This window comes from Scyliorhinus torazame, chromosome 20 (genome assembly GCF_047496885.1).
Source record: "Scyliorhinus torazame isolate Kashiwa2021f chromosome 20, sScyTor2.1, whole genome shotgun sequence".
Lineage (NCBI taxonomy): Eukaryota > Metazoa > Chordata > Chondrichthyes > Carcharhiniformes > Scyliorhinidae > Scyliorhinus > Scyliorhinus torazame.
The window spans coordinates 42268446-42339750 of NC_092726.1; the positions used below are offsets into that span (position 1 = coordinate 42268446).

Below are 71305 nucleotides of genomic sequence, written 5' to 3' on the forward strand. Positions count from 1 at the left end.
TCAAAGAAGCCATTCTTGGGGAAGTTTTGCAAGCAGAAGATTTCTGTTGCTTTAAACCCACAACACTCGAGCAGCACCCGCTTCACGAAGAGTATCCGATCCAAAGGTGACTCTCCTTCCGTTTTCTTCACTGTGACTCGGACAGTGTTTCGCACTCCCCAGCCTGGTGGTCGGGATGCAGCTGCATCCATAGCTCGTACGTTGGGTCTGAACTGTATCGGCGTTAGGCCTAAACCAGAGGTTTAGGCCAGTATGTGGATCCACCAATAGCAGCCGGGCTCCAAACGTTTCCTCTTTGACGACTTCAATTCCTCCGAGTTCTCCAATCCACGATCGTCATCGAGATTCTCAGCTTCCCACGATTAAATGAGACTACACTTGATCTCAGGCAAAAGGCCGAGAAGCGATAGCCAATATTTTCCGGCTATGGCTCTTGTCCTCCTCGTCCACCGACTTTCAGGAGCACCTTGCTGCGCTCGACTGTGCTTTGGAACTTTTAGTCTACGCTCACTGTTGGTCAAGAGACCTCCAGCTTGGCCGAGCACGGTGGAGTCTGTGCATGCAGAACCAGTAAAACACAAGAGGAAGACATCGTCTGGCAAGCCGCCCCCTGTCGTCACCAGATTAAATGGAGACGCTGTGAAGGCCCAGTGACACCCAACGGAGGGAGTCGAAGAAATCTCCACCTTTGCCGAACAAAGGGCAATCCGTGCAAGCAGCGAGTACTGGCGGAATCCAACAGGGGGCAATGTCTAGTTTCCCTGAGCTCCACCCTGACGTGTTGGTCGTGGAGTCACGAGAACGAAAAGAGACGCCGTGAAGGTGTACCTACATCCAAATCAGGATGCCGTTCAGTCTGTCGCCACACTTCCCCGTTGTGCAGGATGAAGGGATGTGGTAACTGAAGTGAGGAGAAGGCAAGTCGGCATCCGAGGGTGAGGGTGAGTGGCCTGTAAAAAGCAGCAGGATATCTGTTTGGCATATCAGCTGAAAACGGAGCCTGGCTGCCGCAAGTCCGCGAGCCCATAGGCTCACGACATTAGTGCGCGAAGCGCCCGCCAGCAGAAAAGCTAGCAATGCTCTGGAGCCTGAAATTTTTTTAATTGGTCAGGATGAGACAACTGGACAAGACAGAAGAGGGGAAGCCAGGTTTTGCGCCATTTTCTGCTTTTGCACTATTTGTGCCCAAAGCGGGGTGAAGGCACCATTCCTGGAAACATTGCAAGACCAGGTTGATGCCTGGAGCGGACCAAGAAAGCCCCTGAACCATCTCCGTGTCCCAAAAATCAATTTAATATTCGGACCCCCGAAGGGGACATACCAGATATTAAACTGATAAGAACAGATACTACACTTGATCTGAACCAAAAGGCCGAGAAGCGATAGCCCATGTTTTCCGGCTATTTCCCGAGTTATCCTTTTACCCTTAATGAGCTGGTAAAATTACTTAGGACGTTCGTTCATTTTACCTGCCTGTATACTTTCATGTACCGTTTTTGCTCTCCTAATTTCCTGAAGTTCCCAGTCCACATTGCGACCCCGGCCCCGGGTCACTGGCCGCGTGGAGTTTGCACATTCTCCCCGGTTCTGCGTGAGTCTCACCCCACAACTCAAAGATGTGAGAGGTAGGTGGATTAGCCACCATAAATTGGAAGAATTATTGACTACTCTAAATTTTAAGAACTGTGTATTTCATTGTAAAACAAAAAAGAGGCTGTCAGAGACCCCAGAGATTGTCCTACACGGTGAATCTGTGCAGTGCAGAGTCCAGGAGGCTGCAATCCGGTGTCACAGTAGTTTGCACGCTTGCCTCAGCGCGCCAGCAACCCAGGTTCAATTCCAGCCTCGGATGTCTGTCCATGTGGAGTTTGCACTTTCTCTGACACGGTTTCCTCTGGGTTCTCTGTTTTCCTCCCACAGTCCAAATATGTGCAAGTCAGGTGGATTCGCCGTGCTAAATTGCCCTTTAGGTTAGTTTGGGTTGCGGGAATGAGGATAGGGTGGCGGTGTGGGCTTAAATAGGTTGCTCTTTCTAAGGGCTGGTGCAGACTCGTTGGGCCGAATGACCCGCCTTCCGCTCTGTAGGGATTCTATGATTCTATAAAGAATCGTAACCTGCATTCGAGCCTGACGTGGGATTTCGAAACAATCCAAGGCGAATGGCACAGGCAGATTGGCTTCTGAAGTACAGCTTGGGTCAGTGGGTGTGGACAGTGGTTGGGAAATGAAACACATACATGTTCGGCTGCAGGGCAGGTGCATGTGTCCGTTGGAGCACCAGGTTAGAACGGAAGAGCGAAATATTACTCCAGACTATATCTGGATGTGTTCAGCAGAGTGCACTGGGGACACGCAGATCTCGTACAGCTCAGCTTGATCTGTTTTTATGAACAATAGAGCCAAAAATGACACAGAAAAGTCAGTCCAAAGTATATCTCGACGTAGTGCACTGATGTGTGAACAGCAGTGTGGATAGGAAGGCAGAATTGTCCTTCTAAAGTTCACCAGCTTCTTCAATATAGAACAGTCGGCTGGATAGGAAAACAATTATTCTTCCTGAGCATAGCTGGATATGGTGTTGTGGAAAGTCCGGTGGATTGGGACACTAACTAAGGTGGGATTTATGCAGTCGAGCAATTGGGGGCAGAGGATCTATCCATTTCTATCATTAAAAAAAAATCTTTATGACGTTGAAGTCTTGTTTAGATTCCCCCTAACCTCCTGCGCTCCAGAAAGACGAATCCCAGCTTCTACACAAAACTGGGTTGCAGGACAGCCACATCCATCGTCACAGGGATGTGTGGGGCGGGCGGGACCACGAGGAACGAGGGCTCACCACTGCGCTATCCTTCTCCCAGTTTTACAGGTGCTTCCAGTCCCATTTTCAGCCTGTGTCACAACTGGCGTGTCCCATCCATCGATGAACTGTTTCATCCCTAAGCTGAGGGCTTGTAGGTGAATAGCCCCCGGTAGAAGGTCTCAAATGCCTCGTAGACATTTTTTGGCTCTGCCACTGGATTCGGTCTGCTGCTTCTAATCTGAGCTATTACCCCCGTGGCTGCCTGCTTTCTCAGCTGGCGAACCAGCAGTGGCTGGCTTTATCTCCGTGTTCGTAAAGGGTCTCCCGTACCTGGCGGAGTTGCTGCAATGCTTCCCTCGTGGAGAGCAGATCAAAGTCCATTTGTAGCTTTTTCCTCTGCGCCAGGAGTTCTTTGTTCGGGCCCTCAGAGTATCGCCTGTCTACCTCCAGTATGGAGTCCACAACTGTCGCCTAGCCGCCCTCTCTACCTTGTCTCTACGTGCGTTCTTGGCCATGATATCACCCCTGATCTCAGCCTTCGTGGCCTCCCAGAGCGTGAAGGGCGGGACTTCCCCATTCTAGTTATTAATAATATAGTCATCTGTGGCCTGTGATATTTTCTTGCACAAAGCATTCTGGGCAAGTCGGGCCATGTCCAACCTCCATGTGGGGGGCGGGGTAGCAGGCATTGAGCAAAAACGTATTAATCTGGCTGCATATTAATATGGAACCATATTGGTATGGAACAGCATTAATGTGGCTGGATATTAATATGGAACATTATTCATATGGAGCAGTATTAATATGGCTGCATATTAACTTGGAACCGTATTAATATGGAATAGTATTGATATGGCTGAATATTAATATGGAACAGTACTAATATGGAACAGTATTAATATGGAACCATATCTTCACAGCTCCAGGGTCCCAGATTTGATTCCTAGATTGGGTCACTCTCTTTGCGGAGCCTGCATGTTCTCCCGGTGTCTGCGTACATTTCCTGCGGGTGCTCCGGTTTCCTCCCACAAGGCCCGAAAGACGTGCTTGTTAGGTGAATTGGACATTCTGAATTCTCCCTCTGTGTCCCCGAACAGGCGCCAGAATGTGGCGACGAAGGGCTTTTCACAGTAACTTCGTTGTTGTGTTAATGTAAGACTACTTGTGACAAAGATAATTATTATTAATATGGAATGTGGCTGGATGTTAATATGGAACTGTATTAGTATGGAACAGTGTTAATATAGCCGGATATTAAAATGGCCAGATATTAATATGGAACAGTACTAATATGGAACAGCGTTAACATGGCTGGATATTAATATGTAACAGTAATCATATAGAACAGTATTAATATGGAACACTACTAATATGGAAAAGTTATAATATGAGCGAATATTAATATGGAACAATGTTTATATGCTGGACATTAATAGGGAACAGTACTCATTTGTAACGGTCTTAAAATGAAGCAGCACGAATATGGAACAGTATTAATATGGAACAGTATTAATGTGGAAGAGTATTAATATGGAACAGTATTAATATGGAGCCGTTTTAATATGGCTGCATATTAAAATGGAGCAGAATTAATATGCTGGATAGAAATATGGAACAGTATTATTTTGGCTGGATCCCGTTCAGTTTTTGGAAGGGCATATACTGGCCTCGGGAAAGTTGTTTTTTAGGTCTCCAAAGCAATTCGCTTTACATAAACATGTTTAATGTTTAAAAACATGATTTATTATCGGGCACATTTTAAGTCCGATTACAGTAGGGCACTTTTAATTGGTGTGTTACTGTAAGGCTCTGTTTAAATAAGGTCCGTTTGACTGTGGGGCACTGTTTAAATACATTTGATTGACTATAGGGCACTGTTTAAATGCATTTGGTTTACTGTAGGGCACTGTATAAATGCATTTGATTTCCTGTAGGGCACTGTTTAAATGCATTGATTTACTATGGGCACTGTTAAAATGCGTTTGATTTATTGTAGGGCACAGTTTAGGTGCATTTCATTTACTTCACCGCACTATTTAAACGCATTTGGTTTACAACAGGGCACTGTTTACATTCATTTAATTTACTGTAGGGCACTACTTATATGCATTTGAGTGTTGGGCACTCTTTAAATGCATTCAGTTAACTGTCAGAAACTGTTTAAAAGCATTTCGTATACTGTAGGGCACTGTTTGAATGCATTTGATTCACTGCAGGGCATTTTAAAAATGCATTTAGTTCACTGTAGGATATTGTTTAAATGCATTTGATTTATTGTAGCGCCTGTTTAAAAACATTTGATTTACTATGTCACTGTTTAAATGCATTTGGTTTACTGTAGGGCACTGTTTAAATGTATTTGATTTAACGTAGAACACTGTTTAAATGCTTTTGATTCACAGGAGGGCAATGTTTAAATGCATTTGAGTATCGGGCACTATTTAAATGCAATTAGTTTACTGTAGGGAACAAAATGCATTTGATTTACTGTTGGGCGCTGTTTAAATGCATTTGATTTACTATAGGGCACTGTTTAAATGCATTTGATTTACTGTAGGGCACTGTTTAAATGCATTTGATTTACTGTGGTGCACTGTTTAAAAGTATTTGTTTTACTCTTGCGCAGTGTTTAAAAGCATTTGATTGACTGTCGGGGCACTGTTTAAATGCATTTAATTTACTATAAAGAACTGTTTAAATACATTTGGCACCGTTTAGATATAATTGATTTATTTTAGGCCACTGTTCAAATGCATTTGATTTACTGTAGGGCACTGTTTAAATGCATTTAATTGACTCGAGGGCAATGTTTAAATGCATTTGATGGACTGTTGTGCGCTATTTAATTATATTTGATTTACTGCAGTACACTGTTTAAATACTTTGGATTTATTCTGGGGCACTGTTTAAATACATTTGATGGACTGTTGTGCGCTATTTAATTATATTTTATTCACTGTTTAAATACTTTGGATGTATTCTGGGGCACTGTTTAAATACATTTGATTTACTGTCGGGCAGTTTAAATGCATTTGATTTACTGCAGGGCACTGTTTAAATGCCTTTAGTTTGCTGCCGGGCACTGTTTAAATGCACTTGACTTACTGGAGGGCATTGTTTCAATGCGTTTGATTTCGTGTCGGACACTGTGTAAACGCATTTAATTTAAATACTTTTGATTTACTGTCAGGCACTGTTTAAATGCAATTAATTTACTATAAATCACGATTTAATATATTTGGCTCACTGGAGGGCACTGTTTGAATGCATTTGATTTACTTCATGGCACTTTTTAAATGCATTTAGTTTCCGGTAGGGCACTGTTTAAACGCATTTGATTTATTGCAGCGCCTGTTTAAATACATTTGATTTACTGTGTCACTGTTTAAATGCATTTCATTTACTGTAGGGCACTATTTAAATACATTTGATTTACTAGAAAGCACTGTTCAAAAACGTTTGGTTTACTGTAGGGCATTGTTTGAATGCATTTGATTTAACTTAGGGCACTGTTTAAATGCATTTGATTCACAATCGGGCACTGTTGAAATGCATTTAATTGACTCGAGGGCACCTTTTAAATACAATTGGTGGACTGTTGTGCGCTATTGCTGCGCTCGACTGTGCTTTGGAACTTTCAGTCTACGCTCACTGTTGGTCAAGAGACATCCAGCTTGGCCGAGCATGGTGGAGTCTGAGCATGCAGAACCAAGTAAAACACAACAGGAAGACATCGTCTGGCAAGCCGTCCCCTGTCGCCACCAGATGAAATGGAGACGCTGTGAAGGCCAGTGACACCCAACGGAGGGAGTCGAAGAAATCTCCACCTTTGCCGAACAAAGGGCAATCCGTGCAAGCACCAAGTACTGGCGGTATCCAACAGGGGGCAATGTCTAGTCTCCCTGAGCTCCACCCTAGCGTGTTGGTCGTGGAGTCAGGAGAACGAAAAGAGACGCCGTGAAGGTATACCTACATCCAAAGAGGATGCCGTTCAGTCTGTCGCCATACTTCCCCGTTGTGCAGGATGAAGGGATGTGGTAACTGAAGTGCGGAGAAGGCAAGTCGGCATCCGAGGGTGAGGGTGAGTGGCCTGTAAAAAGCAGCAGGAAATCTGTGCGGCATATCAGCTTAAAACGGAGCCTGGCTGCCGAAAGTCCTCGAGTCCATCGGCTCGCAACATTAGTGCACGAAGCTCCCGCCAGCAGAAAAGCTAGCAATGCTTTGGAGCTTGAAATGCCTTAAATTGGTCAGGATGAGGCAACTGGACAACAGAGAAAAGGGATAGGCAGGTTTTGCGGCATTTTCTGCTTTTATACATTTTCGCCCCAAAGCGGGGTGAAGGCACCATTACTGGAAGCACTGCAAGACCAGGTTGATGCGTGGAGCGGAAAGAGCAAGCCCCCGAACCATCTCCGAGTTCTAAAAATCAATTTAATATTCGGTCCCCAGATTGAGGACATATCAGATATTAAACTGATAAGAACAGATACTACACTTGATCTGAGCCAAAAGGCCGAGAAGCGATAGCCCATTTTTTCCGGCAATGGCTCTTGTCCTCCTCGTCCACCGACATTCAGGTGCACCTTGCTGCGCTCGACTGTGCTTTGGAACTTTTAGTCTACGCTCACTGTTGGTCAAGAGACATCCAGCTTGGCCGAGCACGGTGGAGTCTGTGCATGCAGAACCAGTAAACACAACACGAAGACATCGTCTGGCAAGCCGTCCCCTGTCGTCACCAGATGAAATGGAGACGCTGTGAAGGCCCAGTGACACCCAACGGAGGGAGTCGAAGTAATCTCCACCTTTGCCGAACAAAGGGCAATCCGTGCAAGCAGCAAGTACTGGCGGAATCCAACAGAGGGCAATGTCTAGTCTCCCTGAGCTCCACCCTGGCGTGTTGGTCGTGGAGTCAGGAGAACGAAAAGAGACGCCGTGAAGGTGTACCTACATCCAAACAGGATGCCGTTCAGTCTGTCGCCACACTTCCCCGTTGTGCAGGATGAAGGGATGTGGTAACTGAAGTGAGGAGAAGGCAAGTCGGCATCCGAGTGTGAAGGTGAGTGGCCTGTAAAAAGCAGCAGGAAATCTGTGTGGCATATCAGCTGAAAACGGAGCCTGGCTGCCGCAAGTCCGCGAGTCCATCGGCTCGCAACATTCGTGCACGAAGCTCCCGCCAGCAGAAAAGCTAGCAATGCTTTGGAGCCGGAAAGGCCTTAAATTGGTCAGGATGAGACAACTGGACAAGAGAGAAAAGGGGAAGCCAGGTTTTGCGGCATTTTCTGCTTTTATACATTTTGCGCCCCAAAGTGGGGAGAGGGCACCATTCCTGGAAGCACTGCAAGACCAGGTTGATGCGTGGAGCGGAAGGAGCAAGCCCCTGAACCATCTCCGAGTCCTAAAAATAAATTTAATATTCGGTCCACAGATTGAGGACATATCAGATATTAAACTGATAAGAACAGATTTTTTTTTTTTTTTTTTTTTCAAAAAAATATACTTTATTCATAAAAATTTATCATGAGCATTTCAGAAACATTTCAAATTGTCTTGACTGTACATTTCCGGCAGGGTTACATGTTGCCTTGACTTTCTTTCATTCAATTTTGATATTGTCGTACACATATCACTCTTTACATTACAATTCCTTCTTAAATATTTACATTGTCATGTTTGTTTTATACATTGGAGTGTTGGTTGCCCAGACCGAGGGGCTTTACACTGTTACGCACCCCTCGGTGTACATTTGCTGGAAAGACTTTACACAGTGGTCTTTCCCCATTGCGCCTTGGCGGCAGCTGCCCCAAGCTTGAGTGCGTCCCTCAGCACGTAGTCCTGGACCTTGGAATGTGCCAGTCTGCAACACTCGGTCGAGGACAATTCTTTGCACTGGAAGATCAGCAAGTTTCGGGCAGACCAAAGAGCGTCTTTTACCGAGTTGATGACCTTCCAGCAGCAGTTGATATTTGTCTCGGTGTGTGTCCCTGGAAACAGTCCGTAGAGCACAGAGTCCTGTGTCACAGATCTGTTTGGGATAAACCTTGACAAATACCACTGCATCTCTCTCCAGACCTTCTTTGCAAAGGCACATTCCACAAGGAGGTGTGTGACCGTCTCATTTCCCCCACAGCCACTCCGAGGGCAGCGTGCATTGGTGCAGAGCCTTCGGGTGTGCATGAAGAATCTGACAGGGAGGGCCTTTCTCACCACCAGCCAAGCTAGGTCTTGGTGCTTGTTTGAAAGTTCTGGTGATGAGGCGTTCTGCCAGATGACTCTGGCAGTCTGCTCAGGGAACCATCCAACGTCCTCCACGGTCTCCTTTTCCCTGAGGGCCTCGAGGACATTACGTGCTGACCACTGCTTCATTGCCTTGTGGTCAAAGGTGTTTTCCTTCAAAAACTTTTCCACAAAGGACAGGTGGTACGGTACGGTCCAACTACTTGGAGCGTTCCGCGGCAATGAGGCCAGGCCCATCCTTCGCAACACCGGGGACAGGTAGAACCTCAGTATGTAGTGACACTTGGTGTTTGCATACTGGGGGTCCACGCACAGCTTGATGCAGCTGGACACAAAGGTGGCCAACAGGATGAGGGAGGCGTTGGGTACGTTCCGCCCTCCCTTCTCCAGAGGTTTGTACATGGTGTCCCTTCGGACACGGTCCATCTTGGATCGCCAGATAAATTTGAAGATGGCCCGGGTGACTGCTGTGGCGTAGGGTCGGGTTATGGGCCAGACCTGCGCCACGTACAGTAGCACCGAGAGTACCTCACACCTGATGACCAGGGTTTTGCCCGCAATGGAGAGGGAGCGTTGCTCCCACCAGCCCAGTTTCTGTCTTACCTTTCCTATGCGCTCCTCCCAGTTTTTGGTGCACGCCCCAGCAGCTCCGAACCATATCCCCAGCACCTTCAGGTAATCTGACCTGACAGTGAAGGGGACAAAGGACCGGTCGGCCCAGTTCCCAAAGAACATGGCCTCGCTCTTGCCCCGGTTTACCTTGGCTCCAGAGGCCAGTTCAAACTGGTCGCAGGTGGTTAAGAGCCTGCGTACAGACGCAGGATCCGAGCAGAAGACGGCAACGTCGTCCATGTACAGGGAGGCCTTGACTTGCATGCCTCCACTGCCTGGGATCGTCACTCCTCTTATACCCGGATCCCTCCTGATGGACTCGGCAAAAGGTTCTATGCAGCACACAAAAAGGGCAGAGGAGAGAGGGCAGCCCTGCCTGACTCCAGATCTGATCTGGAACTTTTCTGATTCCCACCCATTGATTGAGACTGCGCTATAGATGTTTGTGTAGAGCAGTTTGATCCAATTGCGAATTCCCTCCCCAAACCCCATTTTGGAGAGCACATCCATCATGTAGGTGTGCGATATTCTGTCAAAAGCCTTCTCCTGGTCAAGGCTGATGAGGCAAGTGTCCACCCCCCGGTCCTGCACGTAGGCGATCGTATCCCTGAGTAGCGCGAGGCTATCAGAGATCTTCCTGCCGGGTACAGCACAGGTCTGGTCAGGGTGGATCACCGACTCCAGAGCAGACCTGACCCGATTGGCGATGACCTTTGCTAGAATTTTGTAGTCCACATTCAACAGTGAAATGGGTCGCCAATTTCGAATTTCTTCCCTTTCCCCCTTCTGTTTGTAGATGAGGGTGATGATGCCTTTCCTCATGGACTCTGACATGCTGCCTTCCAGAAGCATACTCTCGTACACTTCCAGCAGGTCTGGGCCCATCCAGTCCCACAGAGCCGAATACAACTCAACCGGTAAGCCGTCGCTTCCGGGAGTTTTACTCGTCTCGAAGGACTTGGCGGCCTTTGTCAGCTCGTCCAGAGTTAGTGGTTTGTCCAGGTTTTCCAGCTCGCTGTCGCCTATGACCTCCGTGATAGTCGACAGGAAGGTCTGGGAAACAGTGCTATCTGTTGGCTTCAGGTCATACAGTCCGGCATAAAAGGATTGGCTGATCCTCAGGATGACAGACTGCGATGACTTTTCAGAGCCATCTTCTTCCTTCAGGCTGCTGATCACAGAGGTCTCTCTGTGCACCTTTTGGAAGAAGAAGCGTGAGCACTTTTCGTCCTGCTCCACGGAGCGGACTCTGGAACGGAAGATAACCTTGGAGGCCTCCGAGGTGTAGAGCGAGGCTTGCTGGCTCTTCACCTCTTGGAGATCCTCCTTAACGTCCACCCCCATCGACTGCAGCTGGAGCAAATTTTGCATACTTTTCTGGAGCCTGGACATGACCCCTCGTCTCTCTCTCTCCTTTTGAACGCCCTTGAGGATGAAAAACCTCTTGATATTCCCCTTGATTGCTTCCCACCAGAGATGTGGGGCCTCAAAGAGGGGTTTCACGGTTCTCCAACCTTTGTAATCCCTCCTGAGTTCCTCGATGTTCTCAGGGGTCAGCAGTTTTACATTTAGCTTCCACGTCCCCCTGCCTACCCCCTGGTCTTCCTGCAGGTGGCAGTCGGCCAGTAGGAGGCAGTGGTCAGAGAAGAACACCGGCGTTACGTCGGTGGACCTGACCGTGAAAGCTCGGGACACAAAAAAGAAGTCTATCCTGGAGCGGACGGACCCGTCTGGCCGTGACCATGTGTATCTACGCTGCGCGCCGTCTGCAGGGTTGCTGCAGACGTCGAGCAGCTTGGCGTCTTTTACCGTTTCCATCAGGAGTCTGGACGTAGCGTCTAGTTTGCTGTCGGCTTTGCTGGATCGTCCAGCCGCATCGATGATGCAGTTGAAGTCACCACCCAGGATGACCGGCTTGGAGGTGGCCAACAGCAGTGGGAGTTGCTGAAGAACTGCCAGCCGCTCACTTTTTACGGCTGGGGCGTACACATTAATAAGTCAGAGAGGGGTGTTTTTGTATTTCACGTCTGCTACGAGGAGGCGCCCGCCCACCACCTCCTTAACGTCGGAGATGGTGAAGTTTCCTCCCCGCAGCAGAATACCCAGGCCAGAGGAGCGGCAGTCGTTTCCTCCTGACCAGATGGATGGCCCGTGGGACCACCAGCTCGACCAGCGCCTGTAGTTGCTGAGGTGCGGAATTCCGCACTCCTGCAGGAACAGTAGGTCAGCTTTTGCATTTGCCAAATAGTTGAGTGTGGCTACAGACCGCGAAGTATCTTTGATGCTTCGCACATTTATGGATGCAATTTTTAAACCCATTATAAAAAGGTAGATTTACCAGTTCCAAAGGTCCAGAGTCTATACAGTTGGCTGTTCCAGCTGTTGAATGTTCCCCAGCATGCCGGTGGTGCTCGCAAACTTTAGCACAGTTGCAGGGCTGAGAAAACTGTTCTGGTCCGTACTGGCCCAGTGATTTTGATGCAGATGCACTGGGGGGGGGGGGTGTAGCCCTGGGGTTCCTCGTGGCAGTCAGTAGGTGTTGGGGTTGCAGGCCGGTCTTCACCTGGGTTGTTGCTGCTCGTTGCTATCGGGGGTTGGTCTGTGACCTTGTTTTCTTCCCGGTCGGTGGTCTGGGGGGTCTGTGCCTCCCGTTCCACGTTGGTGCTTTGTCTGTTTATTTGAGGCCGATTCTTGTCCTGTTTTCCCTCATCGGATGAGGTGTCGGCGCTAAGTGCGCCGGCTGAAAGGTGTCTCTTTTTGCCACTACCCCTCGGGGGGTTCCTCAGTTTGTTTTTTTGTTTTCTCTTTCGTTTGTCCCGTTCACTGTTTCCCAGGGCTCTTTATTCTTTGTCCCATCCTCTTACTCTTCCATTGAGTGTTCCTCATCAGATGGGGCTGGGGCTGGGTTGTCAGGAGGTGCTGGGGCCTCCTCTTTTTGTTGGGGGCCCTTCTCTTGCTTTTCCTCATTCTGAGCCGTGGTGTCTTTTTCGGTGGAGGGTGTATGCACCTCCTCTCTGGTCGCCTTTTTAACTCCGCTGCTGATGATTTGAGCGTATGTCGCCCCGCGTTTCGGGCAGGCCCTGTAAAGATGGCCGGCCTCCTCACACAGGTTGCAGGACTTGTCTTCCTTGCATTCCTTAGTCATGTGTCACTCCTGCCTGCAGGTTTTGCAGAAGGTCACACTGCAGTTTGCTGCAACATGCCCCGTTTTGCCACAGGTGTGGCAGACTCGTGGCTGTCCCACGTAGTAGAGGTAGCCACGATTTGCTCCAATAGCGAAACTGGAGGGGGGATGCAGGATGGTTCATTTGCTGTCTGTTCATAGAGTCACCTTGACCTGGTGCTCACTTGTCCAGATGCCGAAGGTGTCTTTCACTTGCACGCTGTCCTTTTCAGCTGAGCGTACCTGGCGAGGAACGTCGGCACATGAGACACAGGGACGTGGGGGTTGTACGTGTGCAGTGTAACAACCCGATTTCGCTGCGACGGTAGCGTAAACAGAGGATCCGCAGTCAGGATCGACAAGGGACTCTGGTTACCTTTTTCCTTGAAGACAATCAAGAATTTGATGCACGCTGCGACGCTCTTGAAGGTGACATCAAAAAAAACATTGTTGGGGAAGTTCTGCAAGCAGAAGATCTCTGTTGCTGTAAACCCTCAACACTCGAGCAGCACCCTCTTCACGAAATGTTTCCTGTCCACAGGTGACTCTCATTCCGTTTTCTTCACTGTGACTCGGACAGTGTTTCGCACTCCCCAGCCTGGTGGTCGGGATGAAGCTGCATCCATAGCTCGTACGTTGGGTCTGAACTGTATCGGCGTTAGGCCTATGCAGATCCACCAATAGCAGCCGGGCTCCAAACGTTTCCTCTTTGACGACTTCAATCCCTCCGAGTTCTCCAATCCACGATCGACATGGAAATCATCAGCTTCCCTCGATCAAATGAGACTACACTTGATCTCAGCCAAAAGGCCGAGAAGCGATAGCCAATATTTTCCGGTTATGGCTCTTGTCCTCCTCGTCCACCGACATTCAGGAGCACCTTGCTGCGCTCGACTGTGCTTTGGAACTTTTAGTCTACGGTCACTGTTGGTCAAGAGACCTCCAGCTTGGCCGAGCACGGTGGAGTCTGTGCATGCAGAACCAGTAAAACACAACAGGAAGACATCGTCTGGCAAGCCGCCCCCTGTCGTCACCAGATTAAATGGAGACGCTGTGAAGGCCCAGTGACACCCAACGGAGGGAGTCGAAAAAATCTCCACCTTTGCCGAACAAAGGGCAATCCGTGCAAGCAGCAAGTACTGGCGGAATCCAACAGAGGGCAATGTCTAGTCTCCCTGAGCTCCGCCCTGGCGTGTTGGTCGTGGAGTCAGGAGAACAAAAAGAGACGCCGTGAAGGTATACCTACATCCAAATCAGGATGCCGTTCAGTCTGTCGCCACACTTCCCCGTTGCGCAGGATGAAGGGATGTGGTAACTGAAGTGAGGAGAAGGCAAGTAGGCATCCGAGGGTGAGAGTGAGTGGCCTGTAAAAAGCAGCAGGAAATCTGTTTGGCATATCAGCTGAAAACGGAGCCTGGCTGCCGCAAGTCCGCGAGCCCATAGGCTCACGACATTAGTGCGCGAAGCGCCCGCCAGCAGAAAAGCTAGCAATGCTCTGGAGCCTGAAAATTTTTTAATTGGTCAGGATGAGACAACTGGACAAGACAGAAGAGGGGAAGCCAGGTTTTGCGCCATTTTCTGCTTTTGCACTATTTGTGCCCAAAGCGGGGTGAAGGCACCATTCCTGGAAACATTGCAAGACCAGGTTGATGCCTGGAGCGGAGCAAGAAAGCCCCTGAACCATCTCCGTGTCCCAAAAATCAATTTAATATTCGGTCCCCCGAAGGGGACATTCCAGATATTAAACTGATAAGAACAGATACTACACTTGATCTGAACCAAAAGGCCGAGATGCGATAGCCCATGTTTTCGGGCTATATCCCGAGTTATCCTTTTACCCTTAATGAGCTGGTAAAATTACTTAGGACGTTCGTTCATTTTACCTGCCTGTATCCTTTCATGTACCGTTTTTGCTCTCCTAATTTCCTGAAGTTCCCAGTCCACATTGCGACCCCGGCCCCGGGTCACTGGCCGCGTGGAGTTTGCACATTCTCCCCGGTTCTGCGTGAGTCTCACCCCACAACTCAAAGATGTGAGAGGTAGGTGGATTAGCCACCATAAATTGGAAAAATAATTGACTACTCTAAATTTTAAGAACTGTGTATTTCATTGTAAAACAAAAAAGAGGCTGTCAGAGACCCCAGAGATTGTCCTACACGGTGAATCTGTGCAGTGCAGAGTCCAGGAGGCTGCAATCCGGTGTCACAGTAGTTTACACGCTTGCCTCAGCGCGCCAGCAACCCAGGTTCAATTCCCGCCTCGGATGTCTGTCCATGTGGAGTTTGCACTTTCTCTGACACGGTTTCCTCTGGGTTCTCTGTTTTCCTCCCACAGTCCAAATATGTGCAAGTCAGGTGGATTCGCCGTGCTAAATTGCCCTTTAGGTTTGTTTGGGTTGCGAGAATGTGGATAGGGTGGCGGTGTGGGCTTAAATAGGTTGCTCTTTCTAAGGGCTGGTGCAGACTCGTTGGGCCGAATGACCCGCCTTCCGCTCTGTCGGGATTCTATGATTCTATAAAGAATTGTAACCTGCATTCGAGCCTGACGTGGGATTTCGAAACAATCCAAGGCGAATGGCACAGGCAGATTGGCTTCTGAAGTCCAGCTTGGGTCAGTGGGTGTGGACAGTGATTGGGAAATGAAACACATACATGTTCGGCTGCAGGGCAGGTGCATGTGTCCGTTGGAGCACCAGGTTAGAACGGAAGAGCGAAATATTACTCCAGACTATATCTGGATGTGTTCAGCAGAGTGCACTGGGGACACGCAGATCTCGTTCAGCTCAGCTTGATCTGTTTTTATGAACAATAGAGCCAAAAATGACACAGAAAAGTCAGTCCAAAGTATATATCGACGTAGTGCACTGATGTGTGAACAGCAGTGTGGATAGGAAGGCAGAATTGTCCTTCTAAAGTTTACCAGCTTCTTCAATATAGAACAGTCGGCTGGATAGGAAAACAATTATTCTTCCTGAGTATTGCTGGATATGGTATTGTGGAAAGTCCGGTGGATTAGGACACTAACTAAGGTGGGATTCATGCAGTCGAGCAATTGGGGGCAGAGGATCTATCCATTTCTATCATTAAAAAAAAATCTTTATTACGTTGAAGACTTGTTTAAATTCCCCATAACCTCCTGCGCTCCAGAAAGACGAATCCCAGCTTCGACACACAACTGGGTTGCAGGACAGCCACATCCATCGTCACAGGGATGTGTGGGGCGGGCGGGACCATGAGGAACGAGGGCTCACCACTGCGCTATCCTTCTCCCAGTTTTACTGGTGCTTCCAGTCCCATTTTCAGCCTGTCTCACAACTGGTGTGTCCCGTCCATCGATGAACTGTTTCATCCCTAAGCTGAGGGCTTGAGGGTGAATAGCCCCCGGTAGAAGGTCTCAAATGCCTCGTAGACATTTTTTGGCTCCGTCACTGGATTCGGTCTGCTGCTTCTAATCTGAGCTATTACCCCCGTGGCTGCCTGCTTTCTCAGCTGGCGAACCAGTAGTGGCTGGCTTTATCTCCGTGTTCGTAAAGGGTCTCCCGTACCTGGCGGAGTTGCTGCAATGCTTCCCTCGTGGAGAGCAGATCAAAGTCCATTTGTAGCGTTTTCCTCTCCGCCAGGAGTTCTTTGTTCGGGCCCTCAGAGTATCGCCTGTCTACCTCCAGTATGGAGTCCACAACTGTCGCCTAGCCGCCCTCTCTACCTTGTCTCTACGTGCGTTCTTGGCCATGATATCACCCCTGATCTCAGCCTTCGTGGCCTCCCAGAGCGTGAAGGGCGGGACTTCCCCATTCTAGTTATTAATAATATAGTCATCTGTGGCCTGTGATATTTTCTTGCACAAAGCATTCTGGGCAAGTCGGGCCATGTCCAACCTCCATGTGGGGGGCGGGGTAGCAGGCATTGAGCAAAAACGTATTAATCTGGCTGCATATTAATATGGAACCATATTGGTATGGAACAGCATTAATGTGGCTGGATATTAATATGGAACATTATTCATATGGAGCAGTATTAATATGGCTGCATATTAACTTGGAACCGTATTAATATGGAATAGTATTGATATGGCTGAATATTAATATGGAACAGTACTAATATGGAACAGTATTAATATGGAACCATATCTTCACAGCTCCAGGGTCCCAGATTTGATTCCTAGATTGGGTCACTCTCTTTGCGGAGCCTGCATGTTCTCCCGATGTCTGCGTGCATTTCCTGCGGGTGCTCCGGTTTCCTCCCACAAGGCCCGAAAGACGTGCTTGTTAGGTGAATTGGACATTCTGAATTCTCCCTCTGTGTCCCCGAACAGGCGCCAGAATGTGGCGACGAAGGGCTTTTCACAGTAACTTCGTTGTTGTGTTAATGTAAGACTACTTGTGACAAAGATAATTATTATTAATATGGAATGTGGCTGGATGTTAATATGGAACTGTATTAGTATGGAACAGTGTTAATATAGCCGGATATTAAAATGGCCAGATATTAATTAGGAACAGTACTAATATGGAACAGCGTTAACATGGCTGGATATTAATATGTAACAGTAATCATATAGAACAGTATTAATATGGAACACTACTAATATGGAAAAGTTATAATATGAGCGAATATTAATATGGAACAATGTTTATATGCTGGACATTAATAGGGAACAGTACTCATTTGTAACGGTCTTAAAATGAAGCAGCACGAATATGGAACAGTATTAATATGGAACAGTATTAATGTGGAAGAGTATTAATATGGAACAGTATTAATATGGAGCCGTTTTAATATGGCTGCATATTAAAATGGAGCAGAATTAATATGCTGGATAGAAATATGGAACAGTATTATTTTGGCTGGATCCCGTTCAGTTTTTGGAAGGGCATATACTGGCCTCGGGAAAGTTGTTTTTTAGGTCTCCAAAGCAATTCGCTTTACATAAACATGTTTAATGTTTAAAAACATGATTTATTATCGGGCACATTTTAAGTCCGATTACAGTAGGGCACTTTTAATTGGTGTGTTACTGTAAGGCTCTGTTTAAATAAGGTCCGTTTGACTGTAGGGCACTGTTTAAATACATTTGATTGACTATAGGGCACTGTTTAAATGCATTTGGTTTACTGTAGGGCACTGTATAAATGCATTTGATTTCCTGTAGGGCACTGTTTAAATGCATTGATTTACTATGGGCACTGTTAAAATGCGTTTGATTTATTGTAGGGCACAGTTTAAATGCATTTCATTTACTTCACCGCACTATTTAAACGCATTTGGTTTACAACAGGGCACTGTTTACATTCATTTAATTTACTGTAGGGCACTACTTATATGCATTTGAGTGTTGGGCACTCTTTAAATGCATTCAGATAACTGTCAGAAACTGTTTAAAAGCATTTCGTATACTGTAGGGCACTGTTTGAATGCATTTGATTCACTGCAGGGCATTTTAATAATGCATTTAGTTCACTGTAGGATACTGTTTAAATGCATTTGATTTATTGTAGCGCCTGTTTAAAAACATTTGATTTACTATGTCACTGTTTAAATGCATTTGGTTTACTGTAGGGCACTGTTTAAATGCATTTGATTTAACGTAGAACACTGTTTAAATGCTTTTGATTCACAGGAGGGCAATGTTTAAATGCATTTGAGTATCGGGCACTATTTAAATGCAATTAGTTTACTGTAGGGAACAAAATGCATTTGATTTACTGTTGGGCACTGTTTAAATGCATTTGATTTACTGTAGGGCACTGTTTAAATGCATTTGATTTACTGTAGGGCACTGTTTAAATGCATTTGATTTACTGTGGTGCACTGTTTAAAAGTATTTGTTTTACTCTTGCGCAGTGTTTAAACGCATTTGATTGACTGTCGGGGCACTGTTTAAATACATTTGATTTATTGTCGGCACTGTTTAAATGCATTTAATTTACTATAAAGAACTGTTTAAATACATTTGGCACCGTTTAGATATAATTGATTTATTTTAGGCCACTGTTCAAATGCATTTGATTTACTGTAGGGCACTGTTTAAATGCATTTAATTGACTCGAGGGCAATGTTTAAATGCATTTGATGGACTGTTGTGCGCTATTTAATTATATTTGATTTACTGCAGTACACTGTTTAAATACTTTGGATGTATTCTGGGGCACTGTTTAAATACATTTGATGGACTGTTGTGCGCTATTTAATTATATTTTATTCACTGCAGTACACTGTTTAAATACTTTGGATGTATTCTGGGGCACTGTTTAAATACATTTGATTTACTGTCGGGCAGTTTAAATGCATTTGATTTACTGCAGGGCACTGTTTAAATGCCTTTAGTTTGCTGCCGGGCACTGTTTAAATGCACTTGACTTACTGGAGGGCATTGTTTCAATGCGTTTGATTTCGTGTCGGACACTGTGTAAACGCATTTAATTTATTCCAAGGCGCAAATTTAAATACTTTTGATTTACTGTCAGGCACTGTTTAAATGCAATTAATTTACTATAAATCACGATTTAATATATTTGGCTCACTGTCGGGCACTGTTTGAATGCATTTGATTTACTTCATGGCACTTTTTAAATGCATTTAGTTTCCGGTAGGGCACTGTTTAAATGCATTTAATTTATTGCAGCGCCTGTTTAAATACATTTGATTTACTGTGTCACTGTTTAAATGCATTTCATTTACTGTAGGGCACTATTTAAATACATTTGATTTACTAGAAAGCACTGTTCAAAAACGTTTGGTTTACTGTAGGGCATTGTTTGAATGCATTTGATTTAACTTAGGGCACTGTTTAAATGCATTTGATTCACAATCGGGCACTGTTGAAATGCATTTAATTGACTCGAGGGCACTGTTTAAATACAATTGATGGACTGTTGTGCGCTATTGCTGCGCTCGACTGTGCTTTGGAACTTTCAGGCTACGCTCACTGTTGGTCAAGAGACATCCAGCTTGGCCGAGCACGGTGGAGTCTGAGCATGCAGAACCAGTAAAACACAACAGGAAGACATCGTCTGGCAAGCCGTCACCTGTCGTCACCAGATGAAATGGAGACGCTGTGAAGGCCAGTGACACCCAACGGAGGGAGTCGAAGAAATCTCCACCTTTGCCGAACAAAGGACAATCCGTGCAAGCAGCAAGTACTGGCGGTATCCAACAGGGGGCAATGTCTAGTCTCCCTGAGCTCCACCCTAGCGTGTTGGTCGTGGAGTCAGGAGAACGAAAAGAGACGCCGTGAAGGTATACCTACATCCAAAGAGGATGCCGTTCAGTCTGTCGCCACACTTCCCCGTTGTGCAGGATGAAGGGATGTGGTAACTGAAGTGAGGAGAAGGCAAGTCGGCATCCGAGTGTGAAGGTGAGTGGCCTGTAAAAAGCAGCAGGAAATCTGTGTGGCATATCAGCTGAAAACGGAGCCTGGCTGCCACAAGTCCGCGAGTCCATCGGCTCGCAACATTCGTGCACGAAGCTCCCGCCAGCAGAAAAACTAGCAATGCTTTGGAGCCTGAAAAGCCTTAAATTGGTCAGGATGAGACAACTGGACAAGAGAGAAAAGGGGAAGTCAGGTTTTGCGGCATTTTCTGCTTTTATACATTTTGCGCCCCAAAGCGGGGAGAGGGCACCATTCCTGGAAGCACTGCAAGACCAGGTTGATGCGTGGAGCGGAGGGAGCAAGCCCCTGAACCATGTCCGAGTCCTAAAAATCAATTTAATATTCGGTCCGCAGACTGAGGACATATCAGATATTAAACTGATAAGAACAGATACTACACTTGATCTGAGCCAAAAGGCCGAGAAGCGATAGCCCATATTTTCCGGCAATGGCTCTTGTCCTCCTCGTCCACCGACATTTAGGTGCACCTTGCTGCGCTCGACTGTGCTTTGGAACTTTTAGTCTACGCTCACTGTTGGTCAAGAGACATCCAGCTTGGCCGAGCACGGTGGAGTCTGAGCATGCAGAACCAGTGAAACACAACAGGAAGACATCGTCTGGCAAGCCGTCACCTGTCGTCACCAGATGAAATGGAGACGCTGTGAAGGCCAGTGACACCCAACGGAGAGAGTCGAAGAAATCTCCACCTTTGCCGAACAAAGGACAATCCGTGCAAGCAGCAAGTACTGGCGGTATCCAACAGGGGGCAATGTCTAGTCTCCCTGAGCTCCACCCTAGCGTGTTGGTCGTGGAGTCAGGAGAACGAAAAGAGACGCCGTGAAGGTATACCTACATCCAAAGAGAATGCCGTTCAGTCTGTCGCCACACTTCCCCGTTGTGCAGGATGAAGGGATGTGGTAACTGAAGTGAGGAGAAGGCAAGTCGGCATCCGAGTGTGAAGGTGAGTGGCCTGTAAAAAGCAGCAGGAAATCTGTGTGGCATATCAGCTGAAAACGGAGCCTGGCTGCCACAACACCGCGAGTCCATCGGCTCGCAACATTCGTGCACGAAGCTCCCGCCAGCAGAAAAACTAGCAATGCTTTGGAGCCTGAAAGGCCTTAAATTGGTCAGGATAAGACAACTGGACAAGAGAGAAAAGGGGAAGCCAGGTTTTGCGGCATTTTCTGCTTTTATACATTTTACGCCCCAAAGCGGGGAGAGGGCACCATTCCTGGAAGCACTGCAAGACCAGGTTGATGCGTGGAGCGGAAGGAGCAAGCCCCTGATCCATCTCCGAGTCCTAAAAATCAATTTAATATTCGGTCCCCAGATTGAGGACATATCAGATATTAAACTGATAAGAACAGATACTACACTTGATCTGAGCCAAAAGGCCGAGAAGCGATAGCCCATATTTTCCGGCAATGGCTCTTGTCCTCCTCGTCCACCGACATTCAGGTGCACCTTGCTGCGCTCGACTGTGCTTTGGAACTTTTAGTCTACGCTCACTGTTGGTCAAGAGACATCCAGCTTGGCCGAGCACGGTGGAGTCTGAGCATGCAGAACCAGTAAAACACAACAGGAAGACATCGTCTGGCAAGCCGTCACCTGTCGTCACCAGATGAAATGGAGACGCTGTGAAGGCCAGTGACACCCAACGGAGAGAGTCGAAGAAATCTCCACCTTTGCCGAACAAAGGACAATCCGTGCAAGCAGCAAGTACTGGCGGTATCCAACAGGGGGCAATGTCTAGTCTCCCTGAGCTCCACCCTAGCGTGTTGGTCGTGGAGTCAGGAGAACGAAAAGAGACGCCGTGAAGGTATATCTACATCCAAAGAGAATGCCGTTCAGTCTGTCGCCACACTTCCCCGTTGTGCAGGATGAAGGGATGTGGTAACTGAAGTGAGGAGAAGGCAAGTCGGCATCCGAGTGTGAAGGTGAGTGGCCTGTAAAGAGCAGCAGGAAATCTGTGTGGCATATCAGCTGAAAACGGAGCCTGCCTGCCGCAAGTCCGCGAGTCCATCGGCTCACAACATTCGTGCACGAAGCTCCCGCCAGCAGAAAAGCTAGCAATGCTTTGGAGCCTGAAAGGCCTTAAATTGGTCAGGATGAGTCAACTGGACAAGAGAGAAAAGGGGAAGCCAGGTTTTGCGGCATTTTCTGCTTTTATACATATTGCGCCCCAAAGCGGGGAGAGGGCACCATTCCTGGAAGCACTGCAAGACCAGGTTGATGCGTGGAGCGGAAGGAACAAGCCCCTGAACCATCTCCGAGTCCTAAAAATCAATTTAATATTCGGTCCCCAAATTGAGGACATATCAGATATTAAACTGATAAGAACAGATACTACACTTGATCTGAGCCAAAAGGCCGAGAAGCGATAGCCCATATTTTCCGGCAATGGCTCTTGTCCTCCTCTTCCACCGACATTCAGGTGCACCTTGCTGCGCTCGACTGTGCTTTGGAACTTTTAGTCTACGCTCACTGTTGGTCAAGAAACCTCCAGCTTGGCCGAGCATGGTGGAGTCTGTGCATGCAGAACCAGTAAAACACAACACGAAGACATCATCTGGCAAGCCGTCCCCTGTCGTCACCAGATGAAATGGAGACGCTGTGAAGGCCCAGTGACACCCACCAGAGGGAGTCGAAGTCATCTCCACCTTTGCCGAACAAAGGGCAATCCGTGCAAACAGAAACTACTGGCGGAATCCAACAGAGGGCAATGTCTAGTCTCCCTGAGCTCCACCCTGGCGTGTTGGTCGTGGAGTCAGGAGAACTAAAAGAGACGCCGTGAAGGTATACCTACATCCAAACAGGATGCCGTTCAGTCTGTCGCCACACTTCCCCGTTGTGCAGGATGAAGGGATGTGGTAACTGAAGTGAGGAGTAGGCAAGTCGGCATCCGAGTGTGAAGGTGAGTGGCCTGTAAAAAGCAGCAGGAAATCTGAGTGGCATTTCAGCTGAAAACGGAGCCTGGCTGCCGCAAGTCCGCGAGTCCATCGGCTCGCAACATTCGTGCAGGAAGCTCCCGCCAGCAGAAAAGCTAGCAATGCTTTGGAGCCTGAAAGGCCTTAAATTGGTCAGGATGAGACAACTGGACAAGAGAGAAAAGGGGAAGCCAGGTTTTGCGGCATTGTCTGCTTTTATACATTTTGCGCCCGAAAGCTGGGAGAGGGCACCATTCCTGGAAGCACTGCAAGACCAGGTTGATGCGTGGAGCGGAAGGAGCAAGCCCCTGAACCATCGCCGAGTGGTAAAAATCAATTTAATATTCGGTCCCCAGATTGAGGACATATCAGATATTAAACTGATAAGAACAAATACTACACTTGATCTGAACCAAAAGGCCGAGAAGCGATAGCCCATATTTTCCGGCAATGGCTCTTGTCCTCCTCGTCCACCGACATTCAGGTGCACCTTGCTGCGCTCGACTGTGCTTTGGAACTTTTAGTCTACGCTCACTGTTGGTCAAGAGACATCCAGCTTGGCCGAGCACGGTGGAGTCTGTGCATGCAGAACCAGTAAACACAACACGAAGACATCGTCTGGCAAGCCGTCCCCTGTCGTCACCAGATGAAATGGAGACGCTGTGAAGTCCCAGTGACACCCAACGGAGGGAGTCGAAGTAATCTCCACCTTTGCCGAACAAAGGGCAATCCGTGCAAGCAGCAAGTACTGGCGGAATCCAACAGAGGGCAATGTCTAGTCTCCCTGAGCTCCACCCTGGCGTGTTGGTCATGGAGTCAGGAGAACGAAAAGAGACGCCGTGAAGGTGTACCTACATCCAAACAGGATGCCGTTCAGTCTGTCGCCACACTTCCCCGTTGTGCAGGATGAAGGGATGTGGTAACTGAAGTGAGGAGAAGGCAAGTCGGCATCCGAGTGTGAAGGTGAGTGGCCTGTAAAAAGCAGCAGGAAATCTGTGTGGCATATCAGCTGAAAACGGAGCCTGGCTGCCGCAAGTCCGCGAGTCCATCGGCTCGCAACATTCGTGCACGAAGCTCCCGCCAGCAGAAAAGCTAGCAATGCTTTGGAGCCTGAAAGGCCTTAAATTGGTCAGGATGAGACAACTGGACAAGAGAGACAAACGGAAGCCACGTTTTGCGGCATTTTATGCTTTTAGCGCCCCAAAGCGGGGAGAGGGCACCATTCCTGGAAGCACTGCAAGCCCAGGTTGATGCGTGGAGCGGAAGGAGCAAGCCCCTGAACCATCTCCGAGTCCTAAAAATCAATTTAATATTCGGTCCCCAGATTGAGGACATATCAGATATTAAACTGATAAGAACAGATTTTTTTTTTTTTTTTTTTTCAAAAAAATATACTTTATTCATAAAAATTTATCATGAGCATTACAGAAACATTTCAAATTGTCTTGACTGTACATTTCCGGCAGGGTTACATGTAGCCTTGACTTTCCTTCATTCAATTTTGATATTGTCATACACATATCACTCTTTACATTACAATTCCTTCTTAAATATTTACAGTGCCAGTTTTTTTTGTACATTGGAGTGTTGGTTGCCCAGACCGAGGGGCTTTACACTGTTACGCGCCCCTCGGTGTACATTTGCTGGAAAGACTTTACACAGTGGTCTTTCCCCATTGCGCCTTGGCGGCAGCTGTCCCAAGCTTGAGTGCGTCCCTCAGCACGTAGTCCTGGACCTTGGAATGTGCCAGTCTGCAACACTCGGTCGAGGACAATTCTTTGCACTGGAAGATCAGCAAGTTTCGGGTAGACCAAAGAGCGTCTTTTACCGAGTTGATGACCTTCCAGCAGCAGTTGACATTTGTCTCGGTGTGTGTCCCTGGAAACAGTCCGTAGAGCACAGAGTCCTGTGTCACAGATCTGTTTGGGATAAACCTTGACAAATACCACTGCATCTCTCTCCAGACCTTCTTTGCAAAGGCACATTCCACAAGGAGGTGTGTGACCGTCTCATTTCCCCCACAGCCACTCCGAGGGCAGCGTGCATTGGTGCAGAGCCTTCGGGTGTGCATGAAGAATCTGACAGGGAGGGCCCTTCTCACCACCAGCCAAGCTAGGTCTTGGTGCTTGTTTGAAAGTTCTGGTGATGAGGCGTTCTGCCAGATGACTCTGGCAGTCTGCTCAGGGAACCATCCAACGTCCTCCACGGTCTCCTTTTCCCTGAGGGCCTCGAGGACATTACGTGCTGACCACTACTTCATTTCCTTGTGGTCAAAGGTGTTTTCCTTCAAAAACTTTTCCACAAAGGACAGGTGGTACGGTACGGTCCAACTACTTGGAGCGTTCCGCGGCAATGAGGCCAGGCCCATCCTTCGCAACACCGGGGACAGGTAGAACCTCAGTATGTAGTGACACTTGGTGTTTGCATACTGGGGGTCCACGCACAGCTTGATGCAGCTGGACACAAAGGTGGCCAACAGGATGAGGGAGGCGTTGGGTACGTTCCGCCCTCCCTTCTCCAGAGGTTTGTACATGGTGTCCCTTCGGACACGGTCCATCTTGGATCGCCAGATAAATTTGAAGATGGCCCGGGTGACTGCTGTGGCGTAGGGTCGGGTTATGGGCCAGACCTGCGCCACGTACAGTAGCACAGAGAGTACCTCACACCTGATGACCAGGGTTTTGCCCGCAATGGAGAGGGAGCGTTGCTCCCACCAGCCCAGTTTCTGTCTTACCTTTCCTATGCGCTCCTCCCAGTTTTTGGTGCACGCCCCAGCAGCTCCGAACCATATCCCCAGCCCCTTCAGGTAATCTGACCTGACAGTGAAGGGGACAAAGGACCGGTCGGCCCAGTTCCCAAAGAACATGGCCTCGCTCTTGCCCCGGTTTACCTTGGCTCCAGAGGCCAGTTCAAACTGGTCGCAGGTGGTTAAGAGCCTGCGTACAGACGCAGGATCCGAGCAGAAGACGGCAACGTCGTCCATGTACAGGGAGGCCTTGACTTGCATGCCTCCACTGCCTGGGATCGTCACTCCTCTTATACCCGGATCCCTCCTGATGGACTCGGCAAAAGGTTCTATGCAGCACACAAAAAGGGCAGAGGAGAGAGGGCAGCCCTGCCTGACTCCAGATCTGATCTGGAACTTTTCTGATTCCCACCCATTGATTGAGACTGCGCTATAGATGTTTGTGTAGAGCAGTTTGATCCAATTGCGAATTCCCTCCCCAAACCCCATTTTGGAGAGCACATCCATCATGTAGGTGTGCGATATTCTGTCAAAAGCCTTCTCCTGGTCAAGGCTGATGAGGCAAGTGTCCACCCCCCTGTCCTGCACGTAGGCGATCGTATCCCTGAGTAGCGCGAGGCTATCAGAGATCTTCCTACCGGGTACAGCACAGGTCTGGTCAGGGTGGATCACCGACTCCAGAGCAGACCTGACCCGATTGGCGATGACCTTTGCTAGAATTTTGTAGTCCACATTCAACAGTGAAATGGGTCGCCAATTTCGAATTTCTTCCCTTTCCCCCTTCTGTTTGTAGATGAGGGTGATGATGCCTTTCCTCATGGACTCTGACATGCTGCCTTCCAGAAGCATACTCTCGTACACTTCCAGCAGGTCTGGGCCCATCCAGTCCCACAGAGCCGAATACAACTCAACCGGTAAGCCGTCGCTTCCGGGAGTTTTACTCGTCTCGAAGGACTTGGCGGCCTTTGTCAGCTCGTCCAGAGTTAGTGGTTTGTCCAGGTTTTTCAGCTCGCTGTCGCCTATGACCTCCGTGATAGTCGACAGGAAGGTCTGGGAAACAGTGCTATCTGTTGGCTTCAGGTCATACAGTCCGGCATAAAAGGATTGGCTGATCCTCAGGATGTCAGACTGCGATGACTTTTCAGAGCCATCTTCTTCCTTCAGGCTGCTGATCACAGAGGTCTCTCTGTGCACCTTTTGGAAGAAGAAGCGTGAGCACTTTTCGTCCTGCTCCACGGAGCGGACTCTGGAACGGAAGATAACCTTGGAGGCCTCCGAGGTGTAGAGCGAGGCTTGCTGGCTCTTCACCTCTTGGAGATCCTCCTTGACATCCACCCCCATCGACTGCAGCTGGAGCAAATTTTGCATACTTTTCTGGAGCCTGGACATGACCCCTCGTCTCTCTCTCACCTTTTGAACGCCCTTGAGGATGAAAAACCTCTTGATATTCCCCTTGATTGCTTCCCACCAGAGATGTGGGGCCTCAAAGAGGGGTTTCACGGTTCTCCAACCTTTGTAATCCCTCCTGAGTTCCTCGATGTTCTCAGGGGTCAGCAGTTTTACATTTAGCTTCCACGTCCCCCTGCCTACCCCCTGGTCTTCCTGCAGGTGGCAGTCGGCCAGTAGGAGGCAGTGGTCAGAGAAGAACACCGGCGTTACGTCGGTGGACCTGACCGTGAAAGCTCGGGACACAAAAAAGAAGTCTATCCTGGAACGGACGGACCCGTCTGGCCGTGACCACGTGTTTCTACGCTGCGCGCCGTCTGCAGGGTTGCTGCAGACGTCGAACAGCTTGGCGTCTTTTACCGTTTCCATCAGGAGTCTGGACGTAGCGTCTAGTTTGCTGTCGGCTTTGCTGGATCGTCCAGCCGCATCGATGATGCAGTTGAAGTCACCACCCAGGATGACCGGCTTGGAGGTGGCCAACAGCAGTGGGAGTTGCTGAAGAACTGCCAGCCGCTCACTTTTTACGGCCGGGGCGTACACATTAATAAGTCTGAGAGGGGTGCTTTTGTATTTCACGTCTGCTACGAGGAGGCGCCCGCCCACCACCTCCTTAACGTCGGAGATGGTGAAGTTGCCTCCCCGCAGCAGAATACCCAGGCCGGAGGAGCGGCAGTCGTTTCCTCCTGACCAGATGGATGGCCCGTGGGACCACCAGCTCGACCAGCGCCTGTAGTTGCTGAGGTGCGGAATTCCGCACTCCTGCAGGAACAGTAGGTCAGCTTTTACATTTGCCAAATAGTTGAGTGTGGCTACACACCGCGAAGTATCTTTGATGCTTCGCACATTTATGGATGCAATTTTTAAACCCATTATAAAAAAGATAGATTTACCAGTCTCAACAGTCCAGAGTCTATACAGTTGGCTGTTCCAGCTGTTCGATGTTCCCCAGCATGCCGGTGGTGCTCGCAAACTTTAGCACAGTTGCAGGGCTGAGAAAGCTGTTCTGGTCCGTACTGGCCCCGTGATTTTGATGCAGATGCATTGTGGGGGTGATGTAGCCCTGGCGTTCGTCATGGCAGTCAATAGGTGTTGGGGTTGCAGGCCGGTCTTCACCTGGGTTGTTGCTGCTCGTTACTATCGGGGGTTGGTCTGTGACCTTGTTTCCTTCCCGGTCGGTGGTCTGGGGGGTCTGTGCCTTCCGTTCCACGTTGGTGCTTTGCCTCTTTATTTGAGGCCGATTCTTGTCCTGTTTTCCCTCATCGGATGAGGTGTCGGCGCTAAGTGCGCCGGCTGAGAGGTGTCGCTTTTTGCCACTACCCCTCGGGGGGTTCTTCAGTTTGTTTTTTTGTTTCCGCTTTCGTTTGTCCCTGTTCACTGTTTCCCAGGGCTCTTTATTCTTTGTCCCATCCTCTTCTTCTTCCATTGAGTGTTCCTCATCAGATGGGGCTGGGGTTGGGTTGTCAGGAGGTGCTGGGGCCTCTTCTTTTTTTGGGGGGCCCTTTTGTTGCTTTTCCTCATTCTGAGCCGTGGTGTCTTTTTCGGCGGAGGGTGTATGCACCTCCTCTCTGGTCGCCTTTTTAACTCCGCTGCTGATGATTTGAGCGTATGTCGCCCCGCGTTTCGGGCAGGCCCTGTAAAGATGGCCGGCCTCCCCACACAGGTTGCAGCACTTGTCTTCTTTGCAGTCCTTAGTCATGTGTCCCTCCTGCCTGCAGTTCTTGCAGAAGGTCACACTGCAGTTTGCGGCAACATGCCCCGTTTTGCCACAGGTGTGGCATACTCGTGGCTGTCCCACGTAGTAGAGGTAGCCACGATTTACTCCAATAGCGAAATTGGAGTGGGGATGCAGGATGGCTCCGTTGCTGTCCATTCTTAGGGTCACCTTGACCTGGTGCTCACTTGTCCAGATGCCGAAGGTGTCTTTCACTTGCACGCTGTCACTTTTCAGCTCAGCGTACCTGGCGAGGAACGTGAGCACATCAGATACAGGGACGTGGGGGTTGTACGTGTGCAGTGTAACAACCCGATTTCGCTGTGCCGGTAGCGTAAACAGAGGTTCCGCAGTCAGGATCGACAAGGGGCTCTGGTTACCTTTTTCCTTGAAGACGTTCAAGAATTTGATGCACGCTGCGACGCTCTTGAAGGTGACATCAAAGAAACCATTCTTGGGGAAGTTTTGCAAGCAGAAGATCTCTGTTGCTTTAAACCCACAGCACTCGAGCAGCACCTTCTTCACGAAGTGTTTCTGGGCCAAAGGTGACTCTCCATCCGTTTTCTTCACTGTGACTCGGACAGTGTTTCGCACGCCCCAGCCTGGTGGTCGGGATGCAGCTGCATCCATAGCTCGTACGTTGGGTGTGAAACTGTATCGACGTTAGGCCTAAACCCGAGGTTTAGGCCAGCATGTAGATCCACCAATAGCAGCCAAGCTCTAAACGTTTCTTCTTTGACGACTTCAATCCCTCCGAGTTCTCCAATCCACGATCGTCATCGAAATCCTCAGCTTTCCTCGATCAAATGAGACTACACTTGATCTTAGCCAAAAAGCCGAGAAGCGATAGCCCATATTTTCCAGCAATGGCTCTTGTCCTCCTCTTCCACCGACATTCAGGTGCACCTTGCTGCGCTCGACTGTGCTTTGGAACTTTTAGTCTACGCTCACTGTTGGTCAAGAAACCTCCAGCTTGGCTGAGCACGGTGGAGTTTGTGCATGCAGAACCAGTAAAACACAACACGAAGACATCATCTGGCAAGCCGTCCCCTGTCGTCACCAGATGAAATGGAGACGCTGTGAAGGCCCAGTGACACCCAACAGAGGGAGTCGAAGTCATCTCCACCTTTGCCGAACAAAGGGCAATCCGTGCAAACAGCAACTACTGGCGGAATCCAACAGAGGGCAATGTCTAGTCTCCCTGAGCTCCACCCTGGCGTGTTGGTCGTGGAGTCAGGAGAACTAAAAGAGACGCCGTGAAGGTATACCTACATCCAAACAGGATGCCGTTCAGTCTGTCGCCACACTTCCCCGTTGTGCAGGATGAAGGGATGTGGTAACTGAAGTGAGGAGTAGGCAAGTCGGCATCCGAGTGTGAAGGTGAGTGGCCTGTAAAAAGCAGCAGGAAATCTGAGTGGCATATCAGCTGAAAACGGAGCCTTGCTGCCGCAAGTCCGCGAGTCCATCGGCTCGCAACATTCGTGCACGAAGCTCCCGCCAGCAGAAAAGCTAGCAATGCTTTGGAGCCTGAAAGGCCTTAAATTGGTCAGGATGAGACAACTGGACAAGAGAGAAAAGGGGAAGCCAGGTTTTGCGGCATTTTCTGCTTTTATACATTTTGCGCCCCAAGGCGGGGAGAGGGCACCATTCCTGGAAGCACTGCAAGACCAGGTTGACGCGTGGAGCGGAAGGAGCAAGCCCCTGAACCATCTCCGAGTCCTAAAAATCAATTTAATATTCGGTCCCCAGATTGAGGACATATCAGATATTAAACTGATAAGAACAGATACTACACTTGATCTGAGCCAAAAAGCCGAGAAGCGATAGCCCATATTTTCCGGCAATGGCTCTTGTCCTCCTCGTCCACCGACATTCATGTGCATCTTGCTGCGCTCGACTGTGCTTTGGAACTTTTAGTCTACGCTCACTGTTGGTCAAGAGACATCCAGCTTGGCCGAGCACGGTGGAGTCTGAGCATGCAGAACAAGTGAAACACAACAGGAAGACATCGTCTGGCAAGCCGTCACCTGTCGTCACCAGATGAAATGGAGACGCTGTGAAGGCCAGTGACACCCAATGGAGAGAGTCGAAGAAATCTCCACCTTTGCCGAACAAAGGACAATCCGTGCAAGCAGCAAGTGTTGGCGGTATCCAACAGGGGGCAATGTCTAGTCTCCCTGAGCTCCACCCTAGCGTGTTGGTCGTGGAGTCAGGAGAACGAAAAGAGACGCCGTGAAGGTATACCTACATCCAAAGAGAATGCCGTTCAGTCTGTCGCCACACTTCCCCGTTGTGCAGGATGAAGGGATGTGGTAACTGAAGTGAGGAGAAGGCAAGTCGGCATCCGAGTGTGAAGGTGAGTGGCCTGTAAAAAGCAGCAGGAAATCTGTGTGGCATATCAGCTGAAAACGGAGCCTGGCTGCCGCAAGTCCGCGAGTCCATCGGCTCGCAACATTCGTGCACGAAGCTCCCGCCAGCAGAAAAACTGGCAATGCTTTGGAGCCTGAAAGGCCTTAAATTGGTCAGGATGAGAAAACTGGACAAGAGAGAAAAGGGGAAGTCAGGTTTTGCGGCATTTTCTGCTTTTATACATTTTGCGCCCCAAAGCGGGGAGAGGGCACCATTCCTGGAAGCACTGCAAGACCAGGTTGATGCGTGGAGCGGAAGGAGCAAGCCCCTGAACGATCTCCGAGTCCTAAAAATCAATTTAACATTCGGTCCCCAGATTGAGGACATATCAGATATTAAACTGATAAGAACAGATTTTTTTTTTTTTTTTTTTTTTATTCAAAAAAATATACTTTATTCATAAAAATTTATCATGAGCGTTACAGAAACATTTCAAATTGTCTTGACTGTACATTTCCGGCAGGGTTACATGTTGCCTTGACTTTCTTCCATTCAATTTTGATATTGTCGTACACATATCACTCTTTACATTACCATTCCTTCTTAAATATTTACAGTGGCATGTTTGTTTTATACATTGTAGTGTTGGTTGCCCCGACCGAGGGGCTTTACACTGTTACCCGCCCCTCGGTGTACATTTGCTGGAAAGACTTTACACAGTGGTCTTTCCCCATTGCGCCTTGGCGGCAGCTTCCCCAAGCTTGAGTGCGTCCCTCAGCACGTAGTCCTGGACCTTGGAATGTGCCAGTCTGCAACACTCGGTCGAGGACAATTCTTTGCACTGGAAAATCAGCAAGTTTCGGGCAGACCAAAGAGCGTCTTTTACCGAGTTGATGACCTTCCAGCAGCAGTTGATATTTGTCTCGGTGTGTGTCCCTGGAAACAGTCCGTAGAGCACAGAGTCCTGTGTCACAGATCTGTTTGGGATAAACCTTGACAAATACCACTGCATCTCTCTCCAGACCTTCTTTGCAAAGGCACATTCCACAAGGAGGTGTGTGAACGTCTCATTTCCCCCACAGCCACTCCGAGGGCAGCGTGCATTGGTGCAGAGCCTTCGGGTGTGCATGAAGAATCTGACAGGGAGGGCCCTTCTCACCACCAGCCAAGCTAGGTCTTGGTGCTTGTTTGAAAGTTCTGGTGATGAGGTGTTCTGCCAGATGACTCTGGCAGTCTGCTCAGGGAACCATCCAACGTCCTCCACGGTCTCTTTTTCCCTGAGGGCCTCGAGGACATTACGTGCTGACCACTGCTTCATTGCCTTGTGGTCAAAGGTGTTTTCTTTCAAAAACTTTTCCACAAAGGACAGGTGGTACGGTACGGTCCAACTACTTGGAGCGTTCCGCGGCAATGAGGCCAGGCCCATCCTTCGCAACACCGGGGACAGGTAGAACCTCAGTATGTAGTGACACTTGGTGTTTGCATACTGCGGGTCCACGCACAGCTTGATGCAGCTGGACACAAAGGTGGCCAACAGGATGAGGGAGGCGTTGGGTACGTTCCGCCCTCCCTTCTCCAGAGGTTTGTACATGGTGTCCCTTCGGACACGGTCCATCTTGGATCGCCAGGTAAATTTGAAGATGGCCCGGGTGACTGCTGTGGCGTAGGGTCGGGTTATGGGCCAGACCTGCGCCACGTACAGTAGCACCGAGAGTACCTCACACCTGATGACCAGGGTTTTGCCCGCAATGGAGAGGGAGCGTTGCTCCCACCAGCCCAGTTTCTGTCTTACCTTTCCTATGCGCTCCTCCCAGTTTTTGGTGCACGCCCCAGCAGCTCCGAACCATATCCCCAGCACCTTCAGGTAATCTGACCTGACAGTGAAGGGGACAAAGGACCGGTCGGCCCAGTTCCCAAAGAACATGGCCTCGCTCTTGCCCCGGTTTACCTTGGCTCCAGAGGCCAGTTCAAACTGGTCGCAGGTGGTTAAGAGCCTGCGTACAGACGCAGGATCTGAGCAGAAGACGGCAACGTCGTCCATGTACAGGGAGGCCTTGACTTGCATGCCTCCACTGCCTGGGATCGTCACTCCTCTTATACCCGGATCCCTCCTGATGGACTCGGCAAAAGGTTCTATGCAGCACACAAAAAGGGCAGAGGAGAGAGGGCAGCCCTGCCTGACTCCAGATCTGATCTGGAACTTTTCTGATTCCCACCCATTGATTGAGACTGCGCTATAGATGTTTGTGTAGAGCAGTTTGATCCAATTGCGAATTCCCTCCCCAAACCCCATTTTGGAGAGCACATCCATCATGTAGGTGTGCGATATTCTGTCAAAAGCCTTCTCCTGGTCAAGGCTGATGAGGCAAGTGTCCACCCCCCTGTCCTGCACGTAGGCGATCGTATCCCTGAGTAGCGCGAGGCTATCAGAGATCTTCCTGCCGGGTACAGCACAGGTCTGGTCAGGGTGGATCACCGACTCCAGAGCAGACCTGACCCGATTGGCGATGACCTTTGCTAGAATTTTGTAGTCCACATTCAACAGTGAAATGGGTCGCCAATTTCGAAATTCTTCCCTTTCCCCCTTCTGTTTGTAGATGAGGGTGATGATGCCTTTCCTCATGGACTCTGACATGCTGCCCTCCAGAAGCATACTCTCGTACACTTCCAGCAGGTCTGGGCCCATCCAGTCCCACAGAGCCGAATACAACTCAACCGGTAAGCCGTCGCTTCCGGGAGTTTTACTCGTCTCGAAGGACTTGGCGGCCTTTGTCAGCTCGTCCAGAGTTAGTGGTTTGTCCAGGTTTTCCAGCTCGCTGTCGCCTATGACCTCCGTGATAGTCGACAGGAAGGTCTGGGAAACAGTGCTATCTGTTGGCTTCAGGTCATACAGTCCGGCATAAAAGGATTGGCTGATCCTCAGGATGTCAGACTGCGATGACTTTTCAGAGCCATCTTCTTCCTTCAGGCTGCTGATCACAGAGGTGTCTCTGTGCACCTTTTGGAAGAAGAAGCGTGAGCACTTTTCGTCCTGCTCCACGGAGCGGACTCTGGAGCGGAAGATAACCTTGGAGGCCTCCGAGGTGTAGAGCGAGGCTTGCTGGCTCTTCACCTCTTGGAGATCCTCCTTGACATCCACCCCCATCGACTGCAGCTGGAGCAAATTTTGCATACTTTTCTGGAGCCTGGACATGACCCCTCGTCTCTCTCTCACCTTTTGAACGCCCTTGAGGATGAAAAACCTCTTGATATTCCCCTTGATTGCTTCCCACCAGAGATGTGGGGCCTCAAAGAGGGGTTTCACGGTTCTCCAACCTTTGTAATCCCTCCTGAGTTCCTCGATGTTCTCAGGGGTCAGCAGTTTTACATTTAGCTTCCACGTCCCCCTGCCTACCCCCTGGTCTTCCTGCAGGTGGCAGTCGGCCAGTAGGAGGCAGTGGTCAGAGAAGAACACCGGCGTTACGTCGGTGGACCTGACCGTGAAAGCTCGGGACACAAAAAAGAAGTCTATCCTGGAGCGGACGGACCCGTCTGGCCGTGACCACGTGTATCTACGCTGCGCGCCGTCTGCAGGGTTGCTGCAGACGTCGAGCAGCTTGGCGTCTTTTACCGTTTCCATCAGGAGTCTGGACGTAGCGTCCAGTTTGCTGTCGGCTTTGCTGGATCGTCCAGCCGCATCGATGATGCAGTTGAAGTGACCACCCAGGATGACCGGCTTGGAGGTGGCCAACAGCAGTGGGAGTTGCTGAAGAACTGCCAGCCGCTCACTTTTTACGGCCGGGGCGTACACATTAATAAGTCTGAGAGGGGTGTTTTTGTATTTCACGTCTGCTACGAGGAGGCGCCCGCCCACCACCTCCTTAACGTCGGAGATGGTGAAGTTGCCTCCCCGCAGCAGAATACCCAGGCCGGAGGAGCGGCAGTCGTTTCCTCCTGACCAGATGGATGGCCCGTGGGACCACCAGCTCGACCAGCGCCTGTAGTTGCTGAGGTGCGGAATTCCGCACTCCTGCAGGAACAGTAGGTCAGCTTTTACATTTGCCAAATAGTTGAGTGTGGCTACACACCGCGAAGTATCTTTGATGCTTCGCACATTTATGGATGCAATTTTTAAACCCATTATAAAAAAGATAGATTTACCAGTCTCAAGAGTCCAGAGTCTATACAGTTGGCTGTTCCAGCTGTTCGATGTTCCCCAGCATGCCGGTGGTGCTCGCAAACTTTAGCACAGTTGCAGGGCTGAGAAAGCTGTTCTGGTCCGTACTGGCCCCGTGATTTTGATGCAGATGCATTGGCGGGGGGGGTGTAGCCCTGGGGTTCGTCGTGGCAGTCAGTAGGTGTTGGGGTTGCAGGCTGTTCTTCACCCGGGTTGTTGCTGCTCGTTACTATCGGGGGTTGGTCTGTGACCTTGTTTTCTTCCCGGTCGGTGGTCTGGGGGGTCTGTGCCTCCCGTTCCACGTTGGTACTTTGTCTGTTTATTTGAGGCCGATTCTTGTCCTGTTTTCACTCATCGGATGAGGTGTCGGCGCTAAGTGCGCCGGCTGAGAGGTGTCGCTTTTTGCCACTACCCCTCGGGGGGTTCTTCAGTTTGTTTTTTTGTTTCCGCTTTCGTTTGTCCCTGTTCACTGTTTCCCAGGGCTCTTTATTCTTTGTCCCATCCTCTTCCTCTTCCATTGAGTGTTCCTCATCAGATGGGGCTGGGGCTGGGTTGTCAGGAGGTGCTGGGGCCTCCTCTTTTTGTTGGGGGCCCTTCTGTTGCTTTTCCTCATTCTGAGCCGTGCTGTCTTTTTCGGCGGAGGTTGTATGCTCCTCCTCTCTGGTCGCCTTTTTAACTCTGCCGCTGATGATTTGAGCGTATGTCGCCCCGCGTTTCGGGCAGGCCCTGTAAAAGATGGCCGGCCTCCTCACACAGGTTGCAGTACTTGTCTTCCTTGCATTCCTTAATCATGTGTCACTCCTGCCTGCAGTTTTTGCAGAAGGTCACACTGCAGTTTGCTGCAACATGCCCCGTTTTGCCACAGGTGTGGCATACTCGTGGCTGTCCCACGTAGTCGAGGTAGCCACGATTTACTCCAATAGCGAAATTGGAGGGGGGATGCAGGATGGTTCATTTGCTGTCTGTTCATAGAGTCACCTTGATCTGGTGCTCACTTGTCCAGATGCCGAAGGTGTCTTTCACTTGCACGCTGTCACTTTTCAGTTCAGCGTACCTGGCGAGGAACGTAGGCACATCAGACACAGGGACGTGGGGGTTGTACGTGTGCAGTGTAACAACCCGATTTCGCTGCGACGGTAGAGTAAACAGAGGATCCGCTGTCAGGATCGACAAGGGACTCTGGTTACCATTTTCCTTGAAGACAATCAAGAATTTGATGCACGCTGCGACGCTCTTGAAGGTGACATCAAAACAAACATTGTTGGGGAAGTTTTGCAAGCAGAAGATCTCTGTTGCTTTAAACCCTCAACACTCGAGCAGCACCCTCTTCACGAAATGTTTCCTGTCCACAGGTGACTCTCCTTCCGTTTTCTTCACTGTGACTCGGACAGTGTTTCGCACTCCCCAGCCTGGTGGTCGGGATGCAGCTGCATCCATAGCTCGTACGTTGGGTCTGAACTGTATCGGCGTTAGGCCTAAACCAGAAGTTTAGGCCAGTGTGTAGATCCACCAATAGCAGCCGGGCTCCAAACGTTTCCTTTTTAACGACTTCAATCCCTCCGAGTTCTCCAATCCACGATCGTCATCGAGATCCTCAGCTTCCCTCGATCAAATGAGACTACACTTGATCTCAGCCAGAAGGCCGAGAAGCGATAGCCAATATTTTCCGGCTATGGCTCTTGTCCTCCTCGTCCACCGACATTCAGGAGCACCTTGCTGCGCTCGACCGTGCTTTGGAACTTTTAGTCTACGGTCACTGTTGGTCAAGGGACCTCCAGCTTGGCCGAGCACGGTGGAGTCTGTGCATGCAGAACCAGTAAAACACAACAGGAAGGCATCGTCTGGCAAGCCACCCCCTGTCGTCACCAGATTAAATGGAGACGCTGTGAAGGCCCAGTGACACCCAACGGAGGGAGTCGAAGAAATCTCCACCTTTGCCGAACAAAGGGCAATCCGTGCAAGCAGCAAGTACTGGCGGAATCCAACAGGGGGAAATGTCTAGTCTCCCTGAGCTCCACCCTGGCGTGTTGGTCGTGGAGTCACGAGAACGAAAAGAGACGCCGTGAAGGTATACCTACATCCAAATCAGGATGCCGTTCAGTCTGTCGCCACACTTCCCCGTTGTGCAGGATGAAGGGATGTGGTAACTGAAGTGAGGAGAAGGCAAGTCGGCATCCGAGGGTGAGGGTGAGTGGCCTGTAAAAAGCAGCAGGAAATCTGTTTGGCATATCAGCTGAAAACGGAGCCTGGCTGCCGCAAGTCCGCGAGCCCATAGGCTCACGACATTAGTGCGCGAAGCGCCCGCCAGCAGAAAAGCTAGCAATGCTCTGGAGCCTGAAAATTTTTTAATTGGTCAGGATGAGACAACTGGACAAGACAGGAGAGGGGAAGCCAGGTTTTGCGCCATTTTCTGCTTTTGCACTATTTGTGCCCAAAGCGGGGTGAAGGCACCATTCCTGGAAACATTGCAAGACCAGGTTGATGCCTGGAGCGGAGCAAGAAAGCCCCTGAACCATCTCCGTGTCCCAAAAATCAATTTAATATTCGGTCCCCCGAAGGGGACATACAAGATATTAAACTGATAAGAACAGATACTACACTTGATCTGAACCAAAAGGCCGAGAAGCGTTAGCCCATGTTTTCCGGCTATTTCCCGAGTTATCCTTTTACCCTTAATGAGCTGGTAAAATTACTTAGGACGTTCGTTCATTTTACCTGCCTGTATCCTTTCATGTACCGTTTTTGCTCTCCTAATTTCCTGAAGTTCCCAGTCCACATTGCGACCCCGGCCCCGGGTCACTGGCCGCGTGGAGTTTGCACATTCTCCCCCGTTCTGCGTGAGTCTCACCCCACAACTCAAAGATGTGAGAGGTAGGTGGATTAGCCACCATAAATTGGAAAAATTATTGACCACTCTAAATTTTAAGAACTGTGTATTTCATTGTAAAACAAAAAAGAGGATGTCAGAGACCCCAGAGATTGTCCTACACGGTGAATCTGTGCAGTGCAGAGTCCAGGAGGCTGCAATCCGGTGTCACAGTAGTTTGCACGCTTGCCTCAGCGCGCCAGCAACCCAGGTTCAATTCCAGCCTCGGATGTCTGTCCATGTGGAGTTTGCACTTTCTCTGACACGGTTTCCTCTGGGTTCTCTGTTTTCCTCCCACAGTCCAAATATGTGCAAGTCAGGTGGATTCGCCGTGCTAAATTGCCCTTTAGGTTAGTTTGGGTTGCGGGAATGTGGATAGGGTGGCGGTGTGGGCTTAAATAGGTTGCTCTTTCTAAGGGCTGGTGCAGACGCGTTGCGCCGAATGACCCGCCTTCCGCTCTGTAGGGATTCTATGATTCTATAAAGAATCGTAACCTGCATTCGAGCCTGACGTGGGATTTCGAAACAATCCAAGGCGAATGGCACAGGCAGATTGGCTTCTGAAGTACAGCTTGGGTCAGTGGGTGTGGACAGTGGTTGGGAAATGAAACACATACATGTTCGGCTGCAGGGCAGGTGCATGTGTCCGTTGGAGCACCAGGTTAGAACGGAAGAGCGAAATATTACTCCAGACGATATCTGGATGTGTTCAGCAGAGTGCACTGGGAACACGCAGATCTCGTCCAGCTCAGCTTGATCTGTTTTTATGAATAATAGAGCCAAAAATGACACAGAAAAGTCAGTCCAAAGTATATCTCGACGTAGTGCACTGATGTGTGAACAGCAGTGTGGATAGGAAGGCAGAATTGTCCTTCTAAAGTTCACCAGCTTCTTCAATATAGAACAGTCGGCTGGATAGGAAAACAATTATTCTTCCTGAGCATTGCTGGATATGGTATTGTGGAAAGTCCGGTGGATTGGGACACTAACTAAGGTGGGATTTATGCAGTCGAGCAATTGGGGGCAGAGGATCTATCCATTTCTATCATTAAAAAAAAATCTTTATGACGTTGAAGACTTGCTTAAATTCCCCCTAACCTCCTGCGCTCCAGAAAGACGAATCCCAGCTTCTACACACAACTGGGTTGCAGGACAGCCACATCCATCGTCACAGGGATGTTTGGGGCGGGCGGGACCATGAGGAACGACGGCTCACCACTGCGCTATCCTTCTCCCAGTTTTACTGGTGCTTCCAGTCCCATTTTCAGCCTGTCTCACAACTGGCGTGTCCCGTCCATCGATGAACTGTTTCATCCCTAAGCTGAGGGCTTGTAGGTGAATAGCCCCCGGTAGAACGTCTCAAATGCCTCGTAGACATTTTTTGGCTCTGCCACTGGATTCGGTCTGCTGCTTCTAATCTGAGCTATTACCCCCGTGGCTGCCTGCTTTCTCAGCTGGCGAACCAGCAGTGGCTGGCTTTATCTCCGTGTTCGTAAAGGGTCTCCCGTACCTGGCGGAGTTGCTGCAATGCTTCCCTCGTGGAGAGCAGATCAAAGTCCATTTGTAGCTTTTTCCTCTCCGCCAGGAGTTCTTTGGTCGGGCCCTCAGAGTATCGCCTGTCGACCTCCAGTATGGAGTCCACAACTGTCGCCTAGCCGCCCTCTCTACCTTGTCTCTACGTGCGTTCTTGGCCATGATCTCACTCCTGATCACAGCCTTCGTGGCCTCCCAGAGCGTGAAGGGCGGGACTTTTAGTTATTAATAATATAGTCATCTGTGGCCTGTGATATTTTCTTGCACAAAGCATTCTGGGCAAGTCGGGCCATGTCCAACCTCCATGTGGGGGGCGTGGTAGCAGGCATTGAGCAAAACGTATTAATCTGGCTGCATATTAATATGGAACCATATTGATATGGAACAGCATTAATGTGGCTGGATATTAATATGGAACATTATTCACATGGAGCAGTATTAATATGGCTGCATATTAACTTGGAACCGTATTAATATGGAATAGTATTAATATGGCTGAATATTAATATGGAACAGTACTAATATGGAACAGTATTAATATGGAACCATATCTTCACAGCTCCAGGGTCCCAAATTTGATTCCTAGCTTGGGTCACTCTCTTTGCGGAGCCTGCATGTTCTCCTGGTGTCTGCGTGCATTTCCTGCGGGTGCTCCGGTTTCCTCCCACAAGGCCAGAAAGACGTGCTTGTTAGGTGAATTGGACATTCTGAATTCTCCCTCTGTGTACCCGAACAGGCGCCAGAATGTGGCGACGAAGGGCTTTTCACAGTAACTTCGTTGTTGTGTTAATGTAAGACTACTTGTGACAAAGATTATTATTATTAATATGGAATGTGGCTGGATGTTAATATGGAACTGTATTACTATGGAACAGTGTTAATATAGCCGGATATTAAAATGGCCAGATATTAATATGGAACAGTACTAATATGGAACAGCGTTAACATGGCTGGATATTAATATGTAACAGTGATCATATAGAACAGTATTAATATGGAACACTACTAATATGGAAAAGTTATAATATGAGCGATTATTAATATGGAACAATGTTTATATGCTGGACATTAATATGGAACAGTACTCATTTGTAACGGTCTTAAAATCAAGCAGCACGAATATGGAACAGTAGTAATATGGAACAGTATTAATGTGGAAGAGTATTAATATGGAACAGTATTAATATGGAGCCGTTTTAATATGGCTGCATATTAAAATGGAGCAGAATTAATATGCTGTATAGAAATATGGAACAGTATTATTTTGGCTGGATCCCGTTCAGTTTTTGGAAGGGCATATACTGGCCTCGGGAAAGTTGTTTTTTAGGTCTCCAAAGCAATTCGCTTTACATAAACATGTTTAATGTTTAAAAACATGATTTATTATCGGGCACATTTTAAGTCCGATTACAGTAGGGCACTTTTAATTGGTGTGTTACTGTAAGGCTCTGTTTAAATAAGGTCCGTTTGACTGTAGGCCACTGTTTAAATACATTTGATTGACTATAGGGCACTGTTTGAATGCATTTGGTTTACTGTCGGGCACTGTATTAATGCATTTGATTTCCTGTAGGGCACTGTTTAAATGCATTGATTTACTATTGGCACTGTTAAAATGCGTTTGATTTATTGTAGGGCACAGTTTAAATGCATTTCATTTACTTCACCGCACTATTTAAACGCATTTGGTTTACAACAGGGCACTGTTTAAATTCATGTAATTTACTGCAGGGCACTTCTTATATGCATTTGAGTGTTGGGCACTCTTTAAATACATTTAGTTAACTGTCAGAAACTGTTTAAAAGCATTTCGTATACTGTAGGGCACTGTTTGAATGCATTTGATTCACTGCAGGGCATTTTTAAAATGCATTTAGTTCACTGTAGGATACTGTTAAAATGCATTTGATTTATTGTAGCGCCTGTTTAAAAACATTTGATTTACTATGTCACTGTTTAAATGCATTTGGTTTACTATAGGGCACTGTTTAAATGCATTTGATTTAACGTACAACACTGTTTAAATGCTTTTGATTTACAGGAGGGCAATGTTTAAATGCATTTGAGTATCAGGCGCTGTTTAAATGCAATTAGTTTACTGTAGGGAACAAAATGCATTTGATTTACTGCTGGGCACTGTTTAAATGCATTTGATTTACTGTAGGGCTCTGTTTAAATGCATTTGATTTACTGTAGGATACTGTTTAAATGCATTTGATTTATTGTAGCGCCTGTTTAAAAACATTTGATTTATTATGTCACTGTTTAAATGCATTTGGTTTACTGTAGGGCACTGTTTAAATGCATTTGATTTAACGTAGAACACTGTTTAAATGCTTTTGATTTACAGGAGGGCAATGTTTAAATGCATTTGAATATCGGGCACTGTTTAAATTCAATTAGTTTACAGTAGGGAACAAAATGCATTTGATTTACTGTTGGGCACTGTTTAAATGCATTTGATTTACTGGAGGGCACTGTTTAAATGCATTTGATTTACTGTGGTGCACTGTTTAAAAGTATTTGTTTTACTCTTGCACAGTGTTTAAACGCATTTGATTGACTGTCGGGGCACTGTTTAAATACATTTGATTTATTGTCGGCACTGTTTAAATGCATTTAATTTACTATAAAGAACTGTTTAAATACATTTGGCACCGTTTAGATATAATTGATTTATTTTAGGCCACTGTTCAAATGTATTTGATTTACTGTAGGGCACTGTTTAAATGCATTTAATTGACTCGAGGGCACTGTTTAAATGCATTTGATGGACTGTTGTGCGTTATTTAATTGTATTTGATTTCCTGCAGTACACTGTTTAAATACTTTGGATTTATTCTGGGGCACTGTTTAAATACATTTGATTTACTGTCGGGCAGTTTAAATGCATTTGATTTACTGCAGGGCACTGTTTAAATGCCTTTAGTTTGCTGTCGGGCACTGTTTAAATGCACTTGACTTACTGTAGGGCATTGTTTCAATGCGTTTGATTTCGTGTCGGACACTGTGTAAACGCATTTAATTTATTCTAGGGCGCAAATTTAACTACTTTTGATTTACTGTCAGGCACTGTTTAAATGCAATTAATTTACTATAAATCACGATTTAAATATATTTGGCTCACTGTGGGGCACTGTTTGAATGCATTTGATTTACTTCATGGCACTTTTTAAATGCATTTAGTTTCCGGTAGGGCACTGTTTAAACGCATTTGATTTATTGCAGCGCCTGTTTAAATACATTTGATTTACTGTGTCACTGTTTAAATGCATTTCATTTACTGCAGGGCACTATTTAAATGCATTTGATTGACTATAAAGCACTGTTCAAAAACGTTTGGTTTACTGTAGGGCATTGTTTAAATGCATTTGATTTAACTTAGGGCACTGTTTAAATGTATTTGATTTACAGTCGGGCACTGTTGAAATGCATTTAGTTGACTCGAGGGCACTGTTTAAATACAATTGATGGACTGTTGTGCGCTATTTAATAATATTTGATTTACTGCAGTGCACTGTTTAAATACTTTGGATTTATTCTGGGGCACTGTTTCTGTACATTTGATTTACTGTAGGGCACTGATTAAATGCCTTTAGTTTGCTGTAGGAAAAAGAAAGGGAGAAAGAAAGAGATAGAGAGGAATAAGAAAGGGAGAGAGACGGAAATAAATGAGAGAGAGAGAAGAAATAGAAAAGGTGAGAGAAGAAAGTAGAAAAGGAAGAATAGCCCCAGCAGAACAAAGAGAAAGAGAAAGGGAGATACAGATCAGGGGAAAAAATAAAGAGAGAGAGTTTGAACTTCAGAAAATAGCCATGAAACATGACAGTCAGTTAAAATTGGTAGACGCAAAGGGAAACGTACAGTTGGATGATAGTGATGAGGATAGTGAGAAAGAGCGTCAAAGTTGAAGGCTTGGTGGAATTTTTATTTAATATGTCCAAGCAGTGCCAAGGTTTGACGAGAAGGAGGTAGAAGCCTTTTTCATTTAATTTGATAAGGTGGCTAAACAAATAAAATGGCCCCAGGACATGTGGGTATTACTGATTCAAACAAAGCTGGAAGGTAGAGCCAGTGAAGTGTTTGCATCACTACCGCAGGAGGTATCTGGGACGTATGAGGATGTGACAAAATCCATCTTAGGTGCATATGAACTCGGGCACGAAGCTCACTGACAAAGGTTTAGAAAATTAAAGAAACAATTTGGTCATACATACATGGAGTTTGAAAGGTTCAAACAAATTAATTTTGATAGGTGGATAAGGGATTTGAAAATAGACCAAACGTACAAAGCTCTCAGAGAAATTATACTTTTGGAGGAGTTTAACATTGAATTCCTGATGCAGTATGCACTCATGTGCATGAACAGAGCGTTAAAATTGCGAGATTAGCAGCAAAATGGCAGATGATTATGAATTAGTTCATAAATCAAAGCTTGGTTTCCGACATCAGTTTCAGCCTGTGAGGGATAGAAACTGGGGACATGAGAAATACTCAAGTGGTAAAAGTAAAGGTGATGTGATGGGATATAATAAGGAGAGTGTACCTCAGAGTAAAAATCCAGGAGGGTGGAAGAGACATGAAAAGGTTCAAATGTTTTCACTGCAATGAATTGGCCATGTAAAGTCACAGTGTTGGTGCTTGAAGAAAAGCGCTGGGAAGGCTGATGTGGTAAAACAGGATAAGACAGTGGGGGTAGTTAAAGTGGTAAAGGAAAGCCCAAATGAAGCGAAGGAGTTGCAAAAGATTGTACACCTGATCAAGAGGTGATTTATCAAATGGTGCCAGATCTCTTTAAAGAATTTACTTGTGTTGGTAAAGGTTACTCATGTGTATCATGAGGAGTAGGTAAAGAAGTCACAATTTTAAGAGATACGGGAGCTAATCAATCTTTAATGGTAGGAGATGAGGAGTTATGTAGTTTGGGAAGAATGCTGCCAGAAAAGGTGGTAATATGTGGAATTCAGGGTGAGAGGAGTAGTGTTCAATTATATAAGGTAAGGTTGGAAAGTCCAGTGAAGAGGCGTGAGGTGTTAGTGGGAGTAATAGAGAAACTATCTTGTCCAGGATTACAGTTTATCTTGGGTAATGATATAGCTGAATCGCAGGTGGGAGTGATGCCCACGGTGGTTGATAATCCAGAGGAAAATCAGACAACTGAAGTGTTGAAGTATTTTTCCCGATTCTGTAGTTACAAGGTCGCAAAGTCACAGGTTAAGACAGGAGGGGAATTCAGAGAGTGAAGATGAAGTTGAAGTGCAATTATCAGAAAGGATTTTTGATCAGATGGTTGACAAAGGTGGAGGATGAGGCGGATATTTTTAGTTCAGGAAAATTGGCAGAGTTACAACAGAAAGGTGTAGAAATAAAACGGATGTATCAGAAACATACACGGAAGAGTGTATAACAGAGTTTTATTACCGTAAAAGTAATGGCTTGATGAGAAAATGGAGACCTTTACATATGCAGGCTGATGAAAAGTGGGCAGAAGTTCATCAAGTAGTATTGCCGTTGGATATGGAAAGGAGGTGTTGCGAGTTTCACATGAGGTTCCAGTGGGAGGTCATTTGTGAATAAGGAAAACTTAAGCTAAAATACAAAAACAATTTTATTGGCCTGTACGCCAGAAAGATGTAATTAAATGTTGTCAGTCATGTCACACATGTCAAATGATAGGGAAACCTCAAGCAGTGATAAAAGCAGCGCCCTTAATACCCGTTGCAGCATTTGAGGAACCTTTTCCAAGGGTCCTAATTGATTGCGTAGGACAACTTCCTAAAACAAAATGTTGGAATCAATATCTTTTGGCGATAATGGAGGTGTCTACTAGGTTTCCGGAGGCCATCCAGTAATATTACAGCTGAAAAGATTCTGGAGGAATTACTTGAATTATTTACTAGCAATAGACGACCCACAGAAATACAGCCGGATCAAGGGTCAAATTTTACCTCCTGATTATTCAAAGAAGTTATGGATAGTTTAGGAATAAAACAATTTAAATCAACTGCGTACCACCCAGAATCGCAGGGAGTATTAGAAAGGTAAATGTCAGAAATTAAAGACAGTGTTGAGGGCTTAGTGTCACGATAATTGAGAGGATTGTGATAAAGAAATTCCATTCGTACTGTTTGCAATTATGGATGCACCTACTGAGTCAACCAAATTTAGTCTTTTGAACTAACCTTTCGTCATGAGGTACGAGGGTCACTTAAATTGAGTAAGGAAAAATTGGTGAGTGAGTAATCAGAAATTACATTATTGGATTACGTGTCAAATTTTAGGGAACTATTAAATAGAGCAGGTCAATTGGCTAGACAACATTTAAAAGTTGCACAAAATGCGATGAAACGGGTAGCGGACAAGAAATCCAAAGTTTGTTGTTTCGCCTGTGGAGATCAAGCTTTAGTATTGTTCCAAGTGGGAGGTGAACTTTTAAAAGCTAGGCTTTGTGGACCATATCAAATTGAAAGGAAATTAAGTGAAATGAATTACGTGGAACAACACCAGATAAAAGGAAGACTCACCGAGTGTGTCATGTGAATATGCTTAAAAGGTGCTTGGAAAGGGAAGGAGAGAAAAAGGTTTTAATGATTCTAACTCAAAATGACCAACCAAATCCAGATGACTGTGAATTTGACACACCTCAAATTAAATTGGAAAACGGGGATGTTCTTAAAAATTGGGATAAATTGTAGAGTTACCTTCCAGAGGAAAAACGGACTGACCTGAAAGTTATCACATGGGCAAGTTTGTGGACATAAATTGGGAAGCACTAAAATGGCTATACATGATGTAGATGTGGGAAATGCTGTTCCAATCAAACGACATCCATGTAGACTTAATCCTTTAAAATTGGCACAGGTTAACAAAGAGATGGTGATTATGCTTTAAAATGGCATAATTGAAGTGGGTTGCAGCCAATGGAGCTCGCCCATAGTGATGATACCAATACCAGACGGTACCCAACAGTTGTGTGTAGACAATAGAAAGGTTAATGCAGTTACAAGAACGGGCTCTTACCCTATCCCACGTTTGGAGAATTGCATTGAGAAAGTGGGACAATCAGCTTTTATTTCCAAACTGGATTTACTTAAGGGTTACTGGCAGGTACCTTTATCCGAAAGGGCGAAGGAGATTTCAGCTTTTGTGACTCCAGATGGTATATAACAATTCAAAGTTGTGCCATTTGGCATGAAAAACGCCCAACCACGTTTAAATGGTTAACTAACAAAGTTGTTTCAGGATTACCCAATCATGTGGTATACATCGACGATCTGATAGTGTTCAGCCAGACATGGAAAGAACAGCTGAAACGTCTGATGGAATTATTCGATCGACTTCCGGAGGCGGGTTTGGTGATAAACCTAGCCAAAAGTGAATTTGGAAAAACCCAAGTCACTTTCATTGCGAAGTTTCCGATACCCTCAAACGTAGGGAAATAATGCGATTTCTTGGCATGAGTGAATTTCATTAAACATTTAAGTAAAATTTCATGTTGAAAGTGACTGTCAATCGAGAAGGGCTTCAGTTGAAGAAGAAGAACACAAATGGACTATATTATTATCCCTGTTTGCGTGTGTTGTTTTTAGAAACGCAAACGTGTGTTTACTTCGTGCATTTCTTAAAGGATAGTGACAAGGTGAAAAATGAAACCATCTTGAAGATGATGGTTTATATTTTTTCTTGGGCGGAGATGTCATGTGAGAGTACCTTTAAGAAATGGGTGTTTAAGAAATGTACCTTTAAGAAACGGGTGTTTATCAGTGATGTCAGAGTATGGGTGGAGCTGGGCTGTCTGGCAGCTTTTTACTTTCGTTTTAGGCTGTTTGCTGCAGGATGTGTTTTAGTCTCAGTGTTGGAGCAGAAGCCAGACAGCGCGGGTGTACTCTTGATCTCTCTGCCATGAAGCGTCTATCTCTTGATCATTTGGTGAAGTCAGAATTATAAACGTTTTCAGGAGTGACGTTAACCAGATGTGCTTCTGTTAAAGGTTCTGTTTTTTGTAAGTCTTCTGGATGTTAAAAGGACAGCGTAAGCATTACTTAGTGTTGTATTCTTTGGGGGTTGTAGTTGAATTAATGGTTGCTAAGAAGTTCACTGTATGTTTTAAAAAGGTTAACTTAAATTCATAGAATAAACATCGATTTGTTTTTTAAAATATATTTTCCATTTCTGCTGTACCACTCCTGTAGAGTGGGCCGTGTGCTCCCCATACCACAGTCTATTAAAAGTTCTGGGTCAGGAGCGTGAGGTGAACTTCATGATACACTTTGGGAATCTCTAAACCCTGGCCCAGAACAAATAAGATTGATGTACTGTAGGCACTATTTAAGTGCATTTGGTTTATTGTAGGACACTGTTTAAATGCGATTGATGTACAGTAGGGCACTGATTAAATGCATTTGGTTTACTGTAAAGTACTGTTTAAGTGCCTTTGATTTGCTGTAGTACACTGTTTAAATACATTTGATTTAATGTCGGGCACTGTTTAATTACCTTCAGTTAACTGTCGGGCACTGTTTAAATGTATTTGATTTACTGTAGGGCACTGTTTAAATGCATTTGATTTACTGTGGGGCACTGTTTAAATGCATTTGATTTACTGTAGGGCACTGTTTAAATGCATTTGATTTCCTGTAGGGCACTGTTTAAATGCATTTGATTTACTGTAGGGCACTGTTTAATTCCAAATGATTTTGCATCAGGGCACTGGTTAAATACGTTTGGTTTGCTGTAGGGCGCTGATTAAATGCATTTGATTTTCTTCAGAGCACAGTTTAAATGCATTTGCTTTAGTGTCGGGCACTTTTTAAATACATTTGATTTACTGTGGTGCACGGTATAAATGCATTTGATTTACTGTAGTGCACTGGATAAACGTATTTGGTTTATTATAGGCCGCTGTTTTCATGCATTTTATTTACTCTGGCGCGCTGTTTAAATGCTTTTGGTTTACTGAAGGGCACTTTCTAAATGCATTTGATTGAGTGTGGGCCACTCTTCAACTGCATTTGTGTTGTGCATGGCAGTACTTAAGCACATTCAATTTACTGTAGGGCACAGTTGAAATGCATTTGTTTTACTGCAGGGCACTGTAAATGCATTTGATTTACTATAAAGCACTGTTTAAAAACATTTGGTTCACTGCATGGAACTGTTTAAATGCGGTTTATTTACTTTGAGGCACGGTTTATATGCGATTCAAAAACTGTAGGGCACTATTTAAGAGTTTTTGATTTACTGGAGGGCACTTTGTAAAAGCGATTGATTTACTGAGGGCACTGTTTAAATGCGATTGATATACTGTAGGGCACTGTTTAAATGCATTTTATTTGCTATAGGGCGCTGTTTAAATGCATTTGACTTACCGCAGGGCACTGTTTAAATACATTTGATTTTCTGCATGGCGCTGTTTAAATGCATTTGACTTACTGTAGGGCACTGTTTAAATGCATTTGATTTACCGTAGGGCACTGTTTAAATACATTTGATTTTCTGTCGGCCACTGTTTAAATACATTACATTTTTTGTTGTGCACTGTTGAAATGCATTTGGTTTACTTCAGGGCACTGTTTCCCGTATTTCCCGTACCGACTCCCCAAACAGTCATCGGAATGTGGCGACGAGGGGCATTTCACAGTAACTTCCTTTGAAGCCTACTTTTGACAATAAGCGATTTTCATTTAATTTCACTGTTTAAATTTGTCTGATTTACTGTAAGACACCTCAAAGGCATTTGGTTTTTGTCGGGCACTATTTAAAAGCATTTGATTTACTGTAGGGCACTGTTTAAATGCATTTGATTTACTGCAGGGCACTGTTTAAATGCATTTGATTTACTGTAGGGCACTGTTTAAATGTGTTTGACTTACTGTAGGACACTGTTTAAATACATTGGATTTACTCGGGGCACTCTTTAAATGCATTTGATTTTCTGCAAGGCCCTGTTTCACTGTCTTTGATTTACTGTCGGGCACTGTTTAAATACATTTTATTTACTGGAGGGTCCAGTTTAAATGCATTTGATTTAACGTAGATCACTGTTCAAACGCATTTGGGTTACGGTAGGGCACTGTTTGAATGCATTTGATTTACTGTAGGACACTGTTTAAATGCTTTTTATTTACTGTAAGGTTCTGTTTAAATGCATTTGACTTAACGTAGGGCACTGTTTAAATGCATTTGGGTTACGGTAGGGCACTGTTTAAATGCATCTGATTTGCTGTAGGACACTGTTTAAATACGTTTGATTTACTGGAGGGCACTGTTTAAATAAATTTGATTTACAGTAGAGCACTGTTTCAAGACATTTGATTTAGAGTCGAGCACTGTTTAAATGCATTTAATTTACTCTAGGACCTCTTTAAGTACATTTGAATTCCTGTAATGCGCTGTTAATGCTATTTGTTTACTGTCAGGCACTGTTTAAAGGCATTTGGTTCACTGTAGCGCACTATTTTAAAGCATTTGATTTTCTGTAGCGCACTGTTTAAATGCCTTTGATTTACTGTCGAGCACTGTTTAAAAGCATTTTCTTTAATGTAGCGCATTGTTCAAATTCATTTGGTTTCCAATTGGGCACTGTTTAAATGCACTTCATTTCCTGTAGGACACTGTTTAAATACATTAGATTTAGTGACGGGCACTGTTTAACTGCCTCAGTTAACTGTCGGGCACTGTTTAAATGTATATGATTTACTGTAGGGCACTTTTTAAATGCATTTGATTTACTTCAGGTCACTGTTTAAATTCAAGTGATTTTACATTAGGGCACTGGTTAAATACGTTTGGCTTGCTGTAGGGCCCTGATTAAATGCATTTGATTTTCTTCAGAGCACAGTTTAAATGCATTTGCTTTAGTGTCGGGCACTTTTTAATACATTTGATTTACTGTGGTGCACTGTATAAATGTATTTGGTTGACTGTAGGGCACTGTTTAAATACATTTGATTTTCTGCATGGCGCTGTTTAAATGCATTTGACTTACAGTAGGGCACTGTTTAAGTGCATTTGGCTTATCTTAGGGCACTGTTTAAATGCATTTGACTTACTGGAGGGCACTGTTTAAATGCATTTGGTTTATCTTAGGGCACTGTTTAAATACATTTGATTTTTTGTTGTGCACTGTTGAATGCATTTGGTTTACTTCAGGGCACTGTTCCCCGTATTTCCCGTACCGACTCCCCGAACAGGCATCGGAAAGTGGCGACGAGGGGCTTTTCACAGTAACTTCCTTTGAAACCTACTTATGACAATAAGCGATTTTCATTTCATTTCACTGTTTAAATTTGTCTGATTTACTGTAAGACACTTTAAGGGCATTTGGTTTTTGTCGGGCACTATTTAAAAGCATTTGATTTACTGTAGGGCACTGTTTAAATGTGTTTGACTTACTGGAGGACACTGTTTAAATCTATTTGACTTACTGTAGGACACTGTTTAAATACATTGGATTTACTCGGGGGCACTGTTCAAATGCATTTGATTTTCAGCAGGGCCCTGTTTAACTATCTTTGATTTACTGTCGGGCACTGTTTAAATACATTTTATTTACTGGAGGGTCCAGTTTAAATGCATTTGATTTGACGTAGATCACTGTTCAAACGCATTTGGGTTACAGTAGGGCACGGTTTAAATGCATTTGATTTACTGTAGGGCACTGCTTCAGTGCATTTTATTTACAGTAGGACACTGTTTAAATGCATTTGATTTACTGTAGGACACTGTTTAAATGCATCTGATTTGCTGTAGGACACTGTTTAAATACGTTTGATTTACTGGAGGGCACTGTTTAAATAAATTTGATTTACAGTAGAGCACTGTTTAAATGCATTTAATTTACTCCAGGACCCTCTTTAAGTACATTTGAATTCCTGTAATGCGCTGTTAATGCTATTTGTTTACTGTCAGGCACTGTTTAAAGGCATTTGGTTCACTGTAGCGCACTATTTTAAAGCATTTGATTTTCTGTAGTGCACTGTTTAAATGCCTTTGATTTACTGTCGAGCACTGTTTAAAAGCATTTTCTTCAAATAGAGCATTGTTCAAATTCATTTGGTTTCCATTTGGGCACTGTTTAAATGCACTTGATTTCCTATAGGACACTGTTTAAATACATTAGATTTAGTGACGGGCACTGTTTAACTGCCTTTAGTTTACTGTTGGACACTGTTTAAATGCATTTGATTTTCTGTAGGGTACTTTAACTGCATTTTATTTACTGTAGGGCACTGTTTAAATGCATTAGATTTAGTGACGGGCACTGTTTAACTGTCTTTAGTTTACTGTTGGACACTGTTTAAATGCATTTGATTTTCAGCAGGGCACTTTAACTGCATTTTATTTACTGTAGGGCACTGTTTAAATGCATTAGATTTAGTGACGGGCACTGTTTAACTGTCTTTAGTTTACTGTTGGACACTGTTTAAATGCATTTGATTTTCAGCAGGGCACTTTAACTGCATTTTATTTACTGTAGGGCACTGTTTAAATGCATTAGATTTAGTGACGGGCACTGTTTATCTGTCTTTAGTTTACTGTTGGACACTGTTTAAATGCATTTGATTTTCAGCAGGGCACTTTAACTGCATTTTATTTACTGTAGGGCACTGTTTAAATGCATTTGCTTTAGTGTCGGGCACCGTTGAAATACATTTGATTGACAGTCGGGCACTGTTTAAATGCATTTGGTTTACTGCGGCACACTTTCTTCATGCATTTGATTTAGTGCAGGGCACTGTTCAACTGCATTTGTATTGTCTAGGGCAATATTTAAGAACATTTGATTTACTGTGGGGCACAGTTGAAATGCATTTGATTTACTGTAGCGCACTGTTTAAATGCATTTGATTTACTATACAGCACTGTTTAACTACATTTGGTTTATTGTCGGGAACGGTTTAAATGTGATTGATTTACTTTAGGGTACGGTATAAATACATTTGAGTTACTCTAGGGCACTGTTTAAATACATTTGATTCACTGTAGGTGCACTGTTTAAATGCACTTGTTTTATGTCGGGTACTGTTTAAATACATTTTGTTTACTGGAGGACACGGTTTAAATGTAATGATTTACTGGAGGGGCCTGTTCAAATGCCTTTCGTTTACTTTAGGGCACTGTTTATAAGGACAAAGAATAAAGACACGTACAGCACAGGAACAGACCCTTCGGCCCTCCAGTCCCGTGCCGACCATCCTGCCCGGCTAAACTACAATCTTCTACACTTCCTGGGTCCGTATCCAAATATTCCCATCCTATTCACGTATTTGTCAAGATGCCCCTTAAATATCACCTCCTCCGGCAGCGAGTTCCAGGCACCCACTACCCTCTGCGTAAAAAACATGTCTCGTACATCTACTCTATACCTTGCCCCTCGCACCTTAAACCTCTGCCCCCTATTAATTTACCCCTCTACCCTGGGAAAAAGCCTCTGACTAGCCACTCTGTCTTTGACCCTCCTCATAGCTAATGCCCTCCATAGCAGGCAACATTCTGGTAAATCTCTTCTGCACCCTCTCTAAAGCCTCCACATCCTTCTGGTAGTGTGGCGACCAGAATTGGACACTATACTCCAAGTGTGGCCTAACTAAGGCTCTATCCAGCTGCAACATGACTTGCCAATTCTTATACTCAATGCCTCGGCCAATGAAGGCAAGCATGCCGTATGCCTTCTTGACTACCTTCTTCGCCTGTGTTGCCCCTTTCAGTGACCTGTGTACCTGTACACCTAGATCTCTCTGACTTTCAATACTCTTGAGGGTTCTACCTATCACTGTATATTCACTACCTGCAGTAGACCTTCCAAAATGCCTGACCTCACATTTGTCCGGATTAAACTCCATCTGCCATCTCTCCGCCCAATCTCCAAACAATCTAAATCCTACTGTATCCTCTGGCAGTCCTCATCGCTATCCGCAATTCCACAAACCTTTGTGTCGTCTGCAAACGTACTAATCAGACCAGTTACATTTTCCTCCAAATCATTTATATATACTACAAACAGCAAAGGTCCCAGCACTGATCCCTGCGGAACACCACTAGTCACAGCTCTGCAATTAGAAAAGCATCCTTCCATTGCTATTCTCTGCCTTCTATGACCTAGCCAGTTCTATATCCACCTTGCCAGCTCACCCGTGTGACTTCACCTTTTGTACTAGTCTGCCATGAGGGACCTTGTCAAAGGCCTTACTGAAGTCCATATAGACAACATCCACTGCCCTAGCTTCATCAATCATCTTTGTGACCTCCTCGAAAAACTCTATCAATTTAGTGAGACACGACCTCTCCTTCACAAAACCATGCTGCCTCTCACTAACACGTCCATTTGCTTCCAAATGGGCAGCACGGTGGCATTGTGGATAGCACAATTGCTTCACAGCTCCAGGGTCCCAGGTTCGATTCCGGCTTGGGTCACTGTCTGTGCGGAATCTGCACATCCTCCCCGTGTGTGCGCGGGTTTCCTCCGGGTGCTCTGGTTTGCTCCCACAGTCCAAAGATGTGCAGGTTAGGTGGATTGGCCATGATAAATTGCCCTTAGTGTCCAAAATTGCCCTTAGTGTTGGGTGGGGTTACTGGGTTATGGGGATAGGGTGGAGGTGTTGACCTTGGGTAGGGTGCTCTTTCCAAGAGCCGGTGCAGACTCGATGATTCGCATGGCCTCCTTCTGCACTGTAAATTCTATGATAATCAAATGTGAGCAGATCCTGTCTCGAAGAATTCTCTCCAGTACTGGGTGATACTGGGTGATACTGCCGATGATCTCTTGAGTGGGGCAACACTAATGGAAATGAATATACAAATTGGGGAATTAAAGTGAGAAAACTACGTTAAATTCTGATTACAGCCTTCAGGACCCGATTGTCAGGGGCAGTGCTGGAATGAATGTGTGGGACTTGGCTGCTGGGAGAATGCAGTGATCGCTGTTCCTCGAATACATGATGTACGGGCTCAATAACAGGGCAGTAAGATGTCTAACAACACCAGATTAAAGTCCAAGAGATTTGTTTCGAATTACTAGCTTTCGGAGTGCAGCTCCTTCACCTGAGAAAGGAGCTGAGGTCCGAAAGCTAGTAATTCGAAACAAATCTGTTGGACTTTTATCTGGTGTTGTAAGACGTCTTACTGTGCTCACCCCAGTCCAACGCCGGCATCTCCACATCATCAATAACTGGAGATAAAACAGAGAAATAATGCATTTATCACTCCTAATCTTAATGTAATGGTGCAAGAGTGAGGGATCATACCAAATGGTCTTCCAATACACCTGACATGAAACAGCATCAGTTATTTAATTATAATGCCGGTTCGGTTCCACAATGCACTGCGATTTAACACAGCTTTAACATGGGCAGTGCAATACTGGATATACATTCTATTTTGTTTTTCATTTCTAAAGAGACAGAATGCAGATTCTTTCACACAAAATAAGGAGAGAAATGTGATTCTAAGAAACACAACAGGAAGTAATCTCTCATTCAGTCAAATACAATATTGATATCGGGCAGCAAAGCATAATCAAAGCGATGACATTTTGGAAAAGTTCTGATGTCTTCCATCAGATTTAATGTAGAATCATATATCTGTGGACGTCACCTCAGGGATGTGGAGTTGACTATTATCTGAGATAGGTGAAAAGAAAGAAGAGATCATCGAAAGAAATCACATCTACATGTTTTCTCTTTCGTAACATTTCAAGTGCAACTGGCCTTTTAAAATTCTATCAAAAACATTCTCCGTTTTTTCTCTCATAAACTCTCACTCAGTGAACCGTGGGAATAGTCCAGGAGACCCAAAATTATACGGGACACGGAACGCCCCAGCAGCGCGCCACATACAGAGGGAAATGGAACTAACCATCACCGTTTAACAGTGCAATGCAGATTTGTAAACTTTAGATGTAAACGGTCACTGCCCAATGATGGTAGAACCCCCCGGCCTGTGACACAGATAACATTGGTATTGTGAGAAGGTGTGGAAGGAACCGATAACACTGGGTCAATGAGGATATGACTGTTGTACACTGTGGGGATGAGCATACTTCAGTTAAACATTGGGCTGAAAGTTAGATGTTTTCTTTAAATTATTTGCATTTGCGACATGAACAATTGCAAATCCCACTTTGTTCCATGATCGATTAGAATAACTTCAATCCAGAGAGAGTCAATTCCTCACAAGAAGGTTGGTGACTGAGGGAATAACCAGAGCTGATAATCTATTGGGAACGCAGTCGCAACAGAAGACAGCAAGAGGGACGTGGAAAAGTACAGGGGTGTCATCAAACATCCAAGCAAATTGAAACATGCGCGATGACCAATGGAAGGACCTGGAATTTGAAAGCCCAATAATGTAGAAGGGTCACCCCCAATGGCATGAAGCACATCAAGAGACTTCGTGGAAATGCGCAAAGCCGAACTTGAGTTGTGAAAAGTTGATGATCCTCCTGTTAAACAACCTGTTTTCCCAGCCCATCAAGCTGCCCCAGATGTAGCAAAATCTGCAGGTCGTCCATTGGGCTCATCGTTCATCCTAGAGCCTATCTCAGCGGAGCTGGAGAAAATCATCGACGGAAGCGAGCGATTCTCAAAGAAACAGAAGAATCAAAGGATTATCTTACCCAGAGTGTGGATATCACCGCTGAACTTTCCCAATGTAATGCGATCATCAGACCCAGGATCCTGCAGCATGTGTCCACTCTGGGCGTCAATGGTTTCAGTCTCAGCATCGTCATAGTCGGCAGAAACAGGAGCTGAGAGGCACAGGTGTTTGCAGTTGAAGTTACTTACGTCCAAAGGACAGTTAGAATGATATACTTTAATCATTCTCTCCCAAGTAATACCGGGGCAGGAAAGTAGATCGATTACGGTATGATGTCATTGAGTTTGAGTGGAGAGAATTATTGAGCCAGCTTGTGCGGCAGTATTTTCAATTTTAGTTTAAATTCATACTGTTCCCAGAAAATGTACATCCCACCAACCTGCAAACATTTCACAGCCTCCATAGGCTTGTGTAGAATCACAAGGAAACGTTTATTTTTAATTAATTTATTTTATTGGGAGAAATGATAAGACGTTGTTTCAGACTCAAGCAGTTTCGATGTTTCGGTTACTGAAATCATTGTGCAATACCTGAGATCCTTGAATCTCTCATTTAATAGTTGATCTGTTTTGGTATTTCAGATATTACAGAGTGAAGAACTGAAACGAGATGGTGGAAAGTAAATTTCTACATACCCTGCATATTTGAGCATTCATCTTCAGGATATGCGGATCCAGGATCAGTGTCACCCAAACTGTGACTGCTGTAATATTCAACCTGGTTGAGAGTGTTAATCGTTGCAGAATCTGCTAAACAGAAAGTGATTGGTTAATGGATCAGTTGTTTGTGGTGGAGTCATCATAAAGTCATCACGACACATAATATTTCAACCAATCAGAGGCGAGGTATCAATAACTTCACCATCATTGTGACAATGTCCTGGAATTGATACATGACTCCACTTTGGAAGAACATTCAACTTTGGGAGATCAGGCGAAGAAACTGCACAAACTTTTCAGGACAACTATACAGAGGAACATAGAGAGACATAGAAATATGGAACGTAGGAGCAGGAGTGGGTCATTCGGCCCTTCTAATTCGTTCTGGAAATCAACATATGTGTTTTGGGCTCAATTACTTTTTGTAGTAGCAAATTACACAATATCATATCCAAGTGAAGGAAGTAATCCTGATTGCATTTTATAGGTTTCAGATAGATGCCACAAACGCTCTGCATTCTTCTGAACTCAAGCGTAAATTATCGTGAAGGACTCACTATTTCCTCATATGTCGGACCCACCATTATAGGGATCCATCTGGTAAATATTCGTTGCACTCCCTTTATGGCAAAAACAAATCACCCCTCAGATAAGGTGACCAAAACTGTACAATATTCCTGGTGTGGTCTCACGAAGGCACTTTATAATTGCACCATGACATCCTGTTCTTCTACTTTTATGGCCAGCAAACCAGTTGCCTTCTGTTCCACCTGCTGTACCTGCAGGATTACCTTCAGCGACTGGTGTGAGAAGACACCCGGGTCTCGTTGCACAAACCGCTCTCTCAATTTATAACCAATCAGATGATATTCTGTCTTCTTACTTTTGCCGCCAACCTCACATTTATCCACATAACACTGCATATTCCCTGAATTTTCCCACTCAGCTCGGCCAAATCACACTGAAACATCTTTGTATCCATCCTCCTTATAGCTCACCCTCTCACCCAGCGTGTGTCATCTGAAGTGTTGGGCATATTGCATTCTTTAAATCATTAATGTATATTGTGAACAGCTTGGGTCCCAGCACTGAAACATGCAATACCTCAATGACTGCCATTCTGATTTTTTTTAAAAATCCCTACTCTTCTGCTTCTTTTCTGCCAAACAAAATTCCATTCATCTTAATATCCTTCTCCTAATCGTTTGCGTTTCAATGTCACTTGCTAATAATCGGGTGAGGGTCATTGTAGAAAGCCTTCTGAAAGTCTAGGTAAACCAGGCCCACTGTCCCACCTTATATATTCTGCTGATTATATGCTCAAATAATTCCAGTCGTACTCATAAGCATGTTTTCCTTTTCGTAAATCCATGATGACTCTGCACGATTTTATCACTGTTTTATAAGTGGCCTGCTATTTGGTTTTTCATAATGACTCTAGAATTGTCCCCACTACTGACGTTAGGTGTACTGATCTATCATTTCCCATTTTCAGTCACCCTCTCCTTCTGGATAATGGGATTACATGAGCTTTCCTCCAATAATTAATTACAAAGTGCAAATCATCATAAAAGATGACGCACAATGCATCAACAAGATCTAGCGCCACGTTGGTAAGTAGCCTGGAATGTATATTATCAAGTCCTGATATTTATCGGCCTTCACTGTCATCAGTTTCCTATCTCCACTTCCTTACTAATACTGAGTTTCTGCAGTAAACCCTTTGTTCCAGAAAATGACTGGTTTGTTATTTATGTCCATCAGGTGGACAATAAATGTCACTTCTGTCATCTAACAGTTCCGTCCGTTCGGATAGTTAATGTGTCAGATATCCCAGTGGATTAAATAATATAAGCCATAATCCGTGAGGTCTGCATCAGCCGTTGGGTGTTTGATACAGAACCGCTTCCCCTCCCACAATAATTCCCTCTGTTTCAATATCACTGACGGTAAATACATCAGAAGTGGATTTAGATCGTGGAACCCGCGGGCAATGGTTCAGGGAAGAGCCAGAATGCGCCAAATGCGATCATTTTGCTTCCTTTCTGTTCATCCATTCTGGATAAACAGCACCCCTCAATACTGTTCACGCTCTTGTACATTGTGATCAGCCCTCCCCTTAACTGTCCTTGCACTTTCGTAATATCCTCTTCAGATCCATACAATCTACTCCAATTCCATCCAACCAGAGTTCGATTGGCTTTGATCTTCATTCTTCTACCTTCCAGTTATACCTGGTTAAAAATAAACTTTTATAAAAGCAACATACTGCGGATGCTGAAAATCAAATTATGTCAGTCAGATGGTCTGGCAGGAAGAGTCACATGGTCTCAACGTGTTGGATTTGTTGGTCTCTCCCAAAATCCTGCCACACCTGCTGACTTTGTCCGGAAATGTCTGTTTTCCCGGTGTTAGAAATGAACATTTGTGTTTTATTTGGTTTTAGTTGACCTTTTTACTTTACATCAGATTTCTACCTTTGTGTTCTTAATCCCTTTTAGAAAGTATGCCATTTAAATTATTCTTAATTTAATACATGACATGGTGCCTTTTCTCACAAAGTTTTCATTTATGTTAGTTACTTATGTGAAAATTAATTTTCCAATCGTATATCTATTCTATCAAGTCAGTACATCTCCGCCTACCACAATTTGAGACCATCGTTAAAATGTAGTTTTGACTCCAAACTCAAAGTTGATCCAACAAATTACAAACAACATTCATCTTAGCGCCTATTCATGCAGAGCACATTCCTAACCTCCTTCCGTCTATATGGATGCATTTATTCCCAGAATTTAGTCCTTCGATCACTACCAACTGGGACTAATTCTTCTGCTTGCCACGTGACTTCATACTCATGAAATAACCACTTGTTTTTCGTGTTTTTCATGATCAGCAGGTTTTAAACTCTTTGCAGCTAAAGATGTACAATTAAAATTAGTCGCTGTTACAATATGGGAACACAGCAGTCAATTTGTGAGTTGCAATATACCACGGACATCACAGCATTTCAACAAAAAGAACATGTCACCTGATTGTGTGAATTTGCGACAGGGGTCATTATTGGTCAGGACAAAACGGCAAACCCTCAAGACTTCTTCAGCGTGGTCAATTGATACTTTATACTCAGAATAGAGGACATGATGTTCCTCTCTTCACTAGCTCCAATGAAAGCTGACATCCGAAGATGCACAGCTCCCCACTCAGCAATGCACCGCAGTGCCAGACTTCATTTATCTGTCCAAGTTCTGGGGTGGAACCTGAACCTGAAAACGTCTGACTCAGAGGACACATTGCACCTACTTATCACCTAGCTGACAGCTGTGCTCTTGTCTCATTCATTAGTGTATTAGGTGCTAACTTCTAGCCTAATATTAGACATCAAGATTTACAGTGTAAACCATATCTGCTCCGGCGCCTTTAAATTAATTCGGTGTTGTTGATTATATGAGAGGTCCTATTTGAAAGATGCGCTGACCGTTCTAATATTCTTTTATTTGTATTGATTTTCTTCCCTCCTTTAGTCGAAATTTTCCTCTCGATAATGTTCAGCGGATTGATGTTTATTTTCCTAGACATTCTTCTCATCCTTTATTAGTAATATCCTTTAGTAATATTATTTATTCGTAATATCCCTAGCTTTCCGCTAGGAGCCTGACATTACACCTTTAGTCATGATTAGTAAATAACTGCAGTACTGCCTCTGCTATCTTTTCCATTTATGTCCCACTCTCCCCAAGTGCTATATCTTGCCGCCTCGTGAATACATTCTGTGGGAATGGATTCCACAGGCTCACCACACATTGGGTGAAGAAACGTGTCCTCATCTCTGTCCGAAATAGTTTACCCTGAATCCTCAGACTGTGACTCCTGGTTGTGGACACACTCATCATTGGTAACATCTTCCCTGCATCTACCCTGTCTAGACCTGTTAGAATTTTGTAAGTCTCGATGAGATAATTTTCCTGAACTTCAGAGAGGACAATCCTAACGTACTGAATCTCTCCGCATTTGACAGATCTACCATTCTTGGTATCAGTCCATACCTGGGATCAGTCTGATAAACCTTCGTTGCACTACCTCGAGAGCAAGAACATCCTTCCTCAGAAAGGGAGACCAAAACTGTGCACAATATTCGAGGTATGGCAGCAACACATCCCGGCATCTGTGCTCGAAATTTCTTGCAATAAAGGCCAAAATACCATAATATAATACTAATCTTTTATTGTCACAAGTATGAAGTTACTGCGAAAAGCCCCTCGTTGCCACATTACGGCACCTGTTCGCGTAAGCTGGTACGGGGATTGAACCCACGCTGCTAGCCTTGTTCGGCACTAGAAACCAACGGTCGAGCCCACTGAGCTCATCCAGCCCTTAACCTCCTTTACCGCCTGTGCATCTGCATGCTTACCTTCAGCGACTGGTGCGCAATGACTCCCAGGTCCCGCTGCACACTCCCCTCTCCCAAATTACAACAATTCAGGTGGTAATCTGCCTTCCTGTTTTTGCTTCCAAAGTGATTAATCTCACACTTATCCAAATTATACTGCATCTGCCATTGATTTCCCCACTCACCGTACCTGTCCAGAGCATGCTGTTGGATTCCGGCATCCTCGTCACAGTTCACCCTCCCACCCAACTTGGTATCATCTGCAAGCTTTGAAATGTTCATTTACATATTCCAGCAGCCGCTTTGCCGATACTTATTTGAAGCTGAACGTTGCTGGGGGCAAATGGAGCCGCGATGCAGCCTTGTGGGAAACTGCTACGGTGCTCTCTATGTTATGCACTGGCCGCCAAAAAACATTCTGGAACAATTCGGGAGAGTGGGAATCGAATCAAAATCATTCATCATCTGAAGATGAAGAAATACAGATCTCCTTGTTGCACGAGAATGGTGTTGTGCAGCCAGTGCACTGAAAATTAAACTTGTTAAACCTGAACCGGTATTTGCCCTTGTAACTTGGTTTTGAAGTGAATACAGAATGCAAACCTGAAGCACGGGTCTGGATGGAAACCTTGTCAGGTGGAGTATTATATATTTCTGCATAAATTGGTTGGTAGAAACCAGATGGTGAGTCCCAGCCGCCAGTGAGAGGACCTGTTGGCGGGAGAGCGGAACGATTAGCATATTGTTACAATCATAGTTAGACATATAATTCCAGATTGACTCATTTCAAATCTCCCTCTTTGCCGAGGCTGTATTTGTACCACGGAACACAGAGCATTACTTTGTGTCTCTGGATGATTGGCCCAGTAATAATTCCACTGACTCGATTTCAAGGATCAGTAACGGAGGGATTTCCGGGCCACTATTGTTCTGTCCATCAGATATGAATCAAAATAACTTGGTGCGAGTTAAGATACAGGGAGCAGTTTTGTTTCTCAGCCCCAATCATAGTGGTTCACAAGACAAAGGTTCATCAGATTCTATAGCCAAAATTCTGTAGGGAAAATGTCGCCAACCTGTCGCCAGACGGTCACAAATCCATACCAAGCTTGACGGAGCAGGACTTTCCCCCACTTTACCTGTGTGTCATTGTGGCCATGGAAAGAACTTTCAAGGTGTTTTGATATTCCTTGATATATGAAGTCTTTGGACCTGAAGCGGAGCTTCTGACTCGGCTGTGGGCCCAGTACTCACTGCACCACCAGCAGAGATCCACTGATACCAGAGTGTTTGTTGTGCTGGGATGCAGAATGTAAAAGATAGAAAATGTTCCATCACTTCTGAAAACGGAGGCTGATTCCATTCAGAGAAGTTGACAGTGGACATCGTCACAGACTGTGCAGGCTTACAACGAATACTGAATGGAATAATATATATAAGCAGCTAAAGAAAATACTGAGCTCAGAGTTTAAAGTGTTTTCATTCCATGTGTTGATCTATTGTTACAAAAATGAAACTAATTTCGAGTCTCCTGGACGGCTGATGAAAATTCCATATTTTAAGTGTAATGTTTTGAATCTATTCAAAGATGTGGAGGTTAGTCAGATTGACCATTCTAAATTTCCCCTTAGTGCCTATGGTTAGGTGCGGGTACGGGAATAGAGGGTTGGATCAGGCCTACGTCGGGTGCTCTTTAGGAGGGTTGGTGCCGATTCGATGGGGCGACTGGTCTCCCTCTGTACTGTACAATTTTTATGATTCTATGATGTTACTGTTTCTCGAATACCTTGAACGAAACGACTGACCAATAGCATGTTATTTTCTGTCTTACAACCGACTGGGTACAGTTTGGGGAAAGAGACATTGAAGAGAAGATAAAGCAACATTCAAAATTCAGTGTGAGGTTCACAATTCGATTCGAGCCGCACCTTTTATTGACATCTTCCTCTGCATTACTGTCACCAGGGCGAGTAACTCACAGATCAATAGGACTCCGAGTGATATGCAGATAACAAGAGGAATGGAAGTGCTTTCATCTTCAGGAGCTGTATTAAAGATTCAGGAAAGTTTTCACAGATAAAGCTTTCACCGTGTAATTTTCAATGTTTACATGATTATCATTTTGAGAAATCCTCGCAACAAGGCAATTCCAATGTCCAATTATTCCCCGAATATAAAAATAACAATAATATTGAATGATTTCTATCAACGAGATGTACCTTGAGGCGTGGATGGAGAAGAAGTTGGAGAGAAAAGCGGATCTGTGGAACATGTCGAAAAAAATAAACAATTATTTGGGTTTGATGTTCGAAATTTAGCTGTTATTCTTAATTTATATACGTGCTTCATATTCAGAAGATTTAATCTATAGTGTCCAAAATTGCCCTTAGTGTTGGTTGGGGTTACTGGGTTATGGGGATAGGGTGGCGGTGTTGACCTTGGGTAGGGTGCTCTTTCCAAGAGCCGGTGCAGACTCGATGGGCCGAATGGCCTCCTTCTGCACTGTAAATTCTATGATAATCTATGAAACCAAGAACCAAACACCCCTGTCCAGATCAAGCTCCCACCACTCTGTGCGATGCTTACCGGAAGAAACCACACAGGCGTCTTCCTTGTGATCACAGTCAGCTTGAGGCCACAATGATAAAGGACAATCAGAGAGAAAGGATTCATTTCCAGTGCACTTCACCTCATCCAGCCAGGTAGTACCGTTACCCTGGCCAAAAGAGGCCCCTCCTGGGGCAATAGAGGGGGACCACACTCCAACTGCCTGCACACAACTCTGGCATCGTTCATATCCCAGGAATCATCGCATACCGTGCCCCAAGTGTTGTTACACAATATCGCCACTCGTCCGGAGCATTTGGTGTCACCTCCAGCCAAGCGCAAGATTTGTCCTGAATTTGTCAAAGAAAAAATAATTATTACACTTGACGTGACACAAGCGCAGAATACAATCAGGCAGCTGTTAGAAAAGGTGAAGGAGAACCTGATTCTCCACCGCAGTCCTTGAGACTGTAGTGTGGTCCCTTTATTGTGTTTCCCCCTGTTGATAAGACAGACATGTTGAATGAAGATGACATTAATATGTGAAATTACATCTGCAAACAAAGTAGTTCATTGTGTTACCTGAACAAACAATACCCGCATCTTCCCGATGTTCACAGTTGTGTTGACCCAACGGGTCTCCCTGACATTGCCAAAGTGTCGTCTCATGTGACAGACATTCGATCTCATCGAGCCAAATGTGGCCGGTACCCATTCCAAATGATTTAGCGTCATAGTCAATGAAATCGGCGGTACCGCACTCTAACTGTTTACAGATCACATCTGCATCACGGTTCTCCAGTTTGTCAGAGCACACTGTGCCCCAGGTCCCATTGTAGAACACTTCCACTCTCCCCTCACAGCGATGCTTTCCATTAACCAGACGGAGCTCTTTGTGTTCTATCAATGAAATAACAAACACCCTGTTGGTTCAATTGACCAATTGTTTATCCACAGTGCACTGCAATACATATGTTGCGCCAGTTGAGTTAACATTTTCATTGATATTATATCAGAAAATTAACAGAAACGAGCAGCTGCAACCAAACGATACAGTCCATAATAAGTAAATGTGAATTCCAAACCAGATATTTACATGATGTACCGCATTGAATGACTAGGAAACTTTGCAAAGTTTAGTGTTGGGTGGAGTTACTGGGTTATGGGGATTGGGTGTGGAGGTGTTGACCTTGGGTAGGGTGCTCTTTCCAAGAGCCGGTGAAGACTCGATGGGCCCAATGGCGTCCGTCTTCACTGAAAATTCTATGATAATCTATGATGAATCCGTTCCTTTAAATCAGCCTGGATTGTCAGCAGAGCTTTGACAAGTTCCCACATTGTTAACTCAGGTCATAAAATGAGAAACCAGCGAGTCAGTAGGAAAGTTGCTGTAAAATTAGCTGTAAATTATTCTGTTAGTTAAATAGCAGAAGTACGAACGGGATGTTCACATGGATTGGTGCTGGTTTTACTGTTCCTGATGATATACATCAACCAGTCGTACTTTGCCCTCACAAGTAAAAGTTCCAAATTTATAGGAGGCAGAAAATGGGGCAAGCAGTTACTTCTGAAGAGGACTGCACAATATATAACAGACACGATGGGCCGAGAGCTCTTTTCTGTGCTGTGGATTTGTATGACCCTGTTACGACCATATCTTGTACGAATAACATTCACAGTGAGTTCAGGAGAACATGTTTTTCTTCTGATTGTCAGAAGGTTGGAGGAAAGTGAAACTCAGAAAACATAAGATACTTGAGGCGGACAGCACCGATACTTTTACACTGAGAGTATAAACGGAAGTGAGAGGAGAAAGAATCGGAAGGGAACATAGATCCGGTAGGCTGAATCAACGTTTTAATGCTATTTGTGTGCAGAATAAACGCCACACTCGGCGTTAGTCCGACTAACCTACGTCAGTGCAGTTCCGACCAAATTCGGGGATATATCTTCAGTATGAAACTTCGCTTATAACTGAAGGAAATACGATCTTTACCTGAGCACATGATCTCTACATCTTCTTTATGATTACAGTCGTGGTTTCCCCACAATGCATGGGGGCATTGCCAGATAGACGATTCGTTCCCGGAGCAGTCCAGCTCTTCAAGCCAAATGGTGCCTGTGCCTGGTCCAGACGGAGCAGGAAATGGAAGCTGCAATGCATTTCCACAGCCCAGCTGTTTGCAAACAACGTCAGCGTCTGTCAGGTCCCAGGAATCGTCACAAACTGAGCCCCAGGTCCCAGAGTAATAAATCTCCAATCGGCCAGCACACCGGCTTGCCCCGTCAGACAGCCTTAACTGTTTGTGTCCTGATAGAAAATAATGCAGTGGAATATTATCCTTCTCACACAAATTCATATCACTGTTTAATTCAATCTATTGTGTAGTAGCCGGCTGAATCAAAATCTCCCTTTCAAGCTGCTGTTCACAGGTAAATGAATACTTGTTGTCCAACACTTTTGTAGTCTTACCTAAATGTATAATATGGTGACTCGAAAATAACGCCGTGAAGGCAATGTGGAACTGCTCTTCAATGGGACGAAGGGAAATGCCTGTTCCGAAAATCTGAGTCAACCGATACAAATCATTTGGAGATTGATAAAGCGAGCAGTGGTTAGCACCGCTGCCTCACCGCGCAGCGGTCCCAGGATTAATCCCGGCCCTGGGTCACTGGCAATGTGGAGAATTCACATTCTGCCCGTGTCTGCGTTGTTCTCACACTCACAACCCAAACATGAATCGCGTATGGTGATTTGGTCACGCTAAATTGCCCGTTAATTGGAAAAAATTAGTGGGTACTCTTAATTTATGTTATAAAATCTGCACCGTGGTTTTCGGGATTGGTCATTCTATGCTGGATAGTATATTTCGCCCGCAATTGTCTAATTATGCTAATTAATTGGTCTAAACACAATCCCTTTAAGCAAACATTTTATGTTATGTTTTTCACTGCATACTGTTTTGCTGCCCATATTTCATCAGATATCGCCATAATGTTCTTAATGGTACAAATCAGAAAATGTTCAATGGGTTGGTAGCATCATTGAGAGAATAAGCGGCTTAACCGCTCAAGCACTGACCCTCCCCGCGAATTCACCACACATCCGGCTGAAAGTTTCAGAAGATCCATGTTCTTTCAAGACAGGAGGATTTCTCAAATGCCTAGCTGGGAAACCAATCTTGCTCCCTTCAAAAACGCTATTGCAAACAACACTTTCCAAAGTGAACCGCGCAAATTTGATCTCACCAGAAATGCCCACCGCAATTACATTGCCTCACACACTCCCCCCGCCTACCAAAATCACCTATTTGATCTATCCTGCACTTTCATCCTATAATATAATTTAGCTTTAGAATATCATTGTCATGTTCAAATGCACAAATACATCAATCGATCCTCCATACTTAATGAGGAGGCGTCTTCGTAGCGGTATTGTTACTGGACTACTAATGCAGAGACCTGGGGATATCTCTGGGGGCGCGGCTTCTAATCCCATCTTGCGAAATGGTGGAATTTGAATTCAACTAAAATCTGTAATTGGACGTCTATTGATGACCATGTCACCATTGTCGATTGTCGTAAAATCCCATCTCATTCACTAATGCACCTCAGTGAGGAAATCTGTTGTCCTAACCCGCTCTGACCTACATGTGACTATAGCCCCACACACCAATGCGGTTAAGTCTTAGTTTCCCCCAGTCTGAAATAGTCTAGAACTCCACTCAGTTCAAGGGCAATTAGATTTGGGTAACAATTGCTGGCCCAGACAGCGACGCCCACATCACAAGAACGAACAAAAAAAAAATCAACAGCCCCGACATTGGCTTTTGACAGACAATATCAGAATTCCTTTACATAAACCTTTCCTCTCCCTTTCAGTTGCGCTGATGAAATCTACCCCTTTGACCAATTCATTTGTCATCGTTGCCATTGGTCCTTATTGGCTTTGTCTGTATTTACTGTGGGCGGGACCTAGAGATTTATCGCGTTGTTCAATCTGTCAACATAGTTCCAAATATGTGTTATTACTGCCCATGTTCATCCTGGCTCCAGTGTTAAATAATTGTTCCACAGGCCCCTGAGGAAGAAATGACATGTTCCCATTGCCCATGACACATTTCCCATTCATTTCAGTCACATGACGTGTTTATTCACCTGAACACAGAACCCCTACGTCGATGCTGTCAGTGTGAGGCAACATCGGTGGGAATGAGCTGCAGTTCCAGACATGCGATTCGTTTCCTTTACAATGGACATAATTCAACCACACTGACCCTTCACCCTCTCCGTATTGTGAAGAGTTATATGCGGCTATCGCGGCTCCGCAGCCCAGCTGTCTGCAGACCACGTGAGCGTCATTCAGGTCCCAGAGGCTGTCCTGGACTCTGCCCCAGCTGCGGTTGTAGTAAATCTCCACTCGGCCATCACACCTGCTACCCCCATTCATCAATCTCAGTGACCAATTTTCATCTGTGTGAAGTGAGACGTTGAGAACAATGGTAACAGTGAAACAAATTAACGCAGATTTAGATCATCTTCACCCCGACTGCTTCTCTGGTGCAAGAGTGAAGGGTGTGACTGAGCGGATGCTGAGCAAATGCAGCTCTGTTTTTGTAACATTAGGAAACGCATGTGCACCTTGCTGGATATTAGATGCTGGGGTTTGGACATAAATTTCCTCCAATATGGGCAACAGTTCTGCGGAAGAGTGATCAGGGAATGTTGGGATAGGTTGCAGCTGAACGCAGTCGCGTCCCATATCCTTCCAGTTCAATTGGCTAGTTCCATCGGTATGGTCAGGACAGATTTGGAAAACATTTTGGAGCTATGAGGTAACATTAGGGGAAATCGATCACGTTCGGAGAATCGGTGCAGGCAGCTAGCACGAGAGGATGGGCTATTGCGGCATTATCTGGGATTACAGGAGAAGAGAATGTAACTCCTTTGAAATTATGCTTGCATTCTAGGGATGTAAATTCAGAGTGTGGGAAAGAATTTGCCTGCAGTGCCGAATACCGAGAGCTATTATTCTGCCATTGCAAAGGTGAATTGTCTGAAACAGCTGCTGGAATATGCAAAATGAAAAAAAAAATAGAGACATTAAGGAGGAGACCAAAGTCCCGCAAACAGCCATGTGAGAGTAGCCATTAATCTGTCCTGTGTGATATTGAGTGAAAGAAAATACAGGCGTGGACACGCGGGACTTCTCCTCTAATTACCCTCAATGCAGTGTGAGGATTTTTTAACTTCCCGATTTGACCGGGTGTTCAGAGTCCTGAGTTCTGTGTAACACAGATATGGACGCAATGTTCCCGTCGGCATAGGGCGAGGATGGGAGGAGGTTCAGATTTAAGATACTTGACAAAATAATAATTGTGACCTCAGAGTACTTTCATCGGCAGTGAGTGGTTTGGATCGGAAATGGACAGTGTGGGTATTATGGAGGTGGAGATCAATCATGTCATTGAAAAGAGAATTGATCAATTATGTGGAAGGGAAATAATACAGTCTGCGAGGGCACTCCAGGGCTGTGATGAGGTGAGTTACATTTCCAAAACGCTTGCACGGTCACTTTCTGTACCACATTTTACTTTGCTCGGATTATCTGGATTGAGGGCACTCACCCGAACAGATGACACTGGCTTCATTTCCATGGGAGCAGCTAAAATCGTCCACGGATGAAAGCGGACACTGCCACAACCTGGACTCGTTCCCGCCGCACCTGTAGTTCTCCTTCCACACAGGGCCGGTTCCCTTTCCAAAGGCAGCACCTCTCATGATGTTCTTTACCGCCCCGCACTGAAGATGCTGACAGATCACACTGGCGGCTTCTAAACCAAAGTAAACATCACACAGCGTCCCCCAGCGGTCTCCGTGTAACAACTCCACCCGTCCTGAGCACCTGTCCTGGCCACCAACCAATCGGGGACCATGTTGGCCTGTTTCGGATATAAACACGGACCCACGTAACTTGTAGATATCCATTAGAATAGTCACACGTCAAAAGTAAGGAAAGTAAATTATACCAAGGCACCTATACCCACTGCTCATGTTCACCAAATACTCATTTTAAAGGAGTTAAAATGGTGCTGGACACTTTTAAGAAGCTGCCACGACTCAAATGTGAGTGTTCATCCTGAAAATCAATCTGATGGAATATTGCCGATTATAGTGGGTTTAAAGGCGACATTGTATAGATTACAACTAAGTATAAGATGTTTAATTAAGCTTTGCATGATTAGGCCAGTTTGAAAAACGTATCGTATCGACTCAGTCCAGAGTTGACTGAATTATGTTTAAAATGTTGAAGGACTTTCAATGTTTAGACAGGGCGCTGATCGGGAAATGCAGAAAGAGGCCGTTTATTGGAATAGTTTTAATTCTTGGGGTTATGACGTTCTTGGAAAATTCTCCATGTATTGTTCATTTCTATACTCAACTGCTTGAAAACTATCCACTACAAGTGCTGGTGTCCGAATGTTAACCGGGCATTTGCAATTATGTTACAGAGCTAACTTCATTAATTTCTATCGGCAGCAAAAAATGATGTATATACTTTAGGCGCAGCACGATACCACAATGGTTAGAACCGTTGTTTCACAGCTCCAGGTCCCAGGATCGGTTCTCGACTTGGTTCACTGTCTGTGCGGAGTCTGCACGTTCTCCCCGTGTCTGCATTGGTTTCCTCCGGGTGCTCCAGTTCCCTTCCATAGTGGAAAGATGTGCAGGTTCGATGGATTGGCCATGATAAATTGCCCTTAGTATCCAAAACAGGTTAGGTAGGGTTACTGGGTTACGGGGATAGGACGGAGTTGAGGCCTTAAGTGGGGTGCTATGTCCAAGGGCCGGTGGTAACGTGATGGGCCGAATGGCCTCCTTCTACACTTCAAATTCTATTACTGTATGGTTCGACCTCTTCATCTTTTTCCTTTTGTCAATACCCTAGATCTTTCTCTATTAACAATGTAAACACCGTTAATTACTAAATTACCTATTGTTAGAGTCCATAAAGTGGATCATGACTGGGGAGACAGAGCTTGTCTATTGAAGTGTACGATATAAAGTTACATCAATGTGTAATTAGCAATGATAATTTGTTGTTTTCACAAGATCAATTAAATGTAGATATTTACCATTATCAATATCCGTGCTTACTTTGTAAGGTCACGCCAGAAATATGAAATTAATCACTGATTGGC

At 45.6% G+C, this 71305-nt stretch overlaps 1 long non-coding RNA gene and 12 other non-coding genes across 13 annotated transcripts; all 13 read right to left on the reverse strand.

Moving 5' to 3' along the window:
* Window positions 1-1194: 1194 nt before the first annotated feature.
* Window positions 1195-1384, reverse strand: LOC140397863 (U2 spliceosomal RNA). Its single transcript, XR_011937287.1, has one exon. It is a non-coding gene; the product is annotated as a U2 spliceosomal RNA (small nuclear RNA).
* Window positions 1385-7134: 5750 nt separating this feature from the next.
* Window positions 7135-7325, reverse strand: LOC140397518 (U2 spliceosomal RNA). Its single transcript, XR_011936953.1, has one exon. It is a non-coding gene; the product is annotated as a U2 spliceosomal RNA (small nuclear RNA).
* Window positions 7326-8110: 785 nt separating this feature from the next.
* LOC140397183 (U2 spliceosomal RNA) lies at window positions 8111-8295 on the reverse strand. The gene has a single exon (XR_011936749.1). It is a non-coding gene; the product is annotated as a U2 spliceosomal RNA (small nuclear RNA).
* A 6122-nt stretch (window positions 8296-14417) lies between these two features.
* LOC140397905 (U2 spliceosomal RNA) lies at window positions 14418-14607 on the reverse strand. Its single transcript, XR_011937327.1, has one exon. It is a non-coding gene; the product is annotated as a U2 spliceosomal RNA (small nuclear RNA).
* Window positions 14608-20416: 5809 nt separating this feature from the next.
* On the reverse strand, window positions 20417-20607 carry LOC140397683 (U2 spliceosomal RNA). The gene has a single exon (XR_011937116.1). It is a non-coding gene; the product is annotated as a U2 spliceosomal RNA (small nuclear RNA).
* A 785-nt stretch (window positions 20608-21392) lies between these two features.
* Window positions 21393-21583, reverse strand: LOC140397729 (U2 spliceosomal RNA). Its single transcript, XR_011937158.1, has one exon. It is a non-coding gene; the product is annotated as a U2 spliceosomal RNA (small nuclear RNA).
* Window positions 21584-22368: 785 nt separating this feature from the next.
* Window positions 22369-22559, reverse strand: LOC140397438 (U2 spliceosomal RNA). Its single transcript, XR_011936877.1, has one exon. It is a non-coding gene; the product is annotated as a U2 spliceosomal RNA (small nuclear RNA).
* A 786-nt stretch (window positions 22560-23345) lies between these two features.
* LOC140397730 (U2 spliceosomal RNA) lies at window positions 23346-23536 on the reverse strand. Its single transcript, XR_011937159.1, has one exon. It is a non-coding gene; the product is annotated as a U2 spliceosomal RNA (small nuclear RNA).
* Window positions 23537-24313: 777 nt separating this feature from the next.
* On the reverse strand, window positions 24314-24497 carry LOC140397160 (U2 spliceosomal RNA). Its single transcript, XR_011936732.1, has one exon. It is a non-coding gene; the product is annotated as a U2 spliceosomal RNA (small nuclear RNA).
* Window positions 24498-30641: 6144 nt separating this feature from the next.
* On the reverse strand, window positions 30642-30832 carry LOC140397466 (U2 spliceosomal RNA). The gene has a single exon (XR_011936903.1). It is a non-coding gene; the product is annotated as a U2 spliceosomal RNA (small nuclear RNA).
* A 785-nt stretch (window positions 30833-31617) lies between these two features.
* LOC140397243 (U2 spliceosomal RNA) lies at window positions 31618-31806 on the reverse strand. Its single transcript, XR_011936782.1, has one exon. It is a non-coding gene; the product is annotated as a U2 spliceosomal RNA (small nuclear RNA).
* Window positions 31807-37952: 6146 nt separating this feature from the next.
* LOC140397911 (U2 spliceosomal RNA) lies at window positions 37953-38142 on the reverse strand. Its single transcript, XR_011937333.1, has one exon. It is a non-coding gene; the product is annotated as a U2 spliceosomal RNA (small nuclear RNA).
* Window positions 38143-55226: 17084 nt separating this feature from the next.
* On the reverse strand, window positions 55227-57208 carry LOC140397055 (uncharacterized). The gene is made up of 3 exons (XR_011936686.1): window positions 57143-57208; window positions 56527-56658; window positions 55227-55531 (listed from the first exon to the last, which is right to left on the reverse strand). It is a non-coding gene; the product is annotated as an uncharacterized lncRNA (long non-coding RNA).
* Window positions 57209-71305: the final 14097 nt, after the last annotated feature.